The sequence below is a fragment of the Cyrtonyx montezumae genome, unplaced genomic scaffold (genome assembly GCF_038088225.1).
Source record: "Cyrtonyx montezumae isolate F1298 unplaced genomic scaffold, pur_monq_1.0 scaffold_20, whole genome shotgun sequence".
Classification (NCBI taxonomy): Eukaryota; Metazoa; Chordata; class Aves; order Galliformes; family Odontophoridae; genus Cyrtonyx; species Cyrtonyx montezumae.
The window spans coordinates 4915231-4975047 of record NW_027071937.1 but is presented as its reverse complement, the minus strand read 5'-3'; the positions used below and the strand labels follow the sequence as shown (position 1 = coordinate 4975047).

General features: G+C 45.6%; 4 protein-coding genes across 5 annotated transcripts; 2 read left to right on the top strand and 2 right to left on the bottom strand.

Annotated features, from left to right (window-relative positions):
- Nucleotides 1-4152: 4152 nt before the first annotated feature.
- PKN3 (protein kinase N3) lies at nucleotides 4153-21850 on the top strand. 2 transcript variants are annotated; one of them, XM_065737561.1, is made up of 22 exons: nucleotides 4153-4227; nucleotides 7206-7470; nucleotides 7964-8127; nucleotides 9319-9448; nucleotides 9542-9684; nucleotides 9880-10075; nucleotides 10483-10674; nucleotides 10919-11028; nucleotides 11531-11674; nucleotides 12623-12698; nucleotides 13643-13829; nucleotides 14432-14543; nucleotides 15304-15380; nucleotides 16804-16870; nucleotides 17450-17541; nucleotides 17900-18076; nucleotides 18166-18228; nucleotides 18778-18854; nucleotides 19357-19499; nucleotides 19745-19852; nucleotides 20411-20491; nucleotides 21093-21850. In XM_065737561.1, exons 1-22 carry the CDS (start codon nucleotides 4207-4209, stop codon nucleotides 21303-21305), a joined length of 2838 nt encoding a protein of 945 aa, XP_065593633.1. In that variant the 5' UTR covers nucleotides 4153-4206; the 3' UTR covers nucleotides 21306-21850. The 2 variants fall into 2 exon arrangements, with proteins under 2 accessions (XP_065593633.1, XP_065593632.1); XM_065737560.1 differs by having other exon boundaries at nucleotides 4155-4227; nucleotides 7188-7470.
- Nucleotides 21851-24403: 2553 nt separating this feature from the next.
- ZDHHC12 (zinc finger DHHC-type palmitoyltransferase 12) lies at nucleotides 24404-27204 on the bottom strand. The gene is made up of 5 exons (XM_065737159.1): nucleotides 27134-27204; nucleotides 26838-26974; nucleotides 26296-26382; nucleotides 25363-25529; nucleotides 24404-24753 (listed from the first exon to the last, which is right to left on the bottom strand). Exons 1-5 carry the CDS (start codon nucleotides 27201-27203, stop codon nucleotides 24444-24446), a joined length of 771 nt encoding a protein of 256 aa, XP_065593231.1. The 5' UTR covers nucleotide 27204; the 3' UTR covers nucleotides 24404-24443.
- Nucleotides 27205-30697: 3493 nt separating this feature from the next.
- ZER1 (zyg-11 related cell cycle regulator) lies at nucleotides 30698-49607 on the bottom strand. Its single transcript, XM_065737551.1, has 16 exons — nucleotides 49465-49607; nucleotides 45638-45900; nucleotides 44660-44810; nucleotides 43921-44357; nucleotides 42263-42439; nucleotides 41053-41167; nucleotides 40493-40639; nucleotides 40060-40233; nucleotides 39153-39368; nucleotides 38413-38454; nucleotides 37948-38067; nucleotides 37410-37525; nucleotides 36874-37062; nucleotides 35805-35902; nucleotides 35347-35449; nucleotides 30698-34293 (listed from the first exon to the last, which is right to left on the bottom strand). Exons 2-16 carry the CDS (start codon nucleotides 45793-45795, stop codon nucleotides 34242-34244), a joined length of 2295 nt encoding a protein of 764 aa, XP_065593623.1. The 5' UTR covers nucleotides 45796-45900; nucleotides 49465-49607; the 3' UTR covers nucleotides 30698-34241.
- A 280-nt stretch (nucleotides 49608-49887) lies between these two features.
- TBC1D13 (TBC1 domain family member 13) lies at nucleotides 49888-58633 on the top strand. The gene is made up of 12 exons (XM_065737550.1): nucleotides 49888-49956; nucleotides 50032-50105; nucleotides 50215-50255; nucleotides 50554-50615; nucleotides 50887-50986; nucleotides 52233-52315; nucleotides 52457-52621; nucleotides 53217-53419; nucleotides 54121-54284; nucleotides 55621-55781; nucleotides 55988-56045; nucleotides 57010-58633. Exons 1-12 carry the CDS (start codon nucleotides 49934-49936, stop codon nucleotides 57073-57075), a joined length of 1200 nt encoding a protein of 399 aa, XP_065593622.1. The 5' UTR covers nucleotides 49888-49933; the 3' UTR covers nucleotides 57076-58633.
- The last annotated feature ends 1184 nt before the right edge of the window (nucleotides 58634-59817 follow it).

Genomic DNA, 59817 nt, shown 5'->3' with positions numbered 1-59817 from the left:
CAGCCGTCAGATGAGGCTGTGGGTGCATATGTGTTGTGTGAAGCTAGAAGTGTATGTTCACGTTCTGCAGAAAGAAAAGCCACTTGACTCTTAGATACTTTTTTAGTAGTAGCTTGGAGTACTGTACCTCAAGTAAATCAGTCTGTGTGAGCAGAGCACACAGTCTCGGAACAAAGAGATTGGATGGGCTCTAGTAGGATTTTGTGGTGGTTCTGGAAGTCTGTTCAGGTGAAAATAAACATTCAGTGCAAGCTAACTTTTGGGGCTGTTTCGTTTGGCAAGATTCTTTGACGCTTTTGTATAAAGAAGCTGCTACTTACTGCTTTCTCTCCTAAGTAGCAGTGTGTAAATATGCTTTAGATATACTTCTTTCTTTTTCCTACCCCCATGTTAAGAGACTGTGTTTGAATAGCTTGTAATGATTTCACATGGAGCTTGTTGGTACTGGTATTTCACAAAGTGTAATGAAAGTTGTTTTAACATGCTGTGCTTTTGAAATATTTAAAAGATTGTATTAGCTAATCTCGAATTCAAACAGCTAGTTCTCTTTGGATGTGTAGAGAAGACTGTCTTCTGGGAAGACTTGCTCTTATATTCTCTGATTCCTTTTCCTCACAGAATTTGCTGTAATCAAATTCTGCTTTTTTTTTTTTCCTTTTTTTTTTTAATGATGCTTAAGAATACACTTAGCAGAGCAGGATTAATCTCTACTTGAGGCGTGCCCAAATAACATGGGAAAGGGGAGAGTGTTCTGTAAGTGTCGGGTCTGTCTGGGATTCAGTCCGGTTACCGGAGGCAATACAACATCCAGTCCGCATGCCATCAGTGCAAATTAAGACCATCTACTTTATTCCACCTCAACAAAAGCTTCTGCTCAGATCCTGCTGCTTGCAAAGCAAATGACAGTGCTAACTGTAATGGTTTCTTGCCATCTAGAGAGAGAACAAGTAAAAATTCAGAAGCCTATGATATTTTTTGTTTGATTCGTTTTTGCTCTAAGGTAGAAGTCCACTGCGTGTTGTGGTGGCGGGTTGATGTGCGATTATTACTTGCCCACAAATGTTAATTTTTATGTAATCTTAATTGATTGTAGATCTTGAAGGAAAAGAATCTAGCTAGTCTTAATTTAATGCTTTGTGAAAAATACTGTGCCATTGTTGCTAACATGTCTGTTCCTATCAGAAAACCTATAAAAACTGTTTTGAAAGTAATCAAAGCTTCAGGTTCTGTGAAGTCAAAATGCCATGAGCAGGAAATGGAAAGTCTGGATATTCAAATGCTTCTTTTGAGGTTTTCTTATCCAATCACACGTGAATTGTGTGGATTTTACAGGATGACAAAACATTCTTGCTACTGTACTGATAATACTGAGTTTCCTGTGAAAATGAAGGGTTTACTACTGGCAACAGCTGAAGGGTAAACTAATGCACTAAAAAAGTAAACTGTATTTAAGTGTAATCTTAAAGATTTTTTTTCTAACAATAGAAATGAGTAGGGATTAACACGTTTCTCAGCAACACTGAAGAAATGCTACAGATGGGCATCACATGCTCTGATTGATCACTTAACATCTAATTGGACTGATTACATGTAATGGTGCCCATTTTTACTTGATTTAATCTCTGTATGCATACAAAAAAGCATTCAAAGGTAATGTCCACCTCGGATAAGAATGGGAGATTAATTTCTATTAAGCGCCTGTCTATCTCTTGTTAATTCTCCAATGCTGCTTGAGCTCCTCACATGCAGTTGATCCTGCTGAGTGAAACTTGTCACGGGTGGAAGCTGAATTTCGGCGTAATGGCTTGAATTTCCAGGGTTAGAATACGGAATTGGTGGCAATTTAAAGTTACTGTACTTAAATGACTTAAGCAACTTGAAGGTTATTTTTTAAGTTTGAAATCTAATTGGTATAAAAATGGAATCTTCTGTCTGTAATTTCTAGTGCCAAAAGAAAGCAAATATATCCGTGTGTGTAAATAGGTTTTTTAACATGTATGCTTATTCATAGTTGTCAATATAGGTTTTGTCCCTGTAAACGGGCATTATCTGAATCCGTTTCTCAGTCATTCATGCCATTTGTTTGAATCTGTAAGCTTCTCTTTGTACCACTTTAAAGCAGGTGCACAATGGTAGCACTTTGTTTGTCCGATGCTGTTCCTGAATTTTGAAGCCATGTCTTTCCCCCCCCCCCCAAAAAAAAAAAGAACAAAAAACCCTGAAATCACTTCTGATGTACCTTCAAGCTATCCTTCTATTTGAAGGAATTAAAGTACCTTTAACTGTAACTTGATGTTACCATTTCTAAGAGTCTTTTTCAATAGAATCAGCTGTTAGTCCCAAACTGCATCATCGGGTGGAGGTGGTGTGCTCACTCAATGGATTGCAGGTGCCCACTTTGGTAAAGGTGAGGTCACAAGTGACCCTGGAACAAGATACTTCTGCAAGGGGGCCGGTTTCTGCGTAATCTCCTGCACTCCTCATCCTAGCTTAAAATAGAATCCAAAGGCTTTTCTCTTGATCCCACTTCTCGGAGTGAATGTGCTCTGGTGGAGGGAGTCCTTAAAGACTTTACACCCAGTGCCTGCGAAGTAGCATCGCTTTGGGCAGCAGCGACTTTGCTGCTACTCAGAGAATTTCTGCAGTGCCCGAGGGCTGGAGCAGCACCTCCGTGTGCTGCCGCTGCTCCCCACGAGCTGCTGGCCAGCAGGACTGTGCTCTGCGCTGGGGAGCATCGCTGGCACCTGAGGAGCTGTCCTGCACCTCTGTGCTGACCGTGCCCGCTCACTGCCTCCCCCCCGCGGGATGTGGGAGGGCTGGATGGGCACTTGTGCTTCCAGCAGTGACATTTCCCGGGGCACACAGAGGTGAACAGAAGGGACAGCTGAACGGGACGAGGGCCATCTCTGAGCGGGGGGAGGCAGAGGGCTGCCAGCAGGACCAGATCCTCTTGGCCTCCGGGCACACGCGTGCTGTGAAAGCGGGCTGCCAGCCTTGTGCCTCCAGGCTGCAGGACTCGTTCAGCCGAGGGATCGTTGTCCAGCTCTCACAGCTCTCCGGGCACTGCTGCCCAGCCACACGGGGAGGGTACAGGACTGAAAAGAAAGGAAGCTCCCGTGTAAGCTGCAGCTCAGCAGTGGGCAGCCCGACCTCTGCACCTCACTGAGCCAAACACAGCTTCAGTCCCCAAGCATGGGACAGGTTTGTCCAGTGCTCCTGTGAAACTAAAGTCAACTAATTCATCTTTTCCCTTCCTAATATTTCCACTGAATGAACAGTCTAATTAAAATCGTTCCTTAAACACTGAACAGAGCCTGGCCCACGTTACAAATAGCAGCAGGTTCCAGGAGGGTTTATATTAACCTAATGCGCTCACTTTATTAACAACAGGAGCGTGTTCAAAGGTTTTATACAAGTCTAAGGCTTCATTAATTCAACTCGATTAAGCTAGATTTAAATTTTACATTTTCTGGTGATTTCCTTATACTAATTATTCACTTGCAGACTATTTACAGAGGGCTTATGTTAGGAAAACGGCTCTAATTAAATAAAAGGAAAGCATTCTGTTTATTAGCCTATTTCTAAGTATGTGTGCGGGAGTACTATCAACTCTGGATGACTCCAGGGGCTGAAAAAACATATTAGTGCAAAAAAGCAGTACGCAGTGCTGCTGAGGAGGGATCTCAGGGGGAGGTTTCAGCCACCTGAAGGCAGTAATGGCGTATCAGCGTTTGGTGGTGGCACTGCCAACGGCTTTGGGTTACTTCTGTCCCAAATGTTCAGCTGAAGCAGCACTGTCTCGGTCCTCCCCTGCAGAGGGGCATCTCTACAGAGGAGAAGCTGGTCACAGGCAGACGGGCATCGTCTCTTTCCATCGTCTCTAGAGGAGAGCTGCACGCTCGGGCCCGGAGACGTCACGAACGGAGCAGTGCCCGAGCTACGATGTCACAGTGTCCCCGCTTCGCCACGAAGCGCCGGTGCCCGCAGCTCCGTTCCCGCGCTGTCCCTCAGGACCTCAGCGTCCGAGCGCCGCCATCGCGGGCGTTCCCTCGGGGCGGGCGGAGCCGGGAGGAGGAACCCCGCTCCCCGAGGACCGCCCGCAGGGAGTTCCCGGACCCCGCGAGAGGGCGCCGGAGGGGCCGCGCCGCATCCCGGGAAGGCTGAACTTTGAAAAAGTGCCGCTCGTTGGCGGCGCCGCACGGAGCGATGGCGGCGGGGAGCCCGCAGGTGAGCGGCGTCGCGGCGTCCCCCGGTCCTGCGGGGGTCTCCTCATCCTCCCGGCTTGGGACACTCAGCTCCGTGCTCCGGGAGGGGGCGGTGGGCTGAGGGGATGGCGGCGGCGGAGGAGGAGGAGGAGGAGGAGTGAGGGAGGGCGGGAGCGATCCCGCGGCGCTCCGCACGGAGCCGCGTTCTGCGCTGCGGGGAACGCGGGGTCCTCCTCAGCGCGGGAGGGGCTGCGCGGCTCCGCGCCGCCAACGCGCCGCTTCGCGGGGTACCCCGCGCGGGGTGCGCGCTCCTCCTCGAGGCGCTCCGGGAGCAAACGGACAAACGGCACAAAGAGCGCTCGGTGCCATTGCTGCGGGTGTTTCCCGTCCTGCCAAATATCTCTTAGCTCAGCGCTGGAAAGAGGAACGACTCCAGGAAGGATTGCGATCGCTTTTTTTTTTTTTTTTCCAACCTGTGCTGTTTTTTTTCTTTGTAAAGAGTGAACGCGGTTAACGTGAGCGTGCCCGACGCGGGCCTCAGCACAAAGTTGCTGTGAAAGATTTAAAATGTCCCGGTGAACACGTGTGGTCTGCAGGGATGCTCTCATCGCTGCTTGCTGGTGACATCAAGCCTTACAAAGGTTTCCACCCGTGGCGTGGCTCTGAAGGGCGGCTGTGACGATGGAGCCGGTGGGCAGGCTGGTAGCAGCCCAGGGGCTGCAATCCAGAGGACTAATGGTAACGGGCTCTGCTGAAATCTTTGCTGGTTAGGAAGCTGTCTGGATGCTTCAGCCTGAGTGTATCTGTAGCCCCCGTGAGTTCTGGCAGCCCTGCTGAAAGCACCAGCAAGCTAATTTAAGCTAGCTGGGGTATTTCTGGGCAAGCTCTGAACGTGCGCCTGGATTGTGCATACACTGAAGGGCTGACCTCTGGGAAGCCAGGAACAGCTGCACGTGGGCTGTGGCAGCATCCCGACACCCCACCGACATTCCTCAGTCAGAATGCAAAATGCATCAGCACAAATGCAAATTCAGCTTTCTTATCCTCCTCAGTAATAGAAAGTAATAGAACGTTCTATATTCCTGGAGCAAACTGTATCCGTGTTAAGGCATCCCTGCTCTATAGAGGGGAGATAGGATGCAGCAAAACAATACCATGTTTACATTCTGATTATGTTTAGAAAGTGAATGTGGTGCATTCTGAATATCTTCTGGCAGAGAGTGACTTGAAGGAAAACTGAGCTGACAACTGCCCAGACTGTACCTGTTCTCTGAATCAGTATTCAGGTTTCTGGACTCAGTACCCTTTGTCAGCATTAATCTTGCATCAGCTACTCATTCCATTGCTCTGGGCAGATGGAGAGGATGGAGTGCTTACCTCTATTTGCATAGTTTGATAGAAAATAGATCTGCCTGCTTTTTCTTTTTTTTTTTTTTTTTAACTGAGACTCAACCAGCAAACTGATTTTAGTCGCTTTTTGCAGACTGGATAAAGAGCTTTTTGATTTTCCAACTTAGAGCTGGTAGAGGTTGCCGGTGACTCAGGAACTCCATGATTCAAGTTCTTCCTCGCAAAACCCTGGATGTTTTTCAAAGCTCTGGCTTAGTTCCTGGCTTTATTAATTGGGCGAGAACTTCCTGGACTCAGGATGTTAATCTGAACCTTTTTGTTTTGCTACCAATCTGAACAATTCCTATTATGGCTATGGCGTGTCCCTTGCAAACCCAACTTGGTTTTCGGCCAAATTTAAAATAGATTTGTTTTTCCTTTTAGTTCTTTTGCTATTTTGCTGTTGTGCTGAAATTGTACTGCAAACTGATTGAGGATGTTGGTTTGGGTCTTTAAGATGTGTAACGAAACATACGAAGAGTGTGATTGAATAACCGTGTGTTTCTGTGTGAGCGCAACAGGCTTTGGGTGCACAACAGATTTAAAGTGCTGCAATGTATGTGAGTAATGCAAAACCAGTGTGGTTTTTTTGTTGGCAATGTGGTCAACCAATTAAAGAATATGAAAAGCAGGACAGGATTCCTGAGTTCTGTGTGTAGTCACTGCTGGGTTGTGTGGTACCCAGTTGGAGAGTGGAGTGGAGTTTGGCTGTGCAGCCATTTCTTTTGCATTCAAGTGGGGAATGTGATGAGAAGTTCATTCTAGATTGTTAATGTATTAAATGATCTTAATGCCATAAAGCCACCCTGTGTGCTGAAGAGAGAAGCACAGCCTCTTGTTTTGATCTTTCTTTAGGTGTTAGGTAGCATCCTTCTGGATAAAGTTTTGAGAGCTCCTGTTTGAATTCAGTGTTTGTGAGCTTGGTGAGAGAGACATTTCAACTGCTACTGCCCATACTGTGCAGGTTCAGAGTTTGTGTACAGAGCTCCTCTGCTCAGAGCTGCTGCTGAGGCATGTCTCACCAGAACAAGGAGTATTGAAAGTGATACGAAACAAAGGCCAGAGCAAGCGTGGCATCTGTTAATGCAACATGTTAATTGGCCTTGCTGCCTGTAAAGCACAGGTAGAGCAGAGATCAAGCCAGCAGGCTGGTTCCCTTCTCAGACACAGCTGAAAGTTAAGCTTATTCTTTGCTGTTTGTTTGTAAGCAGCTGCTGTAGGTTTTATGTCTTTCTTCTTTGAGGTGACAGCTTTGAGGTAATGCACGGTTGTGACATTCTTTAAAATCTCTAACAGGTTAGTTGGTGTGTGTCTTTGGAGTCACAGTCTGTATTTACTGTATGGTACCAGTAAAACTTGATCAGGAAAAAGGCAAATACTGGCTAAGCTTTGATACTGTAGGAATGAAGATTTGCAAATCTGGAGTTTGGATCTGATTGTCTTGAAAACGAGATGAGCTTCAGAATTTGTGCAAACCATTTTCTAAATGAAATGGAAGAGTGGGCTCTTATAGGGGTATTGTTTCATCCTTAAAGAGGGAAGTTAAACTGTGTTATTTCTGAAATCCTCTTGCCCAATGCTGCTTGATTGCAGGGCAGCTGTCTCTTGCAGTTGGACAATGGTGTGAACTTAATGGATCCAAGCTTCCAGCAAAAACTGGAGGGTGAGAAGGAACTGCTTCGCCGTGCTATACAGAAAGAGCTGAAAATCAAAGAGGGAGCAGAGAACCTGCGTAAAGCAACAACAGACAGAAAAAATCTTGCTCACATAGAGCATGTGCTGAAATCCTCCAACCGAAAGCTAGAGCAACTTCATTGGGAGCTTCAGGAACTCAATGCAAGGATTGTAATAACTGACAAAGAGGACAGTAAGACAGGTATGCCATGGGTCATGGTTGATTGGAAAATCCTGCGGTGCTTCAATGCTAGTGGGGGTTTTACCTGTTGGTGTTCATCTGATGAAATAACCTGTGCAGTGGAAGGCTGGGAATGGGGCAGTTGAGGTGAAGGGAGTCAGGCAACATGAGAGATTAGTGTAGAGGGAAGGCAGTATAGAGGAGCAGGCTGGAGATGAAATTGAGGGGATCTGAATAGAGTTTCTAGGTAGTTGAACATTTCAGTACCTTATGGAACACGAATGAACATAAAATTGAAAGGGGGATTGGTAGGAATGGTTCACTAATAAAAATAAATAGTTAGACACTTAAGCTCCTTTTGAAAGAATATTTTGCAGTCAGTTTTCTAGAGGATAGAGACTCTGTGACTAGAAATTATGTGTTATTTTGTAGCTTAATCTTCTCTTGTGGAATCATTTAGAGCCACACAGTGAAATAAGCCAAGAAAAGATGACTAATTATGTTGATGACATAGTTTGTACAGATGGATCTTTATCTCCTGACTCTTGTCTCTGGGAAAGAAACTCAGATCCCATGTCAAGGAAGGTTGAAGCTCTGAAAAAACAGCTGCATGTTGAAATGAAAGTCAAGCAAGGAGCTGAGAACATGATCCAGATGTATTCAAGTGCAACATCCAAGGTAAGCAGGAACAAACAACTTGTGAATATTGATTCCTGGAATTAAATATATATTTAAAATCTATATGCAAACTCTCTCTGGTAAATTGGTGTGTGAAATAAATTAATCTGTGAAGTGTGCTTGATTGAATCCTAGCTCTGCATTTTGGTACTCAGCACAGTGACAGCAGATTAGGGTACTTCATGAGACAACTAATCATGTATGTTAGGACAAGGCTTTTCTGGAAGGGCATTTTAATTACTTTGCCCCATGATACAGTTGCCTGGGCCTTTTATGAATCATGTGGTGATTACTGTTAGAGGGGAACTATTAGACTGGCCAGACTGACACAGTCTAACAATTTTGAGTTTTGAATGCCAACAAAGAGGCATTAATACATTCAGCCTCAGTGTTCATAGTGACTCTAGTGGTGGATTTGAGTTGTAGAAAAGTATCTCATAGGAAGCAGCATGATAGAAGTGCCATCTCTGGAAAATCTGTTCCAAGCTTGAGAAGATAGTGAGGGTAGTATAAAAAGTACATTCAGATGGTAACATGAGGGAAATTAAAGGAAAATGAAGTTCAAAAGCATTGGTATTGTTCACTGAGTTGTTGTGATGTTTTGATAACACTAGGTAAATTAGGATGGAGCTCAGCATGTGATATCTCTTTACGTGAGAGAAATTTTCAGTGCTTTACTAGTCTCACGTTCCTCCCACTTAACTGAATTTGGCATAATCACATTTAAAAGTCAAAGGGTAATTTAAAAAAATCCAAGCTTAATTCAGTAAGACCAGCAGCATACAGGGGTGTGCTTTTCTGATTTACTCAAAGGTTATGCTCAAAAATACTGTAAGTACATCTGACTAGTGAACCACAAGTCTCAGCTGACTCCAGGATTTGGTATTAACTGATGCATCTATAAGGGGTTTTGTAGCAACTCATCTTTTTCTTTTTTTTTTTTTCCCCCTTGGTGTCATAGTCCATCAATGACTCCTTGGCCTGTCCTTTCTCTCAAAAAACTGAGATAATGATCTCAAAGTCTGTGATCCTCAGCAATGTCTCTTTTACATAAATGCTTATGTTTGCTATTTCAGAATCGTTCATATGATCCTTATTGCAGGTAGCATCTCTCCCCCTAGCTGAACACACCACCATAATCCATTTTTAATGAACACAGTCCTTTCTCTGCACATGCTTTCTTTCTGGCAGGAGCGGAAGCTGCTGGCTACAGCTAAGCAGATGCTTCAGGACAGTAAGACAAAGATAGAAATTATCCGCATGCACATTGTGAAGGTGTCTCAGTCAACAGGAGGGATGGAAGATACAGTGGATCCAGCAGGTAGGCTGTTTGAAGTAAAAGACGTGGCCAAAGCCTTAAGATCCAGAGTAGTCTGTTTTGTTCCTCACTGTATTTTGTCTCCCAAATGCCCAGTGACCACCATCAGCGCAGTGGAGCTGCGCATTGAGGAGCTGAGGCATCGTCTGCGCATTGAAGCTGCTGTAGCTGAGGGGGCAAAAAACGTGCTGAAGATCCTAGGAGGGAGTCGGGTACAAGATCGCAAATTTTTGGCTGAGGTAAGCACTTATTCAGGTCTTAAGAGAGGAGTTTCGTGCCACAGCAGCAGTGATTTAGCCTGAATGACGAGCTAGCCTGAAGTTATGAATTTGGCAAATTCCCGTCTGTGAGTTCATAAAGGAATAATAGTACCTGGACTGGAGCTGTTCCTTTGAAAACTGCTGCCTGCTTTCTGTTCTCCTTCATATTGCTAGGCTCAGGGTCGCTTGCAAGAGTCCTCTCAGAAGATTGACCTGCTGCGCTTGTCCTTGGAACGTCAGCTAAGTGGGCTTTCTCCAGATCATCCAAAACGAGCACTCATCAAGCAGGAATTAGTAAATACCTCTTCCCTGGGAGCTCAGCACAGCATTATCCAACCCACTTCAGTCGTCAAACCTACAGCCCTTACAGGTGTGTAAATCCTGTGTGGCGTGTTGTTGTGGAGGAGCTGAAAGAAAAAATTGAGTTGCATTTCTTCTAATTGTTGTAATGCCTTTTGTTATGTGGACATTTAATCTTACTGTAAATGAGATTTCTTTCATCTAGGCTAATAAAAGATTTCTGATCATATGAGTTAGGAGTAGATTAAAATCTAAATAACTTTCATCTATTAAATAGGCAGTTGGTCTGTTTGATCTCTGTATGTTCCTTCCAACTGAACTGTTCTATACTATGTTATTCTAACTTGGGGAAGTTTCAAGCTATTAGCCAAATAATAATGAATCTGAGAAATTCGTGGACCCCTGTGGGGATAGACTGATTGGAATCACTGTTGTCTCTTATGGAATAACATTTTTTACCCTCCTAAAATTCCACAGGAAGATTGGAAGTGAGACTGATGGGATGTCAGGATCTGTTGGAGAATGTTCCAGGCCGTTCCCGAATGGCTGGTTCTTCTCCTGTCTGCGGGAGCCCAAATGATTTGAGGCCCTTCTCCCTAACAAGAGTTGGTCTGGGTATCCACGGCCGTAATGTTGCAGGAAAGTACCTGCGAAATGAAGAGCTATGTAGTGAGTATGACGTTATGTTTTGAGATGTGAGTGGCACCTGGGGGCAGGGGGTTTCTCTTCAGGATACTACATTAGCCTAGTATGAGGCTGTACAACTAAGAGAATGAATCAGCTGATACTGAATCCTCCTAGCTATCTCCTGGAAATTCCATTTGCTTGGGACAGTCACCTTCAGCACAAGAGATTTATCTTTAGTTTTAGAGCAGTGTAAAAGATTATAATTCACGTTTTCCCCTTTGCTCAGATGAAGTCCTTGCTGTGCTCAAAGTGGACAATAAAGTGGTTGGCCAAACGAACTGGGGACCTGTTAACAACCAGGCATGGGACCAGAGCTTCACCATTGAGCTCGACAGGGTAAGATGGCTTAAGATTTCCTGAGCTGTGTTTGATTTTCTATTTCACCTTACACAATTTGCTCATTTAGTTGCAGTTCCATTTGACTTGACTCTGAACTGGCTCTGTCCCCATGTCCTTTTATGTACCAGTTATCTTAGTCTTTCCCTCAAGGCAGTGCATCTCTGGCAGAAATTCAGCCTGAACAACATCTGTTGTCCTTTGCTCTGTATCTGAGCAGTTTTATTTTGTCTTACCAGCAAAGTGACTGTAACAAAGTTTTCTGAAATGTGGAGCAAAGACAGCTATCTCCAAAAGGTTTTGTAGCTGGGAAGATCTGAAAACATCAAAGACAGTGGGGGAACATAGGGTAAACAGAGGGAACAGAAGGATAAAGAAGTTTCTTATGCACACTGTCTAGTTAACTGTGAATTTAACAGCAGCATGTGTGGCATGCCCAGATCATGGGGCAATATGTAACTCCTGCATTTTGTCTCCTCCACCAATCACCTATTCCCTCTAGTCTCGTGAACTTGAAATTTCTATTTATTGGAGAGACTGGAGAGAACTGTGTGCAGTGAAGTTTCTACGTTTGGATGACTTCCTCGATAACGAGCGCCGTGGGATGTGCCTCTTGCTTGAACCCCAAGGAATGCTTTTTGCAGAGGTATAAATGTCAACTTTGTTTCTTTATCAGAGAAAGCTGTCTGTTCAGGGTGCCTGCCCTGAGAGCAGTTGTTCAACACAGTGCACGAGGAACAGAAGGAACAATACTCTAGAAGGGTAGAGTGACACCTGAATGCTTTAGCATTAATATCATATATACACATATAAGGAGCAATGTGATATTATAAGATATACCCTGAAGTGACACTTCAGCTGCTCCTCTGTAATTGTGTGTGTGTGCACTGTGAAATCCCCCCTTTTTTTTTTTTAATTTGCTTTCATTGTGAGTCATTGGTGACACTTCAATTAGACATAGGGCTTAACGGTCAGGTTCAAATTGCACAAGTATAGAACTGGAATTCCAAATTCCCTCCAGGTATACTCATTTTATCATCTTTCTGAGACTAACAGTAAAGAGTTAAATGCCATCCATGTAGAGATCATCCAGATAATCCTTCACATGGTACAGTACTTTCTTCTTTGTGTTGTGATGAAAGATCCCATAGTTAACTTTCCAAAAGCAAGATGTTGACCTTAAGTACCAAAATTTACCTCCTGTCCTTTGTGTTTGGTGGTTGACTTTTTTTTAATCTTCCTAAATTTTTGTGGCATGGACTGCAACTTTTTTTTTCCCCCACATTACAAATGGCTGCATTATACAGCAGCTCTTTATGTATAGTTTTATGAGTTATATTACTTTTATTTAGGATATGATTTGGCCTCAGGTTTTTTGTTTTTCTGCATTTCAGGTAGCAGAAAGTTCCAACCACAGTTGAAATGACAGATGTGTTTACACAGTGGGGCTAGAATAACACAATCTGGACTCAGTGGGAGTGACTCCTAGCTCAAGTAGATATGAATGGAGAATTTGATGAGAGAGCACGTGTGCAAGTTTGCATTCACAGTGTAAATGCAGTAGCTTGACAAATCCCCTTTCCTTCTCTGACAGGTGATGTTCTGTAATCCTGTCATTGAGAGAAAGCCAAAACTGCAGCGACAGAGACGTATTTTCCCCAAACAGAAAGGTAAGCTGCTAGAGAACTGACTATCTAGGGTGTGTGGGTGAGAGCAGGAGCTTGCACAAGTAGTCTCCCGTACATTCTTATCTCATTAAATTTGTGAGACTCATTAAAATGCTTGTTAATTACTGTAAGTAGGTGGACTTATTATAATGTTATAATGTTTGGTCACAAAAAACACAGGCTGCATGGTGTATAATGTGATATTTTTGCAGTGTTTCTATTCACAGTTATCAGTGTTAGGAAGATACAATTACTACTATTTAACATTCTTCTTAGCAAGATCTAGGACTTGAGCTATCCTAATTTGCCCAGCAGTATTGTTACTGATGAAAAAACAGGTACTGGAAGACTTCCTGGAAGAATCTAAATTGTAGAAGACTGTAGCATGAGCAGGCCACTGATGGCCTGTCAAGGCTCTGGAGCTGGCATGTCAGCCTAGGGACTGGAATAACTTGCATACTTTATTTTTTGTCTGCTTTTTTTTTTTCCTGTGTAGCCAAGTGAGGTAAGACTTTACATACAGAAGACTCTTGGCAGTGGGGATAAACTGGATTTTATATTTATGTTCTTTTGGAGGTGGTAAAAATAATTAAAAAGCTTTAGTTATTAAAGCTTTGTACTGTTCTTGAGATATTTTCAGAAGCTTTCTGTTAATAGGCTGAATTCTTAAAATACAGTGTACAAATAGATGAAAACGTGGCTTAATTAAGATAATTTAAAAGAATATTTCATGAAGCTTCTGCTCATAGATTGTTTTGATAGTATATGGATCTATTTCATCATAATTGTTAGCCTTTATCCCCTTTGAGAGTTCATTCTCTCTGGGGTGCACTACTTTTTTCTGAGTAAGCCTACAGGTGTTTTGGTGATCATGCTAGTTAAACAGTTCATCAGACTGTAATCCATACGTTGTAATCTCACTGGTGTTTTGACCTTGACTCCTCCAGGGAAAGAATTTCTCCGAGCTCCTCAGATGAACATCAATGTTGCTGCCTGGGGTCGCCTGATGATGAGCTTCCTCCCTCCGTGTAGTTCCATTAGCACTCTGAGTCCCCCACTTCATGATTCCATGCATACAGATTTCTCTCCAGTTCCCCTACAAGATCATGTTGACTCAATAACCAAGCTGAGTAGGTAAGTCATGTTCTGAGTATTGCAGTGTGACAGTCTGGAATGGGTGTAGAATATACCTTAAAATTATATTGCACCTTACTAAGGGGGAAGAATATATTGATATGAAAATTGTATCTGCAGAACATAATTCAGGATTTTAAGAGAAGCTGGTGCTGCCTGAAATGAAGTGGGCTTGGTGGGTTATTCAGTGTTCTGTGCTTCCCTCTGATTTATTGTTAGCCCTCAACCAGTTTCCGAAGTTGCTGTCCTAACCAGCAGTGTGTTCCTGAACCAGGGGAATTTCAGCAACTTCATTTTCCTCTCCAGTGAGAACTTTGGGTATAAAAATGGTCATAAGTAAGCATTATGATGCAGAAAAAAATAAAGCAGATTTTCCAAAGAAACGTGAGTCTAATCAGCACCTTAACAGATAGTTTCCATTTATTTAGAAGATCATATTTCTTCTTGATGCTTCACAGACTTGTGGTGTGAATCGAATGCTCTTTTTTTCCACTGTATTGGACTGAAATAAACTTTGCTTACATGTTAAAGGTGATATATTTGTGTTTCCATACAATGTTCTGCTCTAAGGCAATCTTGTTGTTTTTTTCTTACAAATGCAGTGACTTTCCTGTGGCAAAACTTACATATGATGACGAAGCACCACCCAAGCCACCTCGTCTCTTTCTGATGGCCAAGTCCAAAGAACCAACACCATCTCCTGCAGATTCTCCGGTAATCTGGGCCAACAGGGAGACTTCAATCTGTTGGTTGATATTCTTTCAAGGCCCAGTTAGATTTTGTTGTATTACTGGAGAAATTAGCTGCACTTCAGTCAGTTGCCTCCTCATTAGCTGAGCTGATTGGCCTCCAAGGTTTCAGAGTCCAGTAAGCTATTTTGGCACGGAGGCTTCACAAAAGTCTTGTAGCTCTTTTTTAATGATATATTGCTTTTCTTGCAAAATGTGTGATAGCATTGGCAATTCAGGGCAAAAGTGTGGAACAGATGACTGCATGAATAAAAAATAGGGCTCAGCAGGCTTTGGGGACCAGATACAATTGTTTGTCATTTAAGGAATTGGGCAAAAAGAGAGAAGAGCTCTCATTTTCTGAGAAAAAGGAGCAGGAAGATTGCTGAGTGATATAATGCCTAATGACTTGTGTTCAACCATGTCTAATCCTTTTTTCCTTTCTCTTTGACAGTAGAGGAGGTTGTTCTCTAATCACTGTGGCTCTTTGAGGGACTTTAAATGTCTTTTTTTTTTTTTCTATAAAGAGAATGTTGTTGTTTTTTTTTTCCTAAAGTGTACATGGTAGTTTTGTGTAGCCACACACAACCTTTGTTCATGCTGCTTTCCTCCAAGCAGAAGTGATGACCAACTTCAAATACTTGTCATGCTGTATTGTTACACTGGAGGAAATTTGAATGAGGGTGTTTCCACCTGATTTGGTGATTCCAGAGAATAACATACTGCAACTTTCCCTCTGTTCCTAGTGTCTGAAGAGGCTGCATGTTGAGGAGAAGACTTGCAGCTCTCCCTTAACAGAATTTGCAGTCCAGGCATCTCCAAGGTAACAGTGGGCAGCATGAGATGTCTTGGGTCACAGATTAATGAAGCACTGGGCTGAAGTTTGAGTGTACAGTACAAAAATTCTACTTAAGATATTCTTTGGTTTCTCAACAGCTGATTCTTAGTGCTGGGAGTGAACAATACCATGAAAAGTCCACTCTGAACTTTTACTTCTCCAACCACCTGCTGCACCTTACTTGCTCATTAAACCCCATTACTTAGCCTGTTAATAAGCTTTACAATGTAATAACTGATGGTAGTAGAAACTAAAGTCACTTAACTGTCTTCCAGTGCTCTCTTGTGTTTAACGTTTTATAGCATAGCACATTTAGACATGCCAAAGTAGAATTGTGTTTCAGAAACACTCTTGGCACCCCTTTCACTCTCATTTTAATCGATATGCAAGATAGATGCCTCATTACATAGGGAGGTATAAAACAGGAAGTTTAAGTCTGTGGCAGTTACGTATGCATCTTGTGTATTGAAAAGGTACACAGTAGTATATATACCAAGAACAGGACAAGTAAAAAATTGCTACTGTTGAACAAACCCTGGAAAAAGCACAACTAAGATCTGTCTAAGCTGATCTTGAAGTTCAGATCTTAGAAAATTCTATTAACTTCATCATCCCTTTTGAGGGGTCCCATCTTCAAAATGCTGGAGTCAGGATGCATTCAGGCATGAGCTACCTTCTCTCTGAGAAAAAGCTTAGGAGGGAGTTGGTTCCTTCATGAGAACCTCCTGAGCCCTTCATTTCACTCACTGGATGAGTATAGAGCATCTGTTGCCTTTGAAAGGTGATCCTGGTGTAAAGCTGTAGAAGGATGGGTGTTTTGTTTTTTAAATTATTTCTGAGCACTTCTGCAGTCTGAGTTTCCTTGGTAACACCTTGTAGCTGATATAATGTTCTATAGAATCTCTTTATTCAGACATGCTTTTTTATTTTTTTCCCCCAGCAACATCTTATGCCTGTTGTCTCCCTTTGTTTCATTTCCAATTCCTGTTTGAGAACTTATGTTCTTATTATTCCCTTGTCCTGCTGGCACTTGATATACATGTTCATGGTTCATGTCTGATTATCACTGTTGCTGATAAGCCTGCTGGAAGGAGTGCTGGCAAATCTGAATTTTACTCCATAAGGGTCGGGGATGAGGGAGAACTAATTCTGTTATGGCAAGCAACAGAGAAGGCAAGCCTCAGAGGGGTGGAATTATTGCTCTTGTTGCATGTACAGATGGAAAGCAGAGACTGTTACCACTGGGAGTAACCCTAGGGTTACTTCTCAGGGTTTCAGCCTGGGTGGCTGATGCAGGTGTTCACTTTGCTGCACTGAGCTTCTTCCCCTTACACAAATGCTCACTCGTTTGCATTGTTTCTGCATCTTTTGCATATTGTCTCAGCAAATCTTGTTTGTTTGTCTTCAGGAAAGGGGCAGTTCATCTTGAGGATTTTCACTGCATCGCCATGCTGGGACGTGGCCACTTTGGGAAGGTAGTGTAGAAGTGCTCGCTGCGGAGAGCAGTAGGGCTGTGGTTGTGAAGATGGGCTCCTGCCTCGGAGTCTGAATAAAAACGTTGCATAGATTTGTTGCACTGTGGGTGCAAAAAGCAAAACCACAAGCAGCTGGTACTGCTGATAACAGCCAAAACTCCTGAAGATTTGTGACTTCAGAACACGGAGGACACTCTCCAGGGAGTGCCAAATGATCTAAGAGAGCACAGCATTACCATTCTTTTCATTATCACTGTGATCACTGGTGTGAAATAATAGTGTGAGTACCACAAAGTGTGCGTGTAGGTGCTTGCTGTAAGAGCACTGAGGTGCTTTTAAAACACAGGACCAGCTGCAATACTGCTGTTTCTGAAAAGACCATAACTTAGAGTAATGTCTTTCTAGACTGCAGCAGCACAAGGAGTAGAGAAAGAGTGCTCCATTTTTAGAGTTGCTTGAGCCTTGTTTTAAGAATGAATATCTGAAGTGGATGGAAATAGTTTTTATCAATGCAGTCAAAGTAATCCAACAAGGAAATAACAGATTTGTTTGGAATACAGCATTTCTGCTGTCTTTCAGGTTTTGTTGGCCCAATACAAAACAACTGGGAAGCTGTATGCTATCAAAGCCTTGAAGAAAAAAGATATTATTAGGAGAGATGAAATTGATAGGTAAGCTTTGTGGTACAGTTGCCAACGATATATTATCACACCTCTAATGTGTAGGTATGATGTGTGCTAGTCTTGGTACTACTGATGTTAAGGGTGACCTTATGGACAGGATAACTATAATCTGGAATAAGTGAGCTTACAACAGCTCTACTTTCTAGTTTCTGGTGCAATCATACACACTTGAAGAACAATCTAAAATTAAAGTTTTGATAGCATGTTAGACAAATATTGTAATAGACCATAGTTCTTATTTCCATATTGTAAGAGGTAAAGATTTTAATCTTCAATCTGTCTTTCTTGAAGCAGGCTTTTCTGCCAAGTTTTGACCCTGACATTTTAATTCTTTGAATCCTGACAGCTTGAACTGTGAGAAGCGAATATTTGAGGTGGTCAATTCTTCTGATCATCCCTTCCTTGTGAACATGTTTGCATGTTTCCAGACACCTCATCATGCTTGTTTTGTGATGGAATACACCCCAGGAGGTGATCTTATGATGCGCATACACGAAGATGTCTTTCCAGAGCATACAGCACAGTGAGTTACAATTAGTCTAGTTTCCAGGCATTGTAAATGTTTAACTTGGTTCTCATATATCTTTCCTGATAACTGTTCCTCTTTGCTAGGTTTTACACAGCCTGCGTAGTCTTGGGACTCCAATTTCTGCATGCGAAGAAAATTGTTTATAGGTAATGCAGTGAAAAATCAGATATAAGATAGTTCAACAACTTAAACTTTCAAGTTTTCCTGTAGCCACATCTCTGGAGCTGACTGTCTTGCTGAGGTTTCTAATCTTTCTGTCTGTCTGTATTTTTCCCATCTCCTTTTGCTGTCGGCATGTTCATCACATGGTGAAGAGAGTCATCTATGAGCTATTCATCTGACATGCTGTAGGTGTATCATCCTCTCTAACATGTCACTGCTGGCACGTGTAACTCACTGCTTTCTTTTTCACCTGCACAGTTGAATAACTTGTTGTACTGTGGTAGGATATTCTTTTCACAAACAGTAAGCCCCACGTAGCTCTAAGCTGCTTTGTGGGGCTTTCAATAAGAGGAAAATGTCAGCAACTTGAGGGGAATCTTACAAATATTATGTGGCTTAAACTGGATGTAGACTTATTGTATATATTTATTCTCTTTATTAACATCTAGTTTCTGCCTCATGCAAAAGAGTCTGTTGGATGGGAGTCCTCAGACTTCATCCACCATTTTCTTCACCTCCTTCTTTGCCTACAGAGACCTGAAATTGGATAATCTGCTTCTAGATGCTGAAGGATTTGTGAAGATTGCAGATTTTGGACTGTGTAAGGAAGGTGAGCTCCTTTGATGAAGCCAGTATTGAACTGTCAGCACAGAGTTATGGCTGTGGGCTTTTGTAAGGTGTTCACAAATACAAGTACTGGATGATTTATGTAACTTCATCTCCACTTAAAATAAATAAAAGTCACCTCTCTGGCCAAGATGAACTTGGAAAGAGTACCCTTTGCACTTCAGGAACTTTATGTAGGAGTTTACATTGTACTTCGTTGCTGAAAGAAGGCAGGATATAGAATGTGTACTTAAGTAAATGAACAGTGGAATCTGCAGGTTCTCCTGATTGAGTTGCTTATTTAAGCATTGTCTGAGTTGTTATTCAGATTGCTGGGGACCTGAGGTATCATACTTTCTCATTAGTATTTACAAGCACTGATGAGAGCCCATGCACAGTTAACAGCAACTCATCAAGTGGTAATCTATTGCTTTCAGAAGATGAAACTGCATGTGATGTATTTAGAAGCATGTGCCGGATTTTACAAGAGTGCTCTTGTCCTTCAGGAATAGGTTTTGGAGACCGCACAAATACCTTCTGTGGTACTCCTGAATTTCTGGCTCCAGAAGTCCTCACAGACATGTCATACACTCGGGCAGTAGACTGGTGGGGACTGGGTGTACTCATTTATGAGATGCTTGTTGGTGAGGTAAGACCACATATCTCTTAGAGAATTCTATCAAGCTGTCTTGGGCAGAGCAGTACCTGATCACGTAAGATAAAACTTCGATGAAAGTAGCCAACTAGTTATTAGTTATTATTATCATTGTAATATTTAGATCATTTTTCTTGTGCTTGCCAAATAGTAATCATCTGTACAAATCCTCACTGTTCTTGTTCCTACATATTAGCAAGTGCTATGTATGTTAAATAAAAAAAAAATCACAATTGCAGTCACCATTTCCTGGAGATGATGAGGAGGAAGTCTTTGATAGCATTGTCAATGATGAAGTGCAGTATCCACGATTCCTTTCATCGGAGGCTCTTTCTATAATCCGAAAGGTAATGGGTTTGAGGGGGCTCTGGGAGCCTGAGGAATTTGTATTTTACTCTTAAGTGGATCTGGAGGAACTCTGTTAATACCAGTTACCATTTGTGTGTATAACCTATAGCTGCCTACACAGACTAAGGAAACTTTTAAAATGTATGTATGTTTTTCCTTATCGTTATGTAAATGCTGTTCTGCTTAAGAATGACTGAGGAAGCTTCTCACTGAGGTCTGTTGCTACAGACTCTGAAATAAAGGAGTGTTGATTTGAAGACAGAAGTAATAGTGCCATTCAGTGAAGGTGGCTTGATTCAGTTTTTGAAGGTAGCCTGGTAGTTACAGGTGCACAGTTAAGGTGAGATACTGCATGCAGTTTATAGTGGATGTGTTACTGATGTTGGTAAGTTGTTCACAGGGAGTTATGTCTGAGCTATTACTAGCAGTTAGACTTTGCCCCAGAGGTGAATGAGAATATACTGAGTAGCTCCATCTCTTTTAGTTTTTCTCCCCAGAATGTTGTTTTTTTCCATCTTTGTTCCAGTTATTTAATTCTGAACTGATCTTTTCCACAGCTTCTTCAAAAATGTCCAGAGCGTAGACTAGGAGCAGGGGAAAAAGATGCAGAAGAGATTAAAATCCAGCCCTTTTTTAAGGTAGGAATTCACTTTATTCCTCTTTCTTAGCTCTTGTATTTGAGGTGAGAGTGATTTGCTTTCTGATGGTATTAAGGCAAATTTCCATTATTTATCAGTGAGATCTTAGTGGCAGCTTCTGTTGCATCTCGTTGCTCTATTCAGGCACTAGTGTTTCAATTCATGTTGGCAGTGACACCCCTAAGTGTGTTTTCTGGGCTCTGTAAGCTTCCAGGGCCAGCTTGTTATTCCAGACTGTGTTGCTTCTATGTACAAATATACATTTCTTTTAAGCCATCACCACATACTCCATTATAAATCAAACTGCAGCAGTCAAAGATGTGGTCTAGTGATGACAGATATCACCATCCAGTCTAGTTGATGACACCTACATTTGCAGAATAAACAAGAATCTTAGGAGAAGTTAAGGACACATTTGCTTTGGGTCAGTGGCATTTGTTTGCTCTAGGCAAGGGTGTTACCACTCCTCCATATGCTCTTGAATCTCTATACTACCTGGCCTACACCAACTATGTTTGCTTTGGCATGTTTTTTCCCTTCATTTTAACTTCCCATTTCATAAATAATGTCAGCCTGACCCGTTCACTTCCTTCTCTTACAGAAAATGGATTGGGATGCTTTGTATGCCAGGACTCTGAAGCCCCCTTTTGTGCCCACTCTAAAAGATCCAACAGACATTAGCAACTTCGATGAAGAGTTTACATCACAGAAGCCAATTCTGACTCCTCCAGAGGAGGTTGCTCTCCTAACCCGTAAGGAGCAAGCTGTCTTCAAGAGCTTTGACTTTGTCTCCAAACACCTTTTAAACGCTTGATTCCTGTGCTATAAGAAACGTGAACAAATTGTTACTATCTCGAGAGGGCATAGCGAGGACCAGCAATGGAAAAGTCCACAAACTTCTTGGAATGGGCAGTGGTGAAGTGCCCTGCACACTGAGTTATGTTTTTTTCAGCCTTGCTTGTTGGAAGAATACTGGGTGTGAATGAGAAGTTCACTTTTGACTGGATGTCATCTGATGCCATTGAACATGTGTAGTAATTTGGAATTTAATCTGGCCTTGACGTAATGAAATTGAGTCATCTCTGCATTCCAGGTTACTCTTTACAAAGAGTGTTAAGTAAGTAACACAGCTCTTTTAGGTTACGTAATACCAGGGAGGAATGGATTTTAATGCAACTGAGGTAACAATGTTTGATAATGATCCATGTGATTGTATCTTGAGTAAAGAAAATTCTCTCTGTACTTCTTTCAGGATGTGAAATCTTAGCTATTGGTTTTAATAGTATAAAGAAGCCACGATTTTGCACATGCTTTCATTTTTTTTTCTTTTGAAAATAAAGATAATATTCCTTATAGTGACCTTTCATCTTTTCATCTCCTCGGTGTTAGGTGAACTTTTCAGATCACAGCCACTCATACTAAACTCAGCAGACAGGATTTTATTTTTCTCTGGAAATGTCATGGTAATATTTTTTTTTCTTCTTCCCTTCTGTCTCAAGTTGTCTATATACAAACTGTATGGTATGATCAGCTGTCACATCCAAATGCTTGCAGCTGTCTCTCTGCACCTCATTATCAATGCATCTTTTTTGGAATAGTTAAGTATTGCTAGTGTTAGTACAGGAAAATCAGCAAGTTTAAGCTGATCTAATTTGCCCAGCAACGTATTTTGTAATTAAACTTGGTCAGATGCATTTTCTTCCCCACATTCAAGACGTTAGCTTGTTGGGGGAAAAAAAGGAAAGCACGTATAGAAATGAAGCATTCTACTGAAGACAAATAGGGACATAAAGCTCTTAATCCTTCAGTTTTCTTCCGCAGAGGTAGACAGAAGAAGTCAAACTAATACAATTGTTCTATTTTTGGAGGTAAGAAGCAGCTTGTGAGTTGTCTGGGTTAAGTGCTTCAGAATTCAGAGACATTTAAGAGTTTTAGTATGAGCATATGTTTGTGCAAAACAAATAACTCTGAACCTTGTTTTCGTATTTTCAGAGCCAAGTAACTGCTGCTGAGAGTTCCACCCTGTCAACATACTTTCAACCTTCTGCTCTGAACTGTTTAAAGCAGGATACACATCTTCTCCCAGCTGATGTAATGGTTGTCTTGCTTCTGGCCCTGCAGTTGTTTTGTGAATTTTCTTTTTTTTTTTTCAGGTGAGGGCTGTAGAGCGTTAAGCACAGTGGGCTGTTAGTTCAGGGGAAACCTAGGAGTTGGGTTTCAGAAAGAGAGGCAAAAAGAAACCAACAAGGTATACTTAATTAATACTTTTATAGTAAAAACACCATAAACTACCATTCCAGTGCACATACAAGAGAATTACCAAAGAGCACAATGCTGTTTTGGGCTGTATTACCTGCTGACAGATTTTTGAGTGATAGCTGAAGAAAAAGCAATTGCTAAGTAGGAAATGAGTCAGCCTTCAGCAGGCACCACACTGACACCAACTGCAGAGTCCTTTCTGGACTGTGCACCATTTTGATGAAAATAATTAACATTCTGATATCCCCCTGACAGGACTTTCTCCTCTGAACAAATCAGCCTGGATGCAGTTTACAGACTATAGATTTGTTTACAAAAAAAAAAAAGTCTTCTGCATTTTCAATCTGCTTTTGGACTACCACATTGTATTAGTGACTATACTGTCCTTTCATTAGTGCTCATTAACAGTAAGGCCCTGAGTGCATTCAGCCAACTTGCCAGATGTATTCCTGAGCTGCTGTTAACTTCTGAGTCAAAGCAATTAAGGCACAATAACGTAGAGCTGTTGGATGAGGTTTGCTTTATTTTTTTTGAAGCAGAAGAGGGTCAGCACTAAAACTCACCCCACAGGCTTTTCTACTTTAAAACTGCTGATCCTAACTCCCAGCCCCTTATGGAAACCTCTCCTATTACAATGGAAAACCAGTAAAGCTGCTGCTATCCTGGAATGCTATTAGCACCCCAGCCCTATAGGGACAAACAGGACCTAGAACTTTTCCTTTGAAACATTCCTTTCCAGTGATACTTTGTGCTATTTCGTGAAAATACTGATGTGCTGAGGTAGTAGCATTACTACTAGTGTTACCTGAGCTAGGTAAGCTCACCTCTGTTACTGCCTCTTTCCCCATGAGATATAGGGGAGGCCCAGAGCAAGGTGATCTGCAGAAGTAACTCAGTAGGCAAGTGTTGCTCTTCTATCAAAAGAAAAGTGGCTGACATCATTCTTTGCTGAATTCATTCAAAATAGTGCTGTCAACAATCCACAGGTTATCAGCTTAAAGGAAAAAATGTGTTATGATGCTGAGGGCTTCATAATGAGGTACAGACTAATGATCTCAGCTGAATTTGGTGCCTTACAGCTGTTTCTCGTGCACGTAAACACTATGAAACCTCAAAGCTTTGTGAAAAGCATGCAGTTTAGGCATGTCAAAGGCAAATTTCATTTTGACTGTACAAATATTTACTCAAATATTTCTGTTATGTACCCAACATTACTGAAAGGCACTGTGGTTCTCACAGTAAGAGCTATGCTGAGGAAAGGCCACAGGGACTATATTGATTCAAGTTGGTTTGTTGGTAACAGCTGCTGTTCCTCAGCAGCAAACAGAGAGGAAACTTTGGAGAACAGAAGTTTGCATGGCTGTTCACACTGTTCTTGCATCCCTTCAGATGTGGATGCAGTTAACAAAAATAAGTACATTTAAAGAGATACCTCTCCTCAGTGAAGACATCAGCCCTTCTGGCCCCCCCAGAACCAGTGCTTCCCCTTAACAGTGTTATTCATATGTAAAGAATAACCCTGATTATCCTTCTTGAAAGGTGATTTGCTTTTCTGGATGAACAGGTTGCAGAACACACTGCTCAGTCCATGATGCGTTAAGGGTTCTGTGCAAGGTAACAGCACCACGAGCAAAGCTTTCTCCAACAACCTGCGGATGTCTTTTGGCATTTTACTAATTAGTTACCACTGCAACTAGACAGGTTCACTGTTCCTGTGAAAATAGATGTTCTCCCATGCAGTGAGATGGCATGAACAGAAGAACCTCCAGAGATTGAGGATTACTCCTTGGTCAAAGGGATTCTCCAGCTCAGAGTGCTGCAGGTAGGAGATGCGGTGGTATGACATGAACTCCCAGGTGGTGGTGTTGCATGAGATCAGATAGAGGTGTGAAATAAGCAGCAGCAAGACAACAGTGGTGAACACGACTATCAGGAGGAAGGATATGAGGAGGAAGATGTTATGTTGCAGCCAGTCCCAGGACTGTTTAAAGTAAAGGCCTGACCTTTTAAAGAGAAATAAATTCAAGGTTAAACATGGAAAACTAGTTTTATAAAGCAAGCGAGCATCACATTTCATTTGTTTCATAACTGGTGAGATTCTGATCATCAGGTACTGCACGTAATTTTACATATTTTAAGTTCTTAAGAGGTTGGAACAGCAGAGCCTCAGCATCTTTAAAACTATTTAGAACCTGGTTCACCTGAGAGCTGAAAGGACACAGCCATCTTCAGCTGACTCCTCTCCTGAACAGGTCCATGGCTGAAACCCAGCTGGAGTTTCTTAATCTCATACATATTCTATTACAATAACAGACAAAATTAGTTGCTCTTCTGCTTTTGTTCATTCTATTCATTTAGCCTCAAGTGAAAGATGAAAGGAGAGAGATGAGCAGTGAAACCTAACTTATCAGATTCTGCTCAGCTATCAATCAGCTGTGTTGATCTTCAGCAGATCAGAAGGCTCAGAAAAGCTGGTCTTCAGATGTAAATCAGGGTGAAGGCACAAAGCCAATCCAGCCAGCACTACATCCTGCACAAAGCCCTTAAGGGGGGGCTCCAGGAGCATCGAGACCTCTAAGTTCAGTGGCCACAGTGCTGCTTTCAGGCCTTACCAAGCAACGTGTCCTCCCCACAGCAGAACTACAAGCTGTACACTAAGGTAGACTATGAAGAGGGGGTGATTCTTCTCTCCTACACAGTTCTCAATCCAGGGGCAGTGATGGTCATAGCGCCGTACGCAGTGCTGGCACAGCTGGCAGTGCCTGGCTCGCATTGGCTGCTGCAAAGCAAAAACAAATGCTATGCTCCCATCTTGTTAAACTTTCTGCTTGCTAAAAGCATTGTGCAAACACATCCACTTCCCAAAAGCACTCTATTCTGAGATAACAGAACATCAGCATGGCTGAGACAATGAAAGGGGTCAAGATTCCCTTAACTGAGATTCAAATTAAATGATTCTTCCATACTACCTATATATTTTAAATATATATTATATATATATATACAGCTGATGAAACTAGCACAGATGTGCCTCCTAGGATTTGCTCCTTGAAATGTGCATAGGTTTTTCCACCATATCCTCTTACAGTAAGCTGATTTCTCTTGCTAGGTATTCTTCAGGAATTTATGGAAGCTGGGATAATGCTGGATTTTATTAAACTGATAAGGATCACTGTGCAAACAGACATTTCTAAGCTTCAGGGAAACCGTTCTAAGAGCTAATTTAATTGCTCTAATTTTTCCTTCACGCAATCTTCCACTCTTCACACTGATGTTTTGTTGTTTTCAGGCCCCCAGACAAGCTCACAGCGACCAGCAGTTATGTATGTCATGTTTAGGTGCCTTTCTGATTCCCTACCATGATAGCTTCAAAACGACCTTCTGAGCACTGCTCTTGGGTGACACTGTGACAAGGTCTGGCTGATGTGGCAGAAAGAGTGCTGAACAAAATTTTCCCATGGTGGAATATAGCAAAAGAGGCTGCCAAAAATGCAAGCTTACACGTCAGTTGTCCCATTCTCTACTACCACCCCACTGATGCCTACCTTCACCATGCAGTAGCCACAACGCCGCATCTTAACACTGCTTGAAACCTGGGGTACCACCACGCGTTGCTCTTCACTTTTGCCTGCCTATAAATAATGAACGGAGCAATGAAGGATGCCTGATGTGCTGCTGCTGGAAGCACGGCAGCTCTCAGCCTGCTTGGCACGACTGAGTTATCTGGATCCTTCGTGGTTACATGGTGCTGGTTATCTCTGTCATTAGGAAAGTTAAAATTTTAATTCCTAGTGAAGTACACCAACACTGCAGGCAATAGGGCACACGCAGAGACAACAGGTTACCCTAACCACCAGAATGCTTGTACAGAGGTGGAAATGATCGTGGAACAGACAGCACACGCATCCCAGCTCCAACTCAGGACGTTCCCAGCAACCACCTGGAGCAGACTACACCTTGGTAGTAGAGCACCACCATCAGCCCCACTGCAACAAACCTCCCAACAGCTCAGCAAACAGAGAGGAAGCTTCTAAGCGTGGCCTTCAGGTTCTCAGTACTCGTACTTCGGTACTTGGAAGTGCAATACCTCTCCTTCCTCTTCAGCCCTAACGAATCCCGGGTCCATGAGGGCCACCCTGAAGTACAGCAGCACGGAGCAGCCGAGCAGCGCTACGAAGAGCGCCGGCTGCAGCACGGCCCCGCGCTCCGCGTCCTCCCGCAGATCTGAAAGGGAAAAACGGCGCGGTGGATCCCGCCCCGCCCTGGGCCTTTCCTCCCTCCGCGAGGGGCCAAGCGGGCGACTTTCCCCCTAAGGACGGGACACACACACACAACGCGCTCCGAGCCCGCACCGCTGCCGGACCCCTCGGCCGCTCCGCTCACCCGTGCGGTGCAGGAACAGCCCCAGCGCGATGCCCCCGCTCAGCGCGGTGTGCGCGGCCCTCACGGCCATGGCGCCGCGGAGCCGGAAGGAGCGGCGCGGCCGCGGGCGGTGCCGGAGGGCGGAGCGGCCCCGCGCTGCTCCCGGGGCGGTCGGTTCGGAGCGCGGTCCGTCCCCGCTCCCTCCGTTCCTTCGGGCTCGGCCTTCACGCCGTTCTGCCCCGCGGGGAGGAGCAGCTGCTGGAGCCGAGGCGCGGCGATGCGGGGTCCGGAGGTGTGCTCCGCGTGAGGCTGAATCGTGGGAACGGCTTCTCTGTAGTAAAGACACCTGCAGACCGTCTAGGCGGTTGTCTTGGCGCCTCAGTGCCTCTGTTTAAGGTTGGAAAGATAAGCAGAAATAGGGGCAGGTGGTCTTTTTCGGGGTACGGCTTGAAGCTGATCACAGTGAAGGACGATAATAATCGTGCGTGGCAACGAAGGTGCTGCTCCCTGTATCTGTTGGGCCAGATGTGTTACACAAGCAGAGAACAAAACAGAAATGGGCGTGGGCATAAATCAAACTAATACAAGAACAGGGAGGCAGCTAAACTTACCGACATACAGCAGGACGGACATCCTGTTGTCCCAACAAGATAACCACGCAGATGTCTCTCTTAAACCCGCAGGAATGGTGAGGAGCTCTCCCCCTTCAAGGTTTGAAAATTTACAGCAAAATTGACCCTTAGGTTTAATCCCCTCGATAACCCGAGTTTGGAATGTGATGAATATGCACGTGCTCTACCTTTACATATGTATTCATTTCTCTCTTTGGTGTGCACGTTTGGTGGAGAGATCCCCCGTGCACTGTAATAAAGGGAATACCTGCTTGATGTATTTCATTGGTGTGTCAAGTTACTTGGTTGAATTTCTCAGCATCAAGACACTGCTCTGCTCTCGGCAGTTCTGCTATCAGACGGTTTCCACGTGCTGGGGGCTGTGTGTGCAGGCAGCTCTGTTAGCATGGCAGAACTTACAGCACGGCACAGCTTTGGTATGGGCTGCCAGGGGAGCACAGGACCCCTCAGGCACAAACATCTGCACTGCAGACGTCTGAAGTGAGATGAAATCCCACCCTGGCAGCTCTGGAAGGAAACACTGCACCCACAGAACGGTCCTCATCCGAGTGCAGCCATCCACGGCCGCCGAATTGCACCCTGCCTTTGGTGCTTTGGTGTCTGCTAACCATAAAAAGCCACAGTGACTCGTTGAGACGTGCACCCCGAGTCTGTCCAGAGGAGATGGAGCTCACCAAAAGCCTGTAGAAATTCTGAAGGGAGTGGTTTCACAGTTTTCACATCACCGTGCATTTGCTGCTTTTGTTACCTTCCTTCCCAGAGTCACGTTCTCTGCCAATGCATCCTCCCAGCCCCGCAGAGCAGCCAGCTCCTTGCTGGGGTTTGACCATTACCTTCCATCGTTTCACTCTGTATAAGGGAGCCAGGGGCCACTCCGTGGCTCTAGGAAAGCACCTGGTTGCACAGGTCACACAAATTACTGATTTAAGACAGCTGCACTGGAATGTTAATAAAAATAGGGACGTGGTTTAGTGGCTGTGGTGGTGATGGGCTGACAGTTGAGCTAGATGGTCTTAGGAATCTTTTCTAACCTTTATGATTCTCTGAGAATGGTCTGAATTGGCTTTTTCAACAGTTGTTCAAATCCTTTTTCTTTTTAATTACTCTAGGTAGTTAAGAATCCTACAGAAATCCTCCCTCAGCCTCACAGATGGGATCAATGCTTGTCAAAACTGAGAGTTTGGAGGTGGCCGTGCTACTCCCCGCGTGCTTTAATTATCCTGTTCAAAGAAAACCTCTCTGTACAGCAGGAAGCCCAGAGCAGTACCATCAGTGTCTGTGTGCAACCAGGAAAAAAAATAAGGTGGGCAGTGTTCTTCCTTTCTTTGTGGAGAGGTGTAAACTTTAAAGCTTGATGAAAGCGATTGGAGTAGTAACAGCATTACCTGCTTCAAAGCAGAAACGTTCTGATGTTCCAGAATAATCTGTTGTAAGGAATGTGTTTCTTTCTCTTGAGAATAATTTGCTGTGTTACGCTTTCTTTCCTTGCAGCTTTGAAACCTGCCTTAGATGAGAGCTGATCTCTGCCTCGAGGGTTTCAGTGCAGAGGGCTGTATGGCTGAAGTTAGGCTCAGTTCAGAAACCCTCAGCCAGCAATTTTCTGGACAGAGAATACAGACTCTTACAGCATCCTAGTGAGGAACATCACGCTGCTGGAAGCATGAGGTATCTGCTCTCTGCAGTGTGGTACATTTTCAGCTCCCTATGGGTAGTTGAGTTTCATGTAACTCCTTTTCTTGCTTCAGCCGCTGAGAGTCTGATCCTTCAGAGGTTTTAGAGTGACCATTGGATTAACTGGGAGTTGAACTCTTGCAGGATCAGTGCCCTAAGAAGTTCTGCTGGCCTAAAAGCAGGCTGACTGAAACTAAGAAGAGCCTTTCCCTAAGGATTTGGCTTCTGCCCACTCACAGCACTAAGGCTGCAGAATGCCATAACCACAGATCTGTTTCAGAGTTCAGAGGCAATCTGTACACTCAAATATTGTTCTGATTTCCCCCCCTGCCTCGACGTGATTTCATAACAATACTCTCTTCCTCCATGCCTCTTCTCTATTGACAAACAATATTGTATCCCTCAAAGTGATGAAAGCAAAAGCCACTGAACTGCACAATCAACACATGGCAGTTCTGTTCATTTTTAATGACAAATATGACAGCAGATGGACCAGCAGTGTCCCTAAATAATCCACGTTCACACACCAAAGGAAGAAGACGTTGTTAAGCACTAGGTTTAATACACAGCGGGTATCCCAATGGATACAACAGAAAAGTTAATTCATTCAGAATTGTAAGGAAGCAACAGTTGTGCATTATTATTTTTTGCTTGGTTTCACCATGTACAAACGTTTGAACCAGGCCTCTCAACGCTGGGCAGGTCAAGGGACAGAGGAAAAGCAGAAGCTTGCTCATTATAACTCCGATTTTTTTTTTGTATGCAAAACATGGAAATACATATTTGGTTACCTTAGAAACTTTTTTTTTTTTTTTTTACAAAAAGGAATTACAGAGAGAATCATTATCTGAAACCAAAATAGTCTGTTGAAGCAGAAATGTTTAAGTTAAGCAGGAAGTCTCCCTAATTCCTGTTCTTAAGTGCTGTCTCCTCGTCCACCCCGACAACCATCACCCTCTTTGCTTTGTACAGATGGTTGCTGTGGAGAATTGGCTGTTTCTCCTAATTTTTATTATCTTTTTTTTTTTCCAGCACACGCCACCTGAGCTGTGGCAATCTTTTTCCTTAACAGCCTCAGGAATTTTCTAGTGGAGTGGTGCCTGAATGCAGTGCCCCTTCCTCTGCTGCCCTGATAATTAATCACCTCTTTTGATGATCCTTTGCAGAGACCAAAGCAACTCACAGAAGGCCAGCTGATAAGCTGGGTAGGATTCAGTGCTGAACAGATAACATCTGAGCTAGCAGAGAGGTGCAGGCCAATAACAGCTACGAGGCAGAAGTGGCCGACACCTGGCACCCTGTGTGCTGAGGACTGCTGCGTGCTGCGCTGGGCCGCTGAACCGTGAGGGGTTTTCCAGAAGAAAGGAAACCACCTGCACTGAAGGTAAAGGGTTGCTGTGTTGGATTAGTCTCTGCAGAGCATTATTGAGTTGGTTAATGCTCTGCCTGCCCAGCTTCTGAATGTCAAGGGGATGTAAACATCAACACATGAATGAGACGACTACAAAGCATAAGGAGTCCCTCTGCCGTGCTTTGTCAGGCTGTGAGCTTCTTTCCAGCTGTATTTTAAACCTTACAGATGGAAACCCTGTCATAGTTTTCGAGGCAGGCTTGGTTTCTATAGCTGTGTGAGGAACTGAAGTCTCCTGGTTCATTCCTTTGCTCCAGCAAAGCTGGAAGCTCTGATAAACTTCTCTGTAGCACTTCTGGAAATGTTAGCTCCTCCTTTTCACCTAAGACATTCATAAAAATCAGCCACCTTGCCCTCCCCTCCTTTGCAGAATATTAATATTCTGCAGCTACAGACAACTGTCCTGTGCATTTTACCTACAGCAGCAATTCATTAACTCCTCTTTGTCTCCAAAAAGCACTTTCAGATCCCATCACATCCTTATGCCTAGGATGCAACATCTCCTGTTGCTTCAGTTAGGGAGACTGAGGCACAACCCAGTTTCATGCACCAGAGAAATTCCTGGATTATGCTCAGGTGTTCAGGATACCCTTTTCTCCTAACTGAAAGGATAATGTTTCTGTTATGCAACTAACTGTAATAGACCAATAATAATTTTCCCCATCCCTTATGGTTAAGTGGTGGATTTCATAGAGCTAAGCTTTTCTGTCAGGTTGGCCGGACTCCATTAATCTCCATGTTCCTGGTAAGCTGATATTTTTTCTGGTTCAGGCTCAGGTACGTGAGGATATGTGAGCAGTGAGAATAGAGGTTATCTCTATGTGAAACAAAGGCTTGTTAATTTGTGATACCACAGTCCATCTGCAGCAGGTGTGACTCCAGTAACAACTCAACTTACAGAGGGACTGGTTTGAATTTCTGGGGTCCTTCAGGCTTGAGGCTGATGGAACCAAGCCATCATTTGTTCGTTAACCCAGAAATAGTTTTGCCAAAATCTCAGAGTAAGTCTGACTGGCTGATGACAGTGCAAGGCTGAGATGTGCTCCAGCTGCCCCTCCTGCGTGGCAGCTGTGTTCTGAGGACATAGGTTTCTGACACTTCATGGATCCATGATGTTTCCCTATCATCTCCTCCAATCCCACCTTGCCAACGTGGTCAGAATTGTTAGTGTTTTCCATCACTTGATTCAAGATGGTTAGTGGTGGAAGTTTTCACTGCGTGGACGTGAGAAAGGAAGAAAATCTAGTGGGTGGCACTGCTAAATGAGACAACTTCAAAAGGATGGCACTAAATAGAGAATAAAATGAGCAAAGCCTGCCTCCTGTAATGCATGGAGGCTGGCAGCACTATATGCAGCCCCTCTTAGTTTTGCATTTAGAAGAATGACTAGCAAGCATTACACAGAAAACATCTTTGAAATAAACAGCTGTCTCAAAGCTTCTAGGGACAGAAATTCTTAGGGAACAGGAATAAAAGAGAAAAATACATTTCAATCAAACAGCCACAAAAAAGTGTAATTTGTCAAGTTTTTCAAACTGTATGAAAACAATTGAAAAGTGACACAAAATATATATAAAGTTTGAAAAATACTTAAAAGAAAAAGTACAGATCTCACAATATCAAAACATACGACATGGTTAAAAAGAGAGAAGGAAAGACATTGGATAACACCGTATTGGCAGAAAAAAAGTAAACCTCTCCAGGGCAGCTGTGTTCTGTCATTTAAAGTGTCAGTTTGTGTCTCTAGGATCTGTCTGTAACGTGCTCAGCAATGACAGCATTAACTCTGAGCATCAGAAGAACCTCAGTCATAGCAGCAAGCAATGTAAATGAGGGAAGAGAGCAGTGACTGTTACTGTGCTGTCTCAGAGGTCTGAAATGTCCTAACACGCAGCCAGGGTTTCCTCTCACTGCAGATGTAAAACCACTTTTAAGGGAATTGTGTAAGAACTGTGACAAGTGGGGCTCTGAGCATGAACTGCACGGTGTGGTGCTGAGTGCCAGGCTGCAAAGCAACCTTTGGCCATTGGCTTCTTAAGACTCTGTAGGCCTGGGGTTTTACAGGTGAAGAGCAGCTTAGTGGGAACTGTCCCCTAAACTGTAGTATGAATTGGAGTGATTCTGCTGATGGGAGTGGGACTGCACTGGTTAGTGCTAGGAGTAGTAGGATAAGGGTAGTGTCAGAAGATGGGCAAGATGTTGGGGTGGTACAAGAGGTGCTATTTTAGGAGATGCCATTCCAAAGGTTTCCTAGAGACTCCCCAGCCTCAGAAGGAGATGTTAGCACCTCAAATGACAGCACCTGTGCTGCAGTGAGCTTCCTGTGAAGCGAGGTTACTTTACCACTGAGCGTGGCTTGCACCTCAGACTGAAGAAGGGCAGAAAAGCTTCAGTCATTTACTGGAACTTGCTTGAAGAGCACAAGCTGCTGTGGCCTAGGGCCTGGTAGGGGTTATTATGCCATTTTCTGGCATTTGTAGCCCTTCTCCGTGAAGCAGAACACAACTAAAAAGGTGGTGAAGAACTGGAATGAAGATGTGTAGCCCTTTGTGAACAAACCCTGTTCCTTTATGCGCAGGCTCCCTTAGAGGGAAAAGCTCTGCATTGCCAAGGATGTATAACTGGTTTTACTGGTCATCCCTGGCCGTATGAGTCTAGGTGGGCTGGCAGATCCTGCTGAACTGCCAAAGGGGACAAAACAGAACTCCTGACATTAATGGGAATGTCTCACATCCAAATGACCCACGTACATTTAGCATTTTCCATTAATAGGAGTCTACCATAAAAAACCCTTCAGAGAATGAATTGACTTAAAAAGACCATTCTTCCCTGTTTCCTCTACTTAAAAATATTATTACAAAGGTCAGTTCTTTTGGTCTGACTTGCTGGTAATGTGTCCCCCTACTTCTCAGAGCAAATAACTAACTCGTTGCTGCCTGTAAACCCACTGAGTGCCCAACACTGATTCAGGACTGGTGTTCTTGCAGACATTACAGGACCTCATGCAATACAGCAAAGGAGAATCTTCTAAAAAGTGGGAAATAAAAAAGTCACACTAGCAATCACACAACTAGGTTTTCAAGCTTATGATCATTTGAGGCTCTCTGTATGGTCTAAAAAAAAAAAGGTTAAAAGATATAATAATGTTGTTTTTTTGTTTTCTTTTTATACAGAAATCATACACACAGAACTTCAATCTGAAACTTCATAACGAAAAAGTCCACTAATTTAAGGAAAGCGTTTTGTTGTGCAAAAAGTCCCTCCTCCCCTCTTCACCTTCATCTACTGAGGGTCTCACACACACACACAAAGTTTCCTTCCAACGGGCAAGTTGGTAAGAAAGAGTCCTCACTATATACAGTGGATTAGAGAGAAGCTGGATACAGTGCTGGCAAGAGGCATTAGATGATTGCCTCTATCTGGAAGTGTCCATGTTCTCAAAGTTACTGCAGTGCTCTATAACTTTCCTAGGGATAAAACAGGAGAAGGAAAGAGGGTTTAGTTTAATGCTTATTGCATTACAAATGTGGGACAGTAACATAAGAACTGCTTTTAGTAGCAGGCAGTCTCTTCTGATATACATCAACAAATACTGGTCTAAGAACCACTATACTCCACACAATCAGCTTAAAAGCTTGTAGTTCATCCTCTTGGAATTTCAAGTCATGTTAGTATATCTCCAGATCTACATGAGACCATTCCTTCATGACCCCTGTGCCTAAATCACCAGAGCACTTTGAATTGTATCAGAAAACATGCATACAAATGTCTTTGATTCACTCTACTGTTAACTGTTCCTGCTTTTTCTGTTCTTTCCTTTTAGTGTTTTTGGAGTGCTGCATCACCAAACATCATCTGCCTAACCTGTGATAGCCCTCTGCAGGCTTCACCACCTCCAGCATTCAGCAGCCCAGCATTCAGCTGTGGGGAATGCCTGATGCCCACCCACAAGGTATGTATTCCCAGCTCATCTATACTTCTCTTTAATATTCATCCTGCAGATATGAAGTTATAGATCTCAGTTTGTCAGTGATTAGAAACTGCAGCTGTCTTTGAAAACTCTGGAGGAATGACTGCAAAGGGAGATCACACAGTAAGCTGGGAAAGTGATGGGCTCTCTCCATGTTTTTGAAAATCCTTTGATTTTAACTATGCAGTCAGTCCTGTCTGTGACAGGCTGATGTTCTGGACAAGGACTTCACACCTCAAGTATGAAGAATAGTGACAATTGGGAGCAATTTAAGAGATGCAGTAAGCAGCATGGCTTTCTTGCCCAACGAGCCACTTCTGGAACCTATTTGCCTGGTGTCTGTGAAGCCTGACTTATCAGTGATATTGCACACGTATAAACACCTCTCTAACCTTCTGTTTCTATCCTCTTTCTCCTGCTCTTCTCTCGTGTTTGTTTCACCCCTCATACACAGTACAGGCCTTTCCTTGGTAGCTTTTCTTGACGTAGGGGAACAGAAAACTAAACTGAAGTTTAACTGAATGTTTGATGACAGTGGTTAGTTTCCTACCAGGCCATCTCCTTGGTCTCCTGCTGTGCCGAGGCCATTTTAATCATGTCCTTCAGAAGGGGAATCCCACCTTCTTTGATCAGCAGTGGGCAGTACTTGTCAGCTGCAGAGAAAGAATAGAACAGGTCCTTGTGAACCTTATAAAGAGTGGCAGGAGGGGAAGGGTGCTGTTGGAGAAGTAACAAAACTTTTGTTTTTTATGGAGCCAACCTGTTAGGGTTGCCCTGGCTGTAAAAATGAGATACGAAATGACTGAGAAATAAGAGCATGGCCAGAGGGATCTAAACGTTGAAGGAATTTCCTGTGCACCAAGTGTTGCTTTTTGCTTCCTGAGTTAGTCAGATAAGGTTTTTGCTAACTACACAGCTAAACTGGGATGAGTTTTTCCGCTGAGAAGCTTAGATCCACAGTGGGAACCTGTGCAGTGCAATGGATGTGATTATAAAACAGGAACTTACGGTAGACAGAGACCAAGTTATACAGTGCCCAGGTAGCCCAGTGCTGGCTGACTGGAGAGATCCCTTGTGGAAGGAGTCGGAGGATTGGTTCAAATGACCTGCACAGGAATATTGTGGAAGTTGTTAAAAATCCAAGAGCTACTTCTTTCATCACCTTTGTCACTCAAAGCAGTACGTACTCTGTGTTCACAGATACTGTAGCAGTAAATCCATTAGCATGTAAAAGATTCTGGCATCAAAGAGTAAGTCCACATCACATGGCAATGCTGGCAGGCTTACAGGCTCTACTACTTCAGCATAAGCATGCTGTCCAAATAATTAGCTGCAAAGAAGTCAGCTGATTTCTATTCTGTCAGTCATTTTCTCATGACAGCTGAAACAGCAGCACTGATAGCTCTGTACAGGGTCCAAAGCAAAATTATACCCACCCAATGCCAGCTGCTCACATGCAATAGCTGCTCTGTTTCTTATGGCAACAATAATGTGTGCATGCTGTAGCTAAGGCACTGGAATGCCATGTGTTCAGGATCCCTGCCAAGTGCTATGGGAAGACAGAGCACCTGATACCCTTATAGAGGAAAAGCTTTGGAGGACTCCACCAGCTGTATTAACCCGATGAGAGATTTCTAGGCACTGTGTCTAGATGATCTCCAAAGGAGAGAGAATGCTACAGCAATGCATGTGACTTTCAGAATTAAACAGTCTTGAAGAGGTGCAAAGGAAGGAAGTATCAGAGAACATAATTTAGTCAATCTCAGATGATGGTCAGATCATGGCTTTCCTGAACTATACAACTTCATCAGAAACATGCAGGATGAATTCTGCTGTTCCCACGCTCCTCCATAGGAACTGCAAGGCAAGGGATCCAATTTGAGCAGCCCGTGTAACATGCTGCCTTGACTCAAAGGAAGATGTGAAACTCTCACTAAAGAATACAATCCTGAGGATTTATCCTTTGCTCTAAGCAGAGCCTCCGTGTGTGGCTCTCTCTTTCCTTTTGTCTGTTGATGTTTGCTTTCTGTGACAATCCTGGCTGTGGGTAAATGGGCCAAACTTCTCTGTTCCTCACCTGTAATTGATATTTCTTCTGGAGTTGATATCCCAGCTCTGGATGGCTGCCCACATCCTCTTTACAACTTCCTCTCGGTGGGGCTCACATATACCCCAAACCTCTGGACCATCAAACATGATATGGGACAGCACACCGCAGGCATTATAGGATACCTCAATCCCATCCGCTTTGCTCTCTAGCAGATTGCTGCCAAGATAGAAGAAATCATTTAGAAATGCCAGAATAACTTTATTCAGCATCTAAAAAAACAAAAAAACATTCAGAGATGATTACTAAGAAAATATCTCCAGCCTGAAATAGGAGTTGTGTCCTTCAGAGATACAGCTTTTCAGTGGCATTACCATCACAACCAAGCCCTTACAATCCAACATGTTCACAAAGATGTCTTATTATTTCTTTTTAGCTTTTTGTGAATGAAAAAAAAAAACCCAACCTGATGCATCCAAGGTTGAAAAGTCTCCAGGTGATATGGGAGCAGAGCTCCAGAGCACTCCCCCTGCCCCAGCCCAGCTGTTTGTTAGTTAGGCACTTACCTGAACACACTGATGAACTGAGAGGTCATGAGCTGTGGACGGAGCTCCCTGACCTCAGCCACATTGCCCAGGAGGCCCAACATGTTGCGATGCAGCTCCTGTTTCTCTGGGAACTCCTAAGAAAGCAGGAGGCAGGATTACACAGTAACAGAGAGGTGGTAACAATAGAAATGAGAAACTGTAGAAAGCACATCTAGAAAGGATGAAGATTTTTGGGTAGCTTTCATTGGTTTTTAGTGGATTTCTAATGGTAACTCTAGCATCCAAGATACAAGTGATGTGAGAAAATCGAGGCTAGGGTCTGTTATTCACTTCTGCCCTGCTTAAGGAGCACTGTGTACAAGATGGGAAAAAGGAAGATGTGCTGAGTTTAAGTTTCTCTGTTCTTCTGGCTGGGTGGTTGGATCGGTGAAAGAATGAAATATGCAACCTTCTTCCATTTATGCAACATAGGAAGCATTGCTTATAGGTTAGCTTAGCTATTTTCATCTCCACTGCTAATGTCAGCATTCAGCTAGAGGAAACCAGCCATACTTACTTTCAAGCACTCCAAGAACAGTTTCATACCACTGTAGTTAAGGAACATCTCACAGTTGTCAGGAGTCTCATCAGTAATATTCCAGAGGGCACTCCACGAGAACTCCATCACCTGGTCACACTATAAAGATGAAGAAACAGAGCTTTGCAAATGTAGAAGCCTGGTGCAAACCAAATACTTGCTTCATCTCTGACATCACCCCAGATAATTCCAGAGGTAAGAAAATCTTGTTATCTGCTTTCAGCTTGTTAGCAAGTGGGTTTTTTGGTTTTTTTTTTTGTAATTATTTTTGCCTCTCTGCTACATTTGTTCCTTCAGCCCTTGCGACTGTGACAGAAAACCATGCAGCACCAGCTGGGATGTCCCATGTTAGGCAGAGAAGCTGAGCTAGCACTCCAGACTATCTCCACGTCTAAGTCAGAGTGAAGAAAATATTATGTATACGTTTTAGTGGGCAACACTCACCGTTTTATCAGCCAGCTTCTTCTGAATCAGTTTTAGCATTGTCTGTGGACAGAGGAAGGGCAACAGTGAGGACAGTTCAAGAACCACAGAGCCAAAACCAACAGGTTTAGCTGCTGCACAGCTGGCTACAGCAAATTGCAAGTGCATGCAGCTCTGACCCTTTGTAGAGTATCTAACTAGTACTGCGTTCTCTAAACTAGTGGGACTGGGTTATGTTCAGTATTGCAAGTATTTGCAGAGCTGAACTATGTCATGGTCCCTGAGCTGCTGGGTTTGTAGTCAAGTTAGTTGTGATCTGTATGACAAAGTCTGGAGTGTGGTGTAACTGCAACAAAGCAGTGGCCTCTGCAGTTCTTTGAGAGGGGTGAGATATGCACTGATGTAAGCTGGAAATCTGATGCAAACTCAGGGAGATGCAAAGGAGATAAGTCAAAAAGTTTTACCAGTTCTAGAAATTGTATGGTGTAGTGAAGAGAAACGTGTCAGGTCACACTGCTTCCCTGCTTTCATGGACAGCCTGTCTCTGAGACCAAGACTTCTAGTGCTGGCCAGTAAAAGATTCCACATGGAGGGGCAGGGTTCAGGAGTTAGTTCAGGCAGGTTCAGAGTTTAGTATTGCTGGGACAACAGTTCCCTTCTGAGATACAGTAAGCTTGGTTCACTGCCTGGATGTGGACTGCTGCAAGGAAACTGTGGTAGGCTGGGTTAAAGATAAGCAGACACCTTGGGACCATACCAACCATGACAAAACCCATCTTGCCCACAGCTTCTTTATGATCGTTGTCCACCTGGCAGACCAGAGCGTTACAGAGGTGCACAGCAATACGCTGGATGGACTCATCCTGCCGGCTCTGGTTGAGGATGTTCAGCAGCAGCTCGTTTACTCGGCGGTACTGGAACTCCAGCTCCTCAGGAATGCTGAAGTTGCACAGTGTCAGGCAGCAGTTCCGCTGTACCTGGGTCATAAGGAAGCAAATGCTGTGCCAGGTGGCTGTGAAAACATCACCTAATCACTTCACGTTCCCTTGTTGCTTGGTACTGAAAGCACAGCAGTAGACATGTTTGACTACGACTAAAGTTTGTTACCCTCCTCCGTAAGAGCTCTGCTTTAGCTATCCTTAGTAGGCTTTTCTTCCTCACTGTCGCTCTGTCTCAAGTGGTCACCCAATCACCCAGTGCACATAACTTTTTAAACCAGTTTTTCACTGTCTGTAAGCTTTCTATTCAGAATTCACCTGATGTAGCCCAGTGGCATCATATCTAACATCAGCACTTCTGGCAAGAGTGCATTGGCAGTGTTTGTTGACTAAATACCCCCCAGCATCCTCACCCTTTTCAACTCATAGTCTGTGTTGGACATCTGTGCTGTGTGGGCTGAACATCTGACCACTAACATCAGCTAAAAAGGTGCTTTGCTATCATCACTCACTTCTCCTGGTTTTGGAGAACATCACATGGATAAGGGAGCACCTTGTGTTTAATCCCTACCACCTGAGTGAAGACAAAAAGCAGATCTGGACAACAGGTTCTCTGATGCCTGCCTCAGCTCACATATTGGAGGCTTAGAAGATGCAAATCCTAACACCAGGCTAAAGCTGTAACGCAGGGAAGAACTATGGGAGCCAAAGCAAGCTGGGCAGCTCTTACTGTGACTTCCTGGTAGGACTCCATGCCATTCAGCACCACCTGGATGACCTGGCGTCGCAGCTTGATGCTCTGCTCTGTGCGGTACTCGGAGTTGGTCAGGTAAAACAGCGCTGCACTGCCTGTCACCTGGATGTTCTTGTCATCCTTGTGGCACTTGAGGGCTGTGATCACCAGCTGCAAGGAAGGAATGTGAACTTTCAGTGCCTCTAACTTGCTGCTGTGTCCTGGAGTGAGTACAGTGGCTGTGTGAGGCAAAGGCTGTGCAAGGAATGCACAGCCCGGGTGCTGCAGGAACGTGCTCATGAGATAAAAGCACTTAGTTCAACTGCACTACTGGAACTGTCTCCAGAGTGATGTGGTGTCTCAGGGGGAAGGAAAGGCTGTGACTGCAAAATTTCCCTAAGTGTGAGACAAACACTCACAGGGGGCTTACCTGGAGGGCTCGCAGCAGCTGGCTGCAACGCTCAATACGGGCAATGTCAAAGAGGAGGTTGATGGCACGAGAAGTGATTTCTGGCCGGTGTTCAGTATAAGCCTCAATAGCATTCAGGACTTGCTCTTCATTCTTGTCTCCACTCACCTGGCATGGAGGAACAAGAGACAGGGAAGAAAGAATGAAGAGCTGGTGTGAGAAGGGAACTCTGAGGGTGGGTGTGACTTTCCTCTGTCCTGCTTGTAGGATTAGGTCCATGATGGGAGCAAAGAAGTTGAGTTGCTTCTCAGCTCAGAAGGACAAGAAATGGCATCTCTGATAGTCACAGACATCATAGCCCTTCAGTCAGTATGATTTCTTTAGGCCCTTCTCTAAGAGGCGTGTGGTTATTTTTTGTTGGTCCTTTTTTGTTTCGTTTAGCACTTGTAAAAACTTGTAAAAACGTGTGGGGTATGGGTCTTGCTTTCTGACCACGCTCCTGCATTATCAAGTAGCTACTGAAAGGTCAGACCTAAACTGTCACACACAAGACCCTAAGAACCCCCTGACAGCCCCGTTACCTTATAGGCTGGAATATGTGTCAGGCGGCAGAGAGACGTTTCAAAAAGGCCCAAGAACTGAAGTGGTCGTTTCAAACCCCGGAAGGGAGCAATGCTGCTCTTTGCTGGCTCAATGCTGAGGAAAGAAAGAGATGACTCGTGTTGGTACCCCACTTCTCCTGGTGTCTCCTGCCACAGAGACAGCTACCTGTTCTCTGTTCATTTTGTCTGTACTGCTCTGTAATATCTGTATGTCAGTTCTGCGTGAACCAGCTTCTCCTAAACCTAAATAGGCATGAGTGCTGGGTGAACCTGAGTGAGAGGCATGCTGGGGAAGAAAACCAGCCATAAGAATTCACATCAGATTCAGCTTTCCTAGACAGAATTCATCCTGGAAATATACTAGCTGGGGAGAACACCCCTTAGGAAAGAAATGTGGATTTCACGGATCTAAACTATTTGCAAATGTGATGGCAGGTCACCTGATAAACACGCTGGTCTGCTTCTGTGATCATGCAAGAACACTTCTTGTTTTGTTGTCATGTACCTTACTGACCAAGAGTCCATTTATTTATTTATTCATTTATTTATTTTACCAGCTTTGGAAAGGAGGCAGTATTGTCTCATTTGTTTGCTTTTGTTCAGTAAGAGCTTGGGGAACAGGAGGGCAGAGTTCCTGTCTGACCTGGAAAGCCATACCTCAAGGTATGTCCTGCAGAGGAGTATCAGGATTTTCAAAAGTTGGTCTGCCCAGCATCCAGGTCAGATCTGAAAATCTGCCTTTAGATTTTAAGTTCCTAAAGCACTCAGCCATCCTAGGAATGCTGATGTCTTGACTGAGTGTGTAAACGTCCTGCCTCAGAAGAGCCTAATTTCAGCCAATGTAAGAGTGTTTTATGTAGGAGACATGTAAAGGGTTTTGGATGTATAATCCACAGCAAGAGATAGCTGGAAGAATGTGTGTGGAAAAGAACTTCTTCAGATGTGTACGTGAGCTAGGTAGGATGAATTCTTTATGACTACTAACATATCCTTACCTGTGTAACTTACAAAAATCACAGCTGATTCCCACACTGGGATTCAGCATTATGAACTAGCAACAGTTATATCTTTCTTTTTACTATCAATTAGACCCACAGAATTTGGAAGCCCAGAAGTGAGAACAGTTCATAATTCACCTTTCACCGAACTAGCTAACCCAAGCAGACCTCAGTAATTGCTGTTTCCTTACCTTGTCTGGCCCATCTTCTCTTCCATGTTTGGGATAGTGCAGTTCTCCAGCATAGTGTGCCCTGAGATATCGAGCGAGGTGAGGTTTACCAAGTTCTCCACAAACAGGTTTAGAACCCGACGGGTCAGCTTGAATTTATAGTAACTGGACAGATGGTCTCGGGAGATATCCAAGTGTCTGCAAATGACAGAGAGCAGCTCAGAGCCTGGAAAGCATCAGCTGGGGCTTCTGTGGCTCTGCCAGGGGAAAGCGACAAGCAGAGCACGATGATGATTGCTATTTCCTTCCTAAGATACAGGAGTGTGGTTCTGTAGGATCAGGCAGCAGGATCTGGCCTTGTGTCTAACAGAAGCACACAGATATCTGGTAGAGGTCTACTTCAAATGGAGCACACTGAGTCATTTAGCTATGCCATCACGAAGGAAACTGCTGGAGGCTCAGGAAGTGCCTTTCCCAGGCTCCATCACAGCAGCCACCTGAGCATTTCTGCCTGGTGACTGAGATGCACTATAGGATCTTTGCATCCCCAGAAACACCTGCTGCTTCATCCCACAAGTTAACTGACACAAGTTTTTGTCTGCATTCCCAATTTCATCTTTTTTTCCACCTCAGGCTATTATTCTCTAATTATTTCATTATCTTCAGGTATTTAAATGCTTAAGCTCTGGGGAAACCCCTGGAGCTGAGGAATTTGTGGGACAAACTCACTGGCTATCACGTGCAAGTGACCCTTACAGGACAGGGAATGCTCCTGTCTGCCAAGAAAAGATCCTCTGGGCGAAACTAAACTGCCTGAGACAGAAGCCAATATCACACCTACCAAAGTGTCTTCTATGTATTACAGACCAAGTTTAATTGCAAATCACCAGGAGCTAAAGTTACTTGGATTTAGCCATGTTACTCAGGAGCTTGGCTAAGGCTCTGAGGTCGTATGTCAGTGTGGTACCCCCCAGTGTCTGCGGGCTGTAGAAACCATACTACAGCCATTGCAGAGTATATCCTTCATGCAAATGGTAAGGAATGGTAAGGCCTTTCTTTTTGGCTGGGAAAGTCCTGGATCCTTTTTCTGATACCACTGTGCAGTTTGAATAGCAACTATCTCAATTCTCTTTCAGGAACTGATTTCTCTGTCAGCTCATGAGTGTCTATTCCTTTACACTGTCTATTTCTTCTATTTGATGGCACTATTCACATACGTTGTTCCTACACAAGCACGTGGTGGGCAGATGGTCTAAGCTGACAGCTCTAGTTTTACCTCAGAGCAAAGTTTAAACTCTGGATGTTTAACAGTTGTTTTGAAGGGCTGAATTTCAGTACAGTTACCACTGTACTAGTACCTGTGCACATCTGTATTCACTTTTTTGCCATCTCTTGAGTGTTCTGCTGTATTTTTGTGTGTTTGTTTTGGGGATGAAGCTATTTCTTTGTGTGTGTTTATCTATTTTTTAACTCAAGAGGGAATTTCTGCCAAGTTTTGCAAACAAAACCCATGTCAGACGTGTAGTGAGTCAATGAGTGAGCCTGTTCATGGGAATGTTTGTAAGCAGAAGCCAGCAGTGGATGGCTCTCCATGCAAAGGCAGGTATCCCATTCCTAAGAGACTTGCATGGCTTCTATCAGCAGGGAAAAGATAAACAAGGAAGAAGAGAACTGCTGACCTGAGCTTGTGGAGCTGTGCAATCACTTGGATGTGCTCCTCTGAAAGGTCCATGTTGTAAAGCACTAAGGAAACCAGACTGTCCTTCCACTGTGTCAGAAATCCCACATCATTCAGCTGGATCCCAGAGAGATCGAGAGCTGCAAGGGAGGTCAAAGGCCGAAGCAATGTCTCTACATTGACCCCTTCAATCAAGCGGCCCAGATTCAGGAAGCGCAAGCGGCTGAAGCCTTCAAAAGTAAAGTCCTTGACCAAAACCTGGCGAGTGGGGTTCACCAAACAGTCATCTTCACAGCCTCCGGGGTTCTCTTCCTCATAGAAGATATTGCAGCATCCAAAGAGGCTAAGGGAAATAAGAGTGTGGCTGAAGCTCACCAATGTTTGCAGACTCTTGGCTGTCAGCTTCTCGCAGTTAGTCAGGTAGAGCTCAACAAGATCCTGGAAGATGGGAAATCAAACAGTTAGAAGAATTTCAAAGGCAGAGTGCCCACCCTGTTCCTTACAATGCCTCTCAGGGGACAGCTCAAGAACCCACACCACCAAACTTGACCAGTATGCCCATCCCATTCCCTACAGCAGCTTCAGGAGCTAAGGAGGGAGATGCTGAGGTTCTCTCGAAGAGACTTGTATGGTAAAAGATGGAATCTTGGGAATCTCTGGATTTCTGGGATTCTAGCTGGTCCCCAAGCAACAGTGGTGCCACATGAGATGGCAGCTGGAGGCTGTCACTGCGATGCCACCTGCTTCCTGATGGCCTCCAGGTCCTGGTCCTGCACGATCTGTTCCCGCAGGTGGACCCGAGCTAGCCTGGTGCTCCGTGGATCTGAGAAGAGGGTGAAGAAGCTTTCATGGGGTTCGAAGATGCTGTCTGTCTTCACCAATTCCACGTACCTGCATTGAGGCAATGGTGTTAGCACAGCACAACAGAAGATAAAAGGCTCAGCTACAGCTCTGGCATCTTTCCTGGCTCTGACATGATGTTACCGAGTGCACGAGCACACAGACTCCCTCCTGGGGGCTGGGCTATGAGCTCCTCTTGCACAAAACTAACAGTCCTTAGGAAAATCTGAGGCAAAGATTTGTGCAAGGTCACATGTGCATTTCTGAACAAACTGGATTCTGGCAAGCACGGACTCTACAATGTGTCTTTCTATGCTCTTTTACACTACTAACTTGATTTCTCATTTTCACAAAATTAGCTGGATAGTTTTCTGCAAGGGAAACTGTTTTCCAAGGGAAACTGTAATAGCCAAATGATAGACCTCTGGAAACAGGTTGCTCTGTAAAGCTATGGGAGCAGCAGCCTTAAACTGCAACATCTGTTAGCACTTTGTACTCTTGAATTTTCTGGTTTGAGAGAGAGTTGTAATGCTTCAGTGGTGGGAAACAGGAAGGCTTCATTGCTTACTGATGCTCTTGGAAGAAGCAGGGACTGTTCTTTTCACTCTGGGTTTACCTATATGGCAATGGTGACTGGTGGGATACAATAACTCCCAGGAGAAAACTCCTTCTGAAGTTCATGCAAACCCTTATTTCCAATATGAAGCTCATCAGAAAAAAAAAACAATTCCAAAAAACAACCCTATGAACTCCTCCCCATTTTTTTTCCTTGTTTCCTTTCCATCCTTTTTTTTTAGAAAACTATCATTCCCCCCTTCCCTAAGTTCCTAACTCCTTTCCCATCCAGACAACAGCTTCTCCACAGGCCTGAGACGTACTCGTTGACGAGCTTGTCACAGATCTCACTCGGCAAGAAGATGTCAGGATGGAGCCGGAGAGTTTCATTGTCCAGTAAATAGCAGAGAGTCCCCTCCAAGTTGCGAAGGCAGAAATCTGTGCACAAGGTCATGAGCGACTCTGGGCTATCAGATGCCATCTTCAGGGCAGCAGTGGGAAGGGGAAAACAGAAGGAAGCTTTTGATTCAGAAGATCCTTTCCTCAAATGAAATTCCAGGATGAATTTACAGGGACATCAGGGCAGCTATAAATGGAAGAGAAAAAAAAAGATGCATTAAGAAAAGCACGTTGGAAAGCTTGCTGCAAAGCTGTTGTACCAGCAGGATGTTGATAGTTACAGCCCATCACTGCCTGGCCTCTGAAGAACCTGCAGTGGTTTGGTCTCTCTGGGGGTATGCACTCAGTTCCCCCAGGGGACACCGGGGGAATGAGTTGACGTGAAACATTTTCTTGCTGTACAGCCTCATTTCCTAACGTGTTTCCTCATTGCAGAAGTTATCTGGCTGACAAAGGGCTTCTGAAGGGGAAGTGGTGGAAACCACAGTGCTTGGTTTCCTTCGGAGTGGGCTGAATAAACCACCAGCTGGGAAGATCCTTTGTATAGCCCCAGTGGGATCCAGTGGCCCCATACTTTGTGCCTGTAATCGTTTGCCATCATCCCAAGTGAAGCTTAATGTTCAAGCTGGATGTTTCTGTGCAGCTCCAAGCCTTAACCTCCATGCAAGTGTTTGAATGAGACCATGAAGTGGATCAGAAGCCAGAGGGGATGCTGGACACTGTGCAAGCAGCTGGAACTCACTCACTAAAGCACTCCAAATTCTGTCATTAAAAGTTATAAGTGACTGACATGGAGAAAAGCAAGGGGCTTTTGCCCTCCTTGGTTTTTACTGACAAGTAAAGGACAGTGAGGCAGGCAGTTAGGGGAAGCTAGTCCTGTTTCCTTATTTGAAAAATCTCCTCGCTCTGGCTTTCAGGCCTGCTCGCTGGCACTGAAGCAGAACTAGCTGAATGCACTGAGGGTGTTCACGAGGAACAACTGAAGACCATTTCACTTGTACGGGGCCAAATCATGTTATACGCAATCTTAATGTGATCCCTTCAATGTAGTTCCACGAGTACACACAAATTGCATTGAAAAGTTTACTTCCGAGGTGAAATCGGTGTCTTTTCAACAGGTACATTCCTGCTGCATGAGGACATCAGTGCCATGGAGTCAGTTTTCTTCTGTGCATCACAGCTGGGGAAACTACTGCAAAGTGTCTTGCAGCTGCAAAGATCAGGATATCTGTCTGTGTCTCTAACTCTCAGTGCTCCTCAAAAGCCAGTGGTGCTCTCCTTTCTTGTACTATCAGAATTCAACTCAGTTTCCTCACCTCAGTCACTATCCCCAAGGGCACCCTTGGTGACTCAGGCACCCTCCCTCCCCTTCCAGATGTTCTGTTCAGCCACTGTCTGGGTTGTGCCACCAGGATGAAGGATCAGTCAAAGCTGTGGATGAGGTAACCTTTCAAATTCAGGCACCACACGGTCTCTGTGGGAAACAGGACACGGCTGTGACGGAGCATGCCTGGCAGCCCAGGCTCCCAACCTTCTGCTGCCTCCTTATGCTGCACAAGTTACAAATCGAAGCTCTTTTCTTCCTTTTGTCTCTCATTAATTCTTAAGAGTGTGCTTTAGTGCCAGGGACAAAGACTTGGCTGAGGAATAAACCCGAGACAGAAAGGAGCCTCTCAAAAAGCAAATGGGACCAAAAGCAAATGGGACCAGCCGGGCTGCTGCTTGCACAGCAACGGGAGGAACTGCAGTGCTGCATCGTACCTGAAGTACACCTACCCCAGGCCATGAAAACATGTAGGCTAATGGGCCTTCATTCTGAAAGAGAAGGAAATCCACGATCAACAGCTTTCCCTTTTGTAGTATGGCAGGAAAGGAGTGGAGGATTAAATGGGCTAGAGGTGAGGTCCTGCCTAAGAGAACACAGGTGGGAGGAAGCTTGTCCTGTGTTCTGCGTGGCATCTGCTTCAGAGATGCTTCACCTCCAGAACATATTTTGCCTGGAGCTTGCTTGAGAGAATCTTTCCAGAAAGGCCAGATCAGCAGGAAGATCTGAGCCAGCAGGGAAACACGTTCTGCTATCCCTCCCAGTCCACCTGTGCCATCAGGCAGCTGGAGCCTGACACTTTTTACTACTGGACAGAGAGCTCAAAACTGAATTCTCAGTGACAACTTAGTATCATGTGCAGCTGACAGGGACGGTGCTTGGGGCTTGTCCAAGCAGCTTAGAGCTCTAAAGGGCGAGGACTGCCACTCTGCTGCTCTAACAACCCTCCCTAGCAAGCAGCACGATGTAGCTGGTTGATCCTAGCCCTGGAGAAAACAGCTGCACATCAACTTCTGAGCTCCCAGTATTCTGCCCACAAATCCCAAATTGGAACTCAGTACAGAGAGAAAAACATTCATCCGTGTGATTTACTGTGTGTGTCTGAGAAGCACTCAAGCTGCTGCTGTGACTGTGGCCCTTTAGGACAGGTTTGCTCCCTGCCTCTTGTAACCAGCCTCAAGATACGATGTGGGCAGGGAAGCAATGAAGCCAACAGCTGCACTGATCAATATCATCCCTAGATATATAAACTCAGTGTGCTTTGTTGATAAAAATAAACAAGATAGAGATGCTGACAAATCATTAGCATTTGCCTAATCACTATCCTCAGGCAGCTTTCTGCAGGCAACAGATCAGCAAGCTGCCTGCCCTGCAGCCTGTCACCAGTGCAGGCAATGGCAGATGGGCAATAAGCAGTCTACTGTGTGTGCGTTCCTGAGGGCCAAAGATGTGAAAAATGCAAAAAAGTTCAAGTGTGGAAACCAGAAGTTAGAAATGCAGCTGCAGATCTTTCCAATTTATTTTTCTATTGGGTTTTGCTTTCGTTTTAGTGCCAAAGGAACAGAGTGCCTTGAAGCAGGCAGACAAAAACCCGTGTGCCCCCAGGAGCAGCCTTCTCCATGGAGGAACAGCACCCTCCCAGCACCCAAAGGAAACTGCAGCACCATGACACGCAGCTTCACTCCTCCATCAGCAGCCTCGCAGATCCAGACAACTTCTCTGGCAAACTCTGCTTCTTTGCAGGCTATGTTTGTAGCATTAGGGCATTTCTGGCTGCCATGGCACACGTGGCTTGGCAGTGCTCTGGGGCTGCCTGTGCCAATCTCTATCTTGGACTTCAGACCATCTTCTCTCCCGGTCTCTCTCCAACCCTGACTCACTGTGGCTTCACGCCAATGACACAGTGCTCACGCTCGCCACAAACGCGAGTGGCAAAGCTTCCAGCACCAGAGACTTGTCCGAGGAGGGCCGACAACGCATGCTGCTGTGACCCACTCGCGACGAACGGCTCTGAAAGGACGAATTTAACGGAAACGCAGAACGGGGCACAGGTCACGTTCTGAAGGGACGCCGCGCTGTCACTCCAGCTGGCCTCTCGCAGCGGTTCCGTTAATTGATGGCTCATTGCAAGCGGTGCGGGAAACGTCACCGCTGCCGTCCAGAAGGGGAACCGAGGACGGAGCGCACCCGCCCCGTGCAGATTCGATCCCTCCCGGCTGCAGAGGAGCCGAGCAGCGCTGCGGGGAGGCGTGCCGTCCCTCGGCCCCGCGGGGGCTCCGGTGCACTGCTCCCGGGCCGCCCAAAGGTCACCCGCGCCGTCCCCGCGGTCCCTCCGGTGCACGGGACGGCGGCGCCGGTTACGCGGAGGGGCGGCACCGCCCCCGCCCGCCTCAGGCCCGGCCGAGGGACTGGACCGGCGGCACTCACCTGTGCCCAGGCCCCGCCCGGCGCGGCGGAAGGGGCCGGCGGTCGTCCCGGGCTCTCCCCGGCTCCGCGTCCTCCGTCGGGCCCCGCTCTCCCCCACCTCGGCCTCCGCTGTCAACAAACCCCTCCGTCACTTCCGCCAGCCGGAGCCGTTGCACCGGATGCCCCGCCGCCTTCCCCCTAGGAAACACAAACCGGGCCGGAACGCTCCGACCGCCCCGCGGCGCCGGGAAGCTCCGGGAGCGGCAGCAGCTCCGGGACACGACCGTCCCCGCGGGACGAACGCCGGGACGCCACGAGGTGCGGCGGCGCTGACGTCACGTGGCGCTCACGTTGCCCCGGGGGAACCGAGGGGGCGTGACCGACGGGAGTGGGCGGGGCTATGTGTGGCAGTGGGCGGGGCTTCGCCCCCCCACCTCACTCCGCGGGCGCAGCGTTTCCAGCCGGAGCGGTTGCGCGGGGCCGGGCCGCCATGTCGCGGCTGCACCGGAGCAGGTGGGTGCGGGGCCGGGGGGGAGGGGTGGGGGGGACCGCGGAACGCAGGGCTATAACGGTCCCCGCTCCCCTCAGGATTGCGGATTTCCAGGAGGTGCTTGGAGAACCTACGGTGGCTCTGGGCAAGCTTCGCGATCTCTGCTTCAGCGGTGAGCGGGGCTGGGGGGGGTCCGGTCCGGTCCGTTGCCCGAAGTTCAGCGCGGCGGTCCGGGCTGTGCCGGGCCCGGTGCTGACGGCCGCGTCTCTGCTGTCCCGCAGGAATCCCCTTTGACGGAGGGCTGCGCTGTCTCTGTTGGAAGGTGCGTCCGGCGCTGCTGCTCCCGGCGGAGCTTTGGGGCGCTCCGGGAGTGCGTAACGGCCCCCCCAAAAAAGCCAACCCCAAATAACGGTGCGGAACTTCGCAGCCGCTCCGAATCCGCAGCGCTTTGTGTTGCTCGTCACGGTGCCGCTGCTCTCCGTGTGCTGCTCGGGTCGGGGTGGCTGTGGCCGTGTTGGGATCCTGACGCTGTCGCATCCTTTGGCGGGGTGCTGGGTTGGATCGGCTCGTGGGTTGGCACTGTGCTCCCCGAACCCTAACGTGTGTGTCTGTGTCCTCAGATCCTGCTGAACTACCTCCCCTTAGAGAGGGCCCTATGGAGCTCTTTGCTGAAGAAGCAGAGGTGAGGACATCTCTCCGTGCTCCTTTCGCTCTAATGGTATCTGTGGAGGAGGGGAGGAGTGCCTTAAATAATTAAGTACCGTTATAAATGGAATTGTTCTCGTGTGCTGTACTTGGGAGGGAGTGGATTTGACCTCTCTGGTTGAGCTCAGCTCCATAAATCCGATGCAGGCTGAGTGGAGTGGTGCAGGGGTGTCTGCCTGAACTCAGGCCGAGTGCTTGCACTGATACAATCTTCTGCTTCACTGCAAATCCCTCTTTCCCTCCTTAAGGGATCTGTATTCCCAGTTCCTAAAAGAAATGATAATTCAGCCTGGGATCGCCAAAGCCAACCTCGGTGTTTCGAGGGAAGATGTGACCTTAGAGGATCACGTAAGTGCTGCTGACCTTTGCGTTGCAGGAAATTCCTGTTGCTCTGAGCTGTTGTTGTGTAGCCTGTACTCCTGTGCTGCTCCCAGCCCTGTGCTGCCAGGAGGAGCAGTTCCTGGGTGCCAGCCCTGCCCCAGCAGCCTTTAGTGTGAGTTACTGACAGAGCTCTGGTAGCTGGGAAGGGAGCGTGTGCAGCTGCACGTGCATCTCCCCTCTCCTGCTTTGGGGCTGTGCTGCCTGGGGGTCTGCTGGGGAAAAGCAGAGGGTCCCTCCAGCAAAGAGACCCTCTCCTGGGAAGCTCTGTCCGTGGGTGGGCTGGGGAGGCTGCTCTGAAGAGGCAGGGGAGCGGAGCTGGGCTGATGTATTCCCAGTTTGATGGTGGATGACTTTTTTTAATTATTACTTATTGACTAGGTTTTCTTTGCGTTGCTTTTTGCTTTGAAAATGCTGTCAGGTTTGTGTCAAGTCAGGGGATGATTTAACTGGAGACAAGGGCTGTAAATGCTGCAGCTGCTTCCGTGGCTTCTCCTGAACATGAATTTTCTGCTGGTGTACGATCAGCTGTGCTGTCCACTGGGGCAGTCAAACTATAACGTTTGTATTGTTCCACGTGTTGGCAGGGTCCAGTGATCTTTGGATCTCTTGGAATGTTCCTTTTATGGTGTTTTCTTTTCTCCTGTCAGATAATTTTTAACTCTGCAGATCTTGATCCAGAGAAAAGAAACTGCCCACGGGAGAGGGAGAGTCAAGTTTGTCATAGTGGAAAACTGGTCAGATAGAGGACGGGTTGTTTGTATTAATAATGCATTTCCTTTTTCCTGGGCATACTGGTGGTGCTTAATGAGCCTTCTCAGAGCTGCCATACCCATCCTCACAGTACTCATGTGTTACCTTAACTTTTAGGCTGGGCACAGAGACCTCCTCCTTCGTACAGGTTGGAGCTGCCATTGAGGGTCTGTATAGAGGACAGGATACTCATTTTGGGAACTAAGTCATGAAGAGCCATATGAAAAGGGATGGAAGCATTGGTTTCTACTTCAGTGAGTCTGTGTGGTCACTTGTTTTGCAAGTTGTCACCTGCTTCCTATGCTGTGCGTGCTGTCTGAAGGAACAGCACTGAGTGCAGTGAGGGAAGGGTTAGGTCCTGTGCTGGTTCTGGCTGACAACAGGAGTGTTACATCAGTGTGCGCTCACTGAGGGCTTTGATACACGTGAAGCATGCTTGTTTTTGCCTTGTTTATTTCTCTAGCCCCTCAATCCAAGCCCAGACAGCCGCTGGAATACTTACTTCAAGGATAATGAAGTGCTCCTCCAGATTGACAAGGATGTCAGGTGTGTAAGGCGTAACGTTTCTGAACCTGAGTGCTTTGCTTAATACTTTGAAAATCAAGTGTAACATTCAACTGAGCTTTCTGCTGAGCTCAGGGCGCGTGCTTCATTCTCATGCTTGATTTCCTCCTGTGCCCACCCTAGGAGGCTGTACCCCGACATGGCATTCTTCCAGCGCCCAACCGACTATCCCTGCCTCTTAATCCTGGACCCCCAAAACGAGTTTGAGACGCTGCGCAGGCGGGTGGAGCAGACCACGCTCAAATCACAGACGGTGGCACGGAACCGCAGCGGGGTTACAAATGTGAGGTCTGGGTGTGGGCTGCCCGTGGGGCACAGCATCGTCCTTCGTAGGGCTGCTGCTGGCTCTCGGGCTTTTTTTCTGCTGGTGTGATGAAATGATGTGAATGCAGCAGCAGATGCTGTGTATTTGGGGGCTAGGCAGCTTGAAAGAGCCAGCTGGCGTGCCCAGTGGTTGCCAGGAGTCATAGGTCCGTTTAATTGTAAGGGTTATTTTTTCCCCGAGATCCAGGCAGATGTGTTGTGCCTGAAATGTGCCTTCTTGCACGGGAACAAAGCACTGAAGGGTTAAGCTGAGTTGATAGAGTCTTCCAGAGCTGGGTCTCCTCAAACCGTGTCTGGGATAAGAACTGGGCAATGGCTGAAACGTGTGTTATCTTCTTCCTTTGGTGGAAATTTTTGGGTGGTAGATTATTAAGTTCCTCGTGCTGGGTGTTGGGGAGGGCAGCTAGCTGCAGTCTGTCCCTTTTCCTGCATTACCAAGGAGCAGAACTGCTGTGTTTTCTTACTCCATGGGACCAGGTGATGCAGTGATTCAGGGGAACTGCTGCGGAGCAGGCTGCTTTGTTCATCAGCTCTAGTCCTGCCTTGCTTTTCAGGTGAGCTCCCCTCTTAAATCAACTCCCAACTCTCTGAGTGAGTACGAAGTTCTTCCCAATGGCTGTGAAGCTCACTGGGAAGTGGTGGAGCGAATCCTTTTCATCTATGCCAAGCTGAACCCCGGGATAGCCTACGTTCAGGGGATGAATGAAATAGTGGGGCCCCTTTACTACACCTTTGCTACAGATCCTAACAGCGAGTGGAAAGGTGAGAGGCTCTTTTGGATGCTGGGTAGGGGCTTTTGGACTGCATGCTCTCTGTGGGGAGTGCTTCAGGATGGAGACTCTGAGCAATTCAGTTTTGACTGATCAGGAAAAAAACCCAAACAACCCAAAAAACAACAAATGCAGCAACAGGAGACGTGCATTTCTGGGCCCACAGTAGACTGAGTGGGCAGTGAGTGCTGAGGGCATAAGAAGTGGAGATTTGGAGATTTTAGTTTCTCTATGAATCAGAGTTGCACTTCCAGACTTAAACCTAATATTCCCTTAGAAGTCCTTTGTTTCTTGTACTAAAAATACTTCTGTGCGGGCGGTGCTGGGGTGGTTTGCTTTGTTTTGTTGCTTTGTTTCTGTTTTGTGTGTGTGTGTGTGTGTGTGTTTTAATTAACAAGGGCAACAGAAAGGGTGGGGCAAGAAGAACAGAATGGCAGTTCTGCATTGCTCCCACTTCTCTGGGGCTGTGTGCTGATGGCAGCCAGAGCAGGTGGTCTTGTGGGGCACAGATAAGGGGTTCTTGTGTCACAGAGACCTTGATGTGTGCACAGAGCAGTGACTCTGTACGCAGCCAAAGCCTTGTGAGATTCGCAGCTCGAGTCATGGGTGGCAGTGAGGTTATCAGCCCAGAGCAGCTCTGGCAGTGATGCTTTCTCTGTGCTTCCATTCATGTTTCCATTTTTAATTCCCCAGAACACGCTGAAGCTGACACGTTTTTCTGCTTTACCAACCTAATGGCCGAAATTCGGGACAACTTCATTAAGAGCTTGGATGATTCCCAGTGTGGTATAACCTACAAAATGGAGAAGGTCTATTCCACCCTGAAGGAAAAGGATGTGGAGCTGTATTTGAAGCTGGTGAGGAGCTGGATGTTCCTCTGAGTTGTGGCTGGAATGTGGGGGAGGGAGTGTTCAAATGTCAGCCAGCTTTGTTCAGCTGTTCCTGGGCTTGAATAGAGAGGTTGAGGAGCTGTGGGAAGGCCTCTGCCGACAGGACATTGGGGCTGTCTTATCTGTAAGCTGAAACAATCTCTCCTTGGAGTAAGCCTGGAGTGAGCTGACACAGCAAAGCTTTCCTCCCCTGTGTGAGTGCAGACAAACAGTAGCTGTTGTGATGCTGCCAGCTGTGACTTGGCTACCAGCCCTAGTCACCTGGAAATTGAGCTGGAGATGGAAACACAAGCTCTGCTGTAAAGTTTGTTGGAATTTGTCAAAAACATTAGCAAATCTCTGTGCAGAAGTAAGCTGAAAAGCTGCAAAATCCCTCACTTGTAATTCTAGCATTTTCCTTCCTTCAGGGATCTCAGTGTGCCACAGAATGCTGTGCATTTTGTAGTATCAGGCAGGTACTGTAGCAAAGCCCTGTAGGTCTCAGAGTCCAAGGTAAATGTGGAAAGGGAAGCTGCCCTTGTTACTGCAGCTTTTCCATTTAGAAAAGGCAAGATACATTGTGCAGTCCAAAAGGTGATCTGTCAGTGCAGTGACACAGCCCACAGTGTTGGCTGAATGCTGATACAGGGAGGAATAAATAAAGGACTTAGTGTTTGGCTGGCAGGAAATGGCCTTGGCCATGCAGCAACAGATCTTCAGGAATGTCATCGGGATCCTGGGCTTTTTTGACCGTGCTTTAAGTTATGGTCTCTTGGATTTTATAGTAAAAAAAAAAACCAGACAGCTCCAGGAAAGCTCCAGGCTGGAAGTGCTTACAGTGTGGCTTACTGACTGTCAGCATAAACTCTGTCCCATCTTTTGTTTCTTTCTGTGAACAGTAAAGCTTTGATAAATGCAGAGCTTCTGGAAAGGAGAGGAAATCCTGAAAAAACAGAGCCTTTGCTGGAGGGGGATGGCTGTGGCTTTGCAGATGAAGTGTTGTTCGGATGGGAAGTTAAAATTACTCAGCGAATTTAACTGAAATAGCACACAGTGCCTTTAGGAAGAAAAGCTTCCTTTGCTTGCCTCTTCCAGTTTTCTGTCTTTGTCCATAGACCTGGAACGTGGTTGCACTGAAGATGTTTCTCAATCATAAAAGCATGAAAGCCCTCACAGGAGGTGATGGATTTGCTGATGTTTCAGCACAGGCTGGCAGCACAGGGCTACTTCAGGGTGGAGAGGGGGTGGGAAACAAGGGCTGCATCTCTTCCGTGGGGTGGGCTGGGAGCATGTGTTCATTCTTTGTCTGGTGCATGTCTGACAGCAAGAGCAGAACATCAAGCCACAGTTCTTTGCCTTCCGCTGGCTGACGCTGCTCTTGTCCCAAGAGTTCCTGCTGCCTGATGTCATCCGGATCTGGGACTCGCTCTTTGCTGACGATAAGCGCTTCGATTTTCTGCTACTCGTGTGCTGTGCCATGTTGACGTAAGTCCAGAAATAGCCATGGTGCTCTTTCCCTCCTTTGATGAAACCTATAGGTCTAGGAACCTACAGGCGTGTGTTAATGACGACCAGGTCACAGTCATTTGTCACAGTGCTTAGTGGGAGTGTGCCCAGAAGTCTCTATAAAGGCTATTTTTGAAGTTCCTCTGTAAAGAGTCAGAAGTAGCTGAGTGATTTCCATCTTTCAGACTAATCCGGGATCAGTTGCTGGAAGGAGACTTCACACTCAACATGAGGCTGCTACAGGTAAGGGTTAAGTATTGCAGGCATAGGTTGCAATGTGAAGAACCTTGAAAGGAGACTGTGATACAAGCATGTCTTGCTGAGGAGGGGTACCAGGTTTCTGATGCCTGCATGCAGAAAAGCCTTAACGTTGGTCATACACTGTGCTCATCACTCGAAGTATAAATCTGTGCATGCTGTCGTCCCCATCACTGCAGGGAAACTGAACTCACTTGAAATGGATGACTGCTTTGACTTTCTTGGTGGTGGCATCTCTGCTCCCTGAGCCATTAACTGGGCTTTCATTTTCCCACGCAGAATGTGACTGTATGCTCCTTGTTCCATCTTCCAAGCACTGTACAGGTTTCTTCTCCTCCTTCCTCTTTCCTAGTCCCTCAATAGGAAGGGGATCAGTGATATTCCTTCTCTGGTCTTCTGCTGGTGGGGCACAGTGCTGCCCAGCACTACCATTAACACAGTGTTCTGCTCATGCACCCTTCCTGGCTCACAGAGACTTTGTGGTAGGCTACTGGCTTATAGTGTCTTTTGGCTTGCAAAAAAATAACCACTTTGCAGCACAGTTCTGAGACCTGTGTAACAGTGTTGAACTTGTTGGGTAGGGGTTTTTGTTTAATTCTGAGATCTGTGAGAGCCCAGGGTTGGAGACACCTGCACCAAACAGTAGGATATCTCTGACTCTGCCAGTTCCTGCTTTGAGCTGTGCGGGTGCTGGCTTTGATAAAGGCTCTCTGGCATAAAGATTGCTCTGGTGTGGTCAGCTGCCTGCTGCCGTTGGAGGACAAGTTAATAGAAACTTCTTGAAGGGCATTGGGGCTCCATCTGTTGCAAAACAGGAAACTGTTAAGGGAGTGACTGAACATAGCAGTGTGTTTTGGTGGGCTGAGAATGCTGTTGTCGAGGTTTGCCTTGCTTAGGCGGAATTATGTTGAATGCTAAGTTGGCACTTACTTTCATTTCTTTAACGTAGGATTATCCTATATCTGATGTTCACCTGATTTTGAAGAAGGCCAAGGAACTTCAGGATTCCAAATAGCCCATGAGCCTGACTGAAGGTGTTGGAGAAACTGTATCAGTGGATAAGCAGTGGATCTTAGGAGATGGCCCCGTGCAGTGCATTAAAACTCCTAGAGATCTCTGCAGGACTTCAGGTTGTGCATTTGGGCTACTGGTCACCTTGAACACTTCCTTCTACTCTATTTATTAGGTCAAGGACTGATTACTTCCCTGTCTGCTTGGGTCCTGCACTCCAGATTTTTCAAATCTCAAATGCCTCCGTGCTGCCAAAAGCAGTTCTTTGTATCTTTTTTAATGACTTTACCTGGAGGAAGAAACCATCTATCTGCATATTCTTCAAGGGGTGGATTCCTTCTGCATCATGCAAGTAGCTCATGTGGAGTTACTTCTGATGGGGAAGGGTCTGGCTGGATCCATTGGATTTTGGTGGGTGAGTATAGAAGGATCTTTCTCCTGTGAACGGAATGTATCCCATTCAAGTCACACGTTCAGGAAGCTTCTGGATTCTTCTCCCTCATGTCTGCACTTAGCTGACCCTGGGCTGTGCAAAAAAAGAAGGTTGTGTCAGCTTCTGGTGTGTGTCATCTGGCATCCAGCAGTTTGGACCCCTTCTCATGGGAGAGACCTTGAGGAGCCAAAGTGGGAAGATGTGATAACAGCTGGCAGCTTTGTGCACTGAAGCTGCCTGCATCACCTCACTGCTGAGGTCTCCTCGAATGAAGACTGTGGTGGTTTTCATCTATGAGTGTAGTTTGAAGTCAAGCCTTATTATGCAAAGCTTTAGAGCAGGAGTTCATTGCTGCAGGGAGGCTTGGGCCTCAGGCTGCTCTCCTGGCTCGAACTAGAGCATATCTAGCTGCAATCCAGATTCTGAATCACAAGAAATGGGCATCTAATTGCATGAAGAAAGCTCTACTTAGAGACTTAAACAGGCGTGGCCCTGGGATTTCCTGCCTCAGTGGCTTGCGTGGTATATTACTCTGCATAAGCTCTGGTCATGGTAACCTTGATAATGTCTAATAGCACTTGTTGCCAGGAACAGACATGTTACAGGTCTGCCCTACAAGAAAGGGTCCTTTTGTGGTGTAATGCAGTGGGCTTACAAGCATTTCAGTCGTTAGCTGACTCCTGGGGGTAATCCACGTTTCTGTGCACCAATCCTACTGAAGTAACAGTCGTGAGTTGGACACTTGACCCTCCTGAGGGGGGAACTGCTGCATTTCAATAGAGTACAACAAGCTCAGGTGGGCATTGAGCAAGACAAAGTGTGGAAAGGACTGTTAACCTGCCAGTCGTGTCAAGCTGATCAGAAACCATAAGCCTCCAAGACAAAAACTGCCAGCACTCAGGTGCTTGGGTTGTGCAGAAGCTCTCCAGGGAACACGAATCCAGCATGCTTTACCCTCCCATGCTGTGCTGGCTCACCTCTGCATAGCTGTTCAACACTGCAGTTTTCAGTGTGGGTATTGATTTGTTAAAGGTCAGTCATCTGCTTAAGCTGCTGCTGGCCTCGAGTGGCCCTAAGGAGAGGGCTGCTGTCAGCATTCAGTTCTTCTACCCATGTTACCTCCTTCAGGGAAGGCTGCTTTGCAGACTGCTGTCATTCTGTAAGGCTGGGCAGGAGGAGAGTTTGGAGCACGTGCCTCTCTTCTTGTTAGCAGGGGAAGGTGCTCGAGTGATGCTGGTGCAGCTGGTGTCACTGCAGCGATGGAATGTGAGCAAACGAAAGCTTAAAACAGTCTCAGTACCTGTGGCCAACAGCACTGCTCTGTGCTGCAGTCCTTCCTATAGAGCAGTCTTCCTCCAAGAAAAATGAAAGGGATGGACGAGGACAGCTGTGTGATGGAGCATGCTGTCTGCTGCGTGGATGTCCTTCTGCCTTCTGTCACTGAGCTCTGCTGGCTGTCGGGTGCCTTGCACTAGAGGCTGTTTGTCACACCTGTATGGCCAAACTGGCAGCTGTCTGTGTGGAACTGAAGGGTCTGACCCTTAGGGTTTCATCCCCTGAAACACTTTCTCCCTGAGTAATGCTGTAGCTCTCATATGTTCCATGCCCATTTGGAAGTGCTTCCTCTGTGTTTTCTCTCTGGTAGGTGGGCATCAACGAGGGTTCCCGCTCTGAATAGCCACAGTTCTCCTTAAAATGGCCCAAGAAGGCAGTGGGTGAACAGGGATCAAAGTATGACTTGTGTTCAGGGTGGTGTGCAGGCCCTGTGCTTGGCCACTGCTGCAGGGAGGACCCTGGCACATGGCTGCTCCTGCAGCTCTGCAGTGATGTGTCACGGGGCTTACGGGGTGCTGTTCTCTTTAGGGGGTGATGGGAAGCACTTCTAAAAGAGTTTTGCAGTGGGATGAGAGCTTTGGCTGCTGGAAAGGTTTTGTGGGATACATTCTGCAGCTTTATCCAGGTGGATCTATGGCTGCTCACGCAGTTAAATTGAGCCCTGCCAGCTTTGGTGCAGCCCAGCAGGCCGGATCTGATGTGAAAAGCTGTTGTGTTTCTGTCCTTAAGGACTTTGAAGGAGCTGCTCCTTCACAATGATTTGGGCCATCAATTTCATTCTTCTGAGACTTGTTCATTTCTTTAGGAGAAAAAATGGATTTTTCTGAGGTGGGGGGGAAGGAACAGTCCTGGCACGAGCTTTTGAGTCTCCTCATTAGTTTCCATGTCTTCATTCCTCAAAAGCTGCTGGTGGTGATGATTTTACTTTTATTCTCTTGGGGTCAGGAAGAATTAACTAGCTGTGGTTGTTCCTGTGGC

Coding starts and splice junctions, on each gene's coding strand:
- PKN3 (XM_065737560.1), top strand. CDS start 4,207: ATGGCGGCGGGGAGCCCGCAG. Junction 11,029..11,530: donor TCACCATTGAGCTCGACAGG/GTAAGATGGCTT, acceptor TATTCCCTCTAG/TCTCGTGAACTTGAAATTTC. Junction 12,699..13,642: donor TATTTTCCCCAAACAGAAAG/GTAAGCTGCTAG, acceptor TGACTCCTCCAG/GGAAAGAATTTCTCCGAGCT.
- ZDHHC12 (XM_065737159.1), bottom strand. CDS start 27,203: ATGGCCGTGAGGGCCGCGCACACCGCGCTGAGCGGGGGCATCGCGCTG. Junction 26,383..26,837: donor GGGCTGAAGAGGAAGGAGAG/GTATTGCACTTC, acceptor CATTATTTATAG/GCAGGCAAAAGTGAAGAGCA. Junction 24,754..25,362: donor TGGGGAGGACACGTTGCTTG/GTAAGGCCTGAA, acceptor TCTCTTTAAAAG/GTCAGGCCTTTACTTTAAAC.
- ZER1 (XM_065737551.1), bottom strand. CDS start 45,795: ATGGCATCTGATAGCCCAGAGTCGCTCATGACCTTGTGCACAGATTTC. Junction 37,526..37,947: donor TGTTCTTGGAGTGCTTGAAA/GTAAGTATGGCT, acceptor CTGCTTTCTTAG/GAGTTCCCAGAGAAACAGGA. Junction 35,450..35,804: donor TAACTTGGTCTCTGTCTACC/GTAAGTTCCTGT, acceptor CTTTCTCTGCAG/CTGACAAGTACTGCCCACTG.
- TBC1D13 (XM_065737550.1), top strand. CDS start 49,934: ATGTCGCGGCTGCACCGGAGCAG. Junction 50,256..50,553: donor TGCGCTGTCTCTGTTGGAAG/GTGCGTCCGGCG, acceptor CTGTGTCCTCAG/ATCCTGCTGAACTACCTCCC. Junction 54,285..55,620: donor TGGAGCTGTATTTGAAGCTG/GTGAGGAGCTGG, acceptor CATGTCTGACAG/CAAGAGCAGAACATCAAGCC.